Source organism: Ranitomeya variabilis, chromosome 2, assembly GCF_051348905.1.
Source record: "Ranitomeya variabilis isolate aRanVar5 chromosome 2, aRanVar5.hap1, whole genome shotgun sequence".
In the NCBI taxonomy this organism is placed as follows: Eukaryota; Metazoa; Chordata; class Amphibia; order Anura; family Dendrobatidae; genus Ranitomeya; species Ranitomeya variabilis.
The window spans coordinates 556,143,311-556,215,024 of record NC_135233.1 but is presented as its reverse complement, the minus strand read 5'-3'; positions in this window follow the sequence as shown (position 1 = coordinate 556,215,024).

The following is a 71,714-nucleotide window of genomic DNA, read 5'->3' as shown; positions in this document are numbered from 1 at the left end:
CCTCCTTCCACTAGGCCTTCACTGACCAGACCACTGCTGCCCGTGTACCCCTGGAACTAATTATAAAGTGCCTACAGCCAGCCCATTTTATTATGTTAGGCCTTCGAAGCCTGTCTGCGGTCCCTCCTTCCACTAGGCCTCCACTGACCAGACCACTGCTGCCCGTGTACCCCTGGAACCAATTATAAAGTGCCTACAGCCAGCTTATTTTTTTATGTTAGGCCTTCGAAGCCTGTCTGCGGTCCCTCCTTCCACTAGGCCTCCACTGACCAGACCACTGCTGCCCGTGTACCCCTGGAACCAATTATAAAGTGCCTACAGCCAGCTCATTTTTTTATGTTAGGCCTTCGAAGCCTGTCTGCGGTCCCTCCTTCCACTAGGCCTCCACTGACCAGACCACTGCTGCCCGTGTACCCCTGGAACCAATTATAAAGTGCCTACAGCCAGCTCATTTTTTTATGTTAGGCCTTCGAAGCCTGTCTGCGGTCCCTCCTTCCACTAGGCCTCCACTGACCAGACCACTGCTGCCCGTGTACCCCTGGAACCAATTATAAAGTGCCTACAGCCAGCCCATTTTATTATGTTAGGCCTTCGAAGCCTGTCTGCGGTCCCTCCTTCCACTAGGCCTCCACTGACCAGACCACTGCTGCCCGTGTAACCCTGGAACCAATTATAAAGTGCCTACAGCCAGCCCATTTTATTATGTCAGGCCTTCGAAGCCTGTCTGCGGTCCCTCCTTCCACTAGGCCTCCACTGACCAGACCACTGCTGCCCGTGTACCCCTGGAACCAATTATAAAGTGCCTACAGCCAGCTTATTTTTTTATGTTAGGCCTTCGAAGCCTGTCTGCGGTCCCTCCTTCCACTAGGCCTCCACTGACCAGACCACTGCTGCCCGTGTACCCCTGGAACCTATTTTACAGTGCATAGAGCCTATTTTTTTATTTTATTTAATATTAATGAAGCCAGGATGGACTACGATGTACCACGCTATGAGCTACCCAGTTGACAATTCTTTTGCGAGAAAAGCCATCCCACCCCTCCACCAGCATGTTAAAGACCGCATTGTCCTTGCATTCTGTCAATCTGTGAGTCCAAAGGTACACCTGATAACAGACACATGGACCTGTAGGCATGGCCACGGAAGGTTACGTGTCCTTTGTGGCTCAATGGGTTAATGTATTGGATGCATGGTCCACACAGGGGACAGCCTGCTAAGTCTGTCTGCAGTCCCTAATTCATTTTGTCCTCAACTGAATAAAGCTGAGCTTCTACCTTCTGCCTCTTATTAACTGCTGTTTTTTTTTAGAAATTGGCTGTTCCGGCCTATTAAGGGTGTCTGCCCCTTCCTGGTGTTGTCCTCAACTGAATAAAGCTGTGCTTCAACCTTCTGTTCCAAACATACAACCAAAAAATGGTACAGTACAAAAATTGGCCACCAGCTACAAAAACTTTCTCCTGCAAGTAGTTAACTGAAAGGTTTTTTTCCATTGAAAACACAGATATGGCATCCACCGAGTGTTGTCCTGTCGCTTCTTCTTTATATTATTGCCAAGAAGCTGCAACTGAATAAAGCTGTGCTTCAACCTTCTGTTCCAAATTACGATTTTTAAAACTGAAATTGGCTGTTCCGGCCTACTAAAGGTGTCTGCCCCTGCCTGGTGTTGTCCTCAACTGAATAAAGCTGTGCTTCAACCTTCTGTTCCAAATTACGATTTTTAAAAATTAAATTGGCTGTTCCGGCCTACTAAAGGTGTCTGCCCCTGCCTGGTGTTGTCCTCAACTGAATAAAGCTGTGCTTCAACCTTCTGTTCCAAACATACAACCAAAAAATGGTACAGTACAAAAATTGGCCACCAGCTACAAAAACTTTCTCCTGCAAGTAGTTAACTGAAAGGTTTTTTTCCATTGAAAACACAGATATGGCATCCACCGAGTGTTGTCCTGTCGCGTCTTCTTTATATTATTGCCAAGAAGCTGCAACTGAATAAAGCTGTGCTTCAACCTTCTGTTCCAAATTACGATTTTTAAAAATGAAATTGGCTGTTCCGGCCTACTAAAGGTGTCTGCCCCTGCCTGGTGTTGTCCTCAACTGAATAAAGCTGTGCTTCAACCTTCTGTTCCAAATTACGATTTTTAAAAATGAAATTGGCTGTTCCGGCCTACTAAAGGTGTCTGCCCCTGCCTGGTGTTGTCCTCAACTGAATAAAGCTGTGCTTCAACCTTCTGTTCCAAACATACAACCAAAAAATGGTACAGTACAAAAATTGGCCACCAGCTACAAAAACTTTCTCCTGCAAGTAGTTAACTGAAAGGTTTTTTTTCCATTGAAAACACAGATATGGCATCCACCGAGTGTTGTCCTGTCGCGTCTTCTTTATATTATTGCCAAGAAGCTGCAACTGAATAAAGCTGTGCTTCAACCTTCTGTTCCAAATTACGATTTTTAAAAATGAAATTGGCTGTTCCGGCCTACTAAAGGTGTCTGCCCCTGCCTGGTGTTGTCCTCAACTGAATAAAGCTGTGCTTCAACCTTCTGTTCCAAATTACGATTTTTAAAAATGAAATTGGCTGTTCCGGCCTACTAAAGGTGTCTGCCCCTGCCTGGTGTTGTCCTCAACTGAATAAAGCTGAGCTTCTACCTTCTGCCTCTTATTAACTGCTGTTTTTTTTAAAAATTGGCTGTTCCGGCCTACTAAAGGTGTCTGCCCCTGCCTGGTGTTGTCCTCAACTGAATAAAGCTGTGCTTCAACCTTCTGTTCCAAACATACAACCAAAAAATGGTACAGTACAAAAATTGGCCACCAGCTACAAAAACTTTCTCATGCAAGTAGTTAACTGAAAGGTTTTTTTCCATTGAAAACACAGATATGGCATCCACCGAGTGTTGTCCTGTCGCGTCTTCTTTATATTATTGCCAAGAAGCTGCAACTGAATAAAGCTGTGCTTCAACCTTCTGTTCCAAATTACGATTTTTAAAAATGAAATTGGCTGTTCCGGCCTACTAAAGGTGTCTGCCCCTGCCTGGTGTTGTCCTCAACTGAATAAAGCTGTGCTTCAACCTTCTGTTCCAAATTACGATTTTTAAAAATGAAATTGGCTGTTCCGGCCTACTAAAGGTGTCTGCCCCTGCCTGGTGTTGTCCTCAACTGAATAAAGCTGAGCTTCTACCTTCTGGCTCTTATTAACTGCTGTTTTTTAAAAAATTGGTTGTTACGGCCTACTAACGGTGTCTGCCCCTCCCTGGTGTTGTCCTCAACTGAACAAAGCTGAGCTTCCACATTCTGGCTTTCGGCCTATACTATCAGATATTAAACTGCATTTGGCCTACTAGTGTGGTTAGGCCCTTGAAACAGTGTCTGCTGCTCTTGGGTTTGCTACTCCACTGAACAAAGCAATGCCGCCTGTTTAGTCCTGTTACCAATTTTGAACTGCATTTAGCCTACTTTATTCTTTGGCCCTATATCTGTTTCCTCCTCATCCTGCCCATTGCCCAGCCACTGCTAGATGAGTCTGCTGGTACATTGACCTAGACCACTACATTCCCCTTGTACTCTACACAGCCAGAATCTGACCCTGCTGAAAGTAAGGTTCCCCTTCCCGCATGTTATACCACCTTACACAGGGACAAAGAGGAAGGTGCAGATGAAAGTGCAGGTTCCTTCATCATGTGGGGGGGCATACTCGTTGGCGACATCACTGGCACAGGGCCCCTCAGAGTGCGCAAAAGTGTCGCTGCTGGTGGGAGGCGCCCCCGCCATGCAAAGACACCGCCGTACTTTGAGGGGCCCTGTGCCAGTGCCAATGCGAACGAGTGGGCCCCCCCTGCTTGCTCAGGATCACAGCACTTGCAACGTTGAAATACTTACCTCTCCCTGCAACACCGCCGTGACGTAGTCCGCATTTCCTGAGCCAACGAAAAACTTGAGCGAGCCCTACTCCCCCCACAACTTTTGCCAAATGACCCCCAATTTCCTATGCCCAACTATTATTATAAAGTTAATTAAGATTGACAAGCTTCAGAAACAAGAATGGATGTTTTTGGCATTAAAATGGGCACTGTAGGTGTTTTCCTGGCCTCCACTCACTGCCGACTATGCTTCCCCATTGACTTGCATTGGGTTTCGTGTTTCGGTCGATCCCCGACTTTTAGCGATAATCGGCCGACTGCACTCGACTCGACTCTGGACAAAGTCGGGTTTCACAAAACCCAACTCGATCTTAAAAAAATGAAAGTCGCTCAACCCTATAAGTGACAAAAAATGTACCTCCGTTATGGTGTGATGTCACTGTAAGATGCTGTAAATACTCCCTGGTGTGGGGTCTGTAAATATGTGGGACATGAGTTAACGCCAGAGGAATAATTAGACCGTGTCTGCTAATGTGTTTCGCACGGGTCCATATGAAGTCATAAATACCTGCTTAAGCAGCTGGATGAGCGGCGCTCCCGCGCCCTGCTGTTTCAGTGTAGCGTGACAGGTAATGTGGGGAGTTATATGCACGCTGAGGTTCATCAGACCGGAAACGCCACCTCCAACCCGGAAGTGACGCTGTGAGTGTTGGGAGAGGTGTCTGCGCTTGCGTGGCCGGCGTCTGTGTGCGTCCCTAGTTACCAGGGTGTCATGATGTAATGTCCTGGCTGACGCTGCGATAGGAGGACTGAAGCTAACGTCATGTAATGTGTATGTGACCTGGGAGAGGGAGGCTGATGAAGCATGTAGCTGGAACGGAACTGAGCACATAGAAATGAAATGAGAATTTGTGGGGGGACTTGATGCTGGTTTCTAGAATGAGAAGTGTAAATAAATATTGGACCCTAAAAGAGCGGTCACTTGGTGGTAATGGGGAAGATAAAATGAGAGCGTTGTCTGGTAAAATACAGTGGATTTACATGTTGTAATAGGTGGGAGGGGTAACTGGATGTAAGGTAGCACTCACCAGGGTACTCAGCGTGTCTGGAAAGCAAGGGGGACAAAAAAGAATAATTAATGCATGCTCTACAATAACCAGTCAATTTCCCTATTAAGCCCTCTGGGAAAGAGGGTATCCAGAGTATAGATTAGATCCAGTATGTTTCCCTAGACTTGTGGTGCCTAATGTGATTACCCACCCGTCTAGGGCGAGGCACCTGTTCAATGACCTTAAATTTTAGTTGTGCTACGGAGTGTCTTGCCCTAGAGAAATGGTCAGGAAGAGGAAGCCACGTCTTCCCACAACTTATAGTCGATTTGTGGCTTGCTTGCTTGATCTCTGACGTGTTGGGTGGTCTCCCCCACATAGAGGAGACCACAAGGACACTTGATTACGTATATCACAAAGTTTGTTTCACATGTGTAAAAACCGCTGATGGGAAAGGATTTCCCAGTCCTAGGGTGAGTGACATTATCTGACTTAATTACGTTTGAACAATTAAGGCAGGGAAAAGTGCCGTGACTGGGTGAGCCGAGAAATCTTTGGCTGGGTCCTATGCGTGTACTGCCTATGTCGGCTCTGACCACCCGGTCTTTAATGTTGGGGGGTCTCCTGGTGCTCATGAGTAGTGTTGAGCATTCCGATGCTGCAAGTATCGGGTATCGGCCGATACTTGCTGTATCGGAATTTCCGATACCGAGATCCGATATTTTTGTAATATCGGATATCGGTATCGAAACAACATTAATGTAAAAAGGTGTAAAAGAAAGAATTAAAATAAAAAAAATCGCTATACTCACCTGTCCGACGCAGCCGGGACCTCGGCGATTGTAAGCGGCAGCGTTGTTTCTTTAAAATTCGCGCTTTTACTTGCTTACGTGAATTCCCGGCTTCTGATTGGTCAGGGCGGCCATGTTGCCGGGACTCGGACCAATCACAGCAAGCCGTGACGAAATTACGTCACGGCTTGCTGTGATTGGTCCGCGTCCCGGCAACATGGCCGCCATTAACCAATCACAAGCCGTGACGTCACGGGAGGCTGGACACGCGCTTATTTTGAAAAGCGCGCGTGTCCAGCCTCCCGTGACGTCACGGCTTGTGATTGGTCACGGCGCCATATTGCCGGGATGCGGACCAATCACAGCAAGCCGTGACGAAATTACGTCACGGCTTGCTGTGATTGGTCCGCGTCCCAGGAACATGGCCGCCATTAACCAATCACAAGCCGTGACGTCACGGGAGGCTGGACACGCGCTTATTTTGAAAAGCGCACGTGTCCAGCCTCCCGTGACGTCACGGCTTGTGATTGGTCACGGCGCCATATTGCCGGGACGCGGACCAATCACAGCAAGCCGTGACGTAATTTCGTCACGGCTTGCTGTGATTGGTCCGAGTCCCGGCAACATGGCCGCCCTGACCAATCAGAAGCCGGGAATTCACGTAAGCAAGTAAAAGCGCGAATTTTAAAGAAACAACGCTGCCGCTTACAATCGCCGAGGTCCCGGCTGCGTCGGACAGGTGAGTATAGCGATATTTTTTATTTTAATTCTTTATTTTACACATTTATATGGTTCCCAGGGCCTGAAGGAGAGTTTCCTCTCCTTCAGACCCTGGGAACCATCAGGAATACCGTCCGATACCTGAGTCCCATTGACTTGTATTGGTATCGGGTATCGGTATCGGATTGGATCCGATATTTTGCCGGTATCGGCCGATACTTTCCGATACCGATACTTTCAAGTATCGGACGGTATCGCTCAACACTACTCATGAGTGCAGGTACTCTGAAGGATGCAATCTCTGGATAGGCCCTACCCAAGAGTGACCAATGTTTCTTGATGACGGAATATACCTTAGTCATGAAGGGATGATGTGTGTGAACAAATGGAATCCTTTCAAGTGGCTGATGCGAAACCGGGGTAGCAGGTGGATTCAAGGACTTTGCTAGTTCCTGTTCTAGAAGGGGAGAAGGATAGTCCCTGTCTTTAAATTTCTGTGCCATAGATTGTAGTCTGTTTTGACGTATTTCTGGGTTTGTAACAATACGGGAAACCCTCTTGAATTGGGAACGGTGTAAGTTGTTCTTAGTGGTGTTGGGATGGCAGCTGGAATAAAGCAATAGGCTATTGCAATCCGTGGGTTTTGTGTAGAGGTCAGTTGTGAGGTATCCATTAGTATCCTTCAATACCGTCGTGTCTAGAAAAGCAATTTGTGTCTCATTGTAGTGGATGGTGAATTGTAGCTCCTGAAAAATTGAATTAAGTGTGGAAAAAAATAATTCCAATGTACTCGGCGTCCCGGTCCAGATAAGGAAAATATCATCTATGTACCGGCAATAATTAGTAGCATATTATCCAAAAGAAACATGGCACCCACCATTGATTCCAGCCAATTTTGAAAAAAGTCAAAAGGTGCTTCCTCCCTTCTGAGCCCTGCCATGCACGCAAACAGTGGCTTTCCCCCATATACGGGGTATCGATGTACTCAGGCGAAGTAGCTGAACAAATTTTGAGGTCCATTTTCTCCTGTTACCCTTGTGAAAATAGAAAAGTTTGGGTCTAAATTAATTTTTTTGTGAAAAAAGTAAAATGTTCAATTTTTCCTTCCACGTTGCCTTAGTTCTCATAAAGCACCTGAAGGGTTAATAAACTTCTTGAATGTAGTTTTGAGCACATTGAAGGGTGAATGTTGTCACTTTTGGGCATTTTCTGTCATATTGACCCCTCAAACTCACTTCAAATGTGATATAGTCCCCCAAAAAATGGTTTTGTAATTTTTTTGGGAGAAATGAGAAATCACTGGTTAACTTTTAACCCTTATAACGTCCTAACAAAAATAATTATATTTCCAAAATTGTGCTGATGTAAAGTTGACATGTGGGAATGTTATTTATTTACGATTTTGTGTGACATAACCCTCTGATTTAAGGGCACAAAAATTAACCCCTTAAGCCCCAAGTGTGGTTTACACGTCAATCACTGGGCCAATTTTTACAATTCTGACTACTGTCCCTTTATGAGGTTTTAACTCTGGAATGCTTCAATGGATCCTGATTATTCTGACATTGTTTTCTCTTGACATATTGTACTTCATGATAGTGGTAAAATTTACTTGATAAGACTTGCGTTTATTTGTGAAAAAAATGGAAATTTAGATTTAGATTTAAATCACAGAGATACTGTGTTGTGAACTCTGTTTTCAGGCTCCCTCTTGTGGTCACAGGTGGTATTGTGTGACTTTTGTTTTGGGCTCCCCCTGGTGGCTTTGTTTGTTATCCTGCGGGTCTGTGGCTGATCAGCTGCCTCGTTATTCACTTGGGAGTTTCCTATTTAGCTCTGTTTCACTTCCACTTGTTGCCGGCTGTCAATGTACTCAGTGCTATTCTGATTACTCCTGATTATCTTCGGTTTCAGTCTCTCCAGGAGAAGCTAAGTTATGTTTAATTATTTTTTGCTCATCAGTCTGCAATATGATTTCTGTGTATGATGAGTTTAGTCCAGCTTGCTAATATGTGATTTCTTCTGCTGGTTTGCTCTGGGGTACAGAGTTGCTTCCCCCGCACCGTTAGTTGGTGCGGGGGCTCGAGCGATCTCTGCGTGGATATTTTGAATAGGGTTTTTAATTGACCGCACAGTTCCCTTTCTATTTTCTGCTTTCTAGTGTTAGCGGGCCTCATTTGCTAAATCTAATTTCATCTCTGCGTTTGTGCTTTCCCCTTAATTCACCGTTAATATTTGTGGGGGGCTATTCTATATCTTTGGGGTAATTTCACTGAGGCAAGTGAGGACTTTCGTTCCCTCTAGGAATAGTCAGTTTCTCAGGCTGTGAAGAGACGTCTAGGATTTTCAGGTAACGTTCCACGGCTGCCTATAGTTGTTTGCGGATAGGATCAGGTTGCGGTCAATTTAGTTACCACTTCCCCAGAGTTTGTAGTCGGTTTAGTTACTTAGCTAGTCCTACTTGCGATCCTTGCCACTAGGATCATAACAGTACAGCCGGCCGGTAAAGTGTTAATTGCATGGCAGAAGCAGGAGAAAAGAAGCCTTGAAAATTTTTTTTTTTTGCCGTGTGTCTAGCTGCTGTGTGTCTAGCTTCTCTCCTCCTCTTAATCTTGGTGTGGCTCTGAACTCAGCTGCTGATATGGATATTCAGAGTTTGGCCTCCAGTGTAGATCATCTTGCTGCAAGGGTACAAAGTATTCAGGATTTTGTTGTTCAGAGTCCTATGTCAGAGCCTAGAATACCTATTCCGGAGTTGTTTTCTGGAGATAGATCTAGGTTCCTGAATTTTAAGAACAATTGTAAATTGTTTCTTTCTTTGAAACCTCGTTCCTCTGGTGATTCCGTTCAGCAAGTTAAAATTATAATTTCTTTCTTGCGTGGTGACCCTCAAGATTGGGCCTTCGCATTGGTGCCAGGGGATCCGGCATTGCTCAGTGTTGATGTGTTTTTTATGGCCCTTGGATTGCTCTATGAGGAACCTAATCTTGAGAACCAGGCTGAAAAAGCGTTGTTGGCCCTCTCTCAGGGGCAAGATGAAGCAGAGGTGTACTGCCAGAAATTTCGGAAATGGTCGGTGCTTACTCAGTGGAATGAGTGTGCCCTCGCTGCAAATTTCAGAAAAGGTCTTTCTGAGGCCATTAAGAATGTCATGGTGGGGTTCCCTATGCCTGCTGGTCTGAATGAGTCAATGACTCTGGCCATTCAGATTGATCGGCGTTTGCGGGAGCGCAAACCTGCACACTATTTGGCGGTGTCTTCTGAACAGACACCTGAGTCTATGCAATGTGATAGAATTCTGACCAGAAGTGAACGGCAAAATTACAGACGGCAAAATGGGTTGTGCTTTTACTGTGGTGACTCAGCTCATGTTATCTCAGCATGCTCTAAGCGCAAAAAAAAGGTTGATAAATCTGTCACCATTGGTACTTTACAGCCTAAGTTCATTTTGTCTGTTACCCTGATTTGTTCCTTGTCATCTTACCCGGTTATGGCTTTTGTAGATTCAGGTGCTGCCCTGAGTCTGATGGACTTGTCATTTGCCAGGCGCTGTGGTTTTGTTTTGGAGCCTTTAAAATTCCCTATTCCACTAAGGGGAATTGATGCTACGCCATTGGCTATGAATAAACCTCAGTACTGGACACAAGTGACCATGTGCATGACTCCTGTTCATCAGGAGGTGATTCGCTTTCTTGTGCTGCATAATTTGCATGATGTTGTCGTGTTGGGTCTGCCATGGTTGCAGACTCATAATCCAGTCCTGGATTGGAAAGCAATGTCTGTGTCAAGTTGGGGTTGTCAGGGAATTCATGGCGACGCTCCTGTGGTGTCAATTGCTTCATCCACTCCTTCTGAAGTCCCTGCGTTTTTGTCAGACTACCAGGATGTATTTGATGAGCCCAAACTCAGTTCTCTACCTCCTCATAGGGATTGTGATTGTGCTATAAATTTGATTCCTAGTAGTAAGTTTCCTAAGGGACGACTTTTCAATTTGTCAGTGCCAGAGCATGCTGCCATGCGGAATTATATAAAGGAGTCTTTGGAGAAAGGACTTATTCGCCCCTCCTCCTCCCCTTTGGTGCGGGGTTCTTTTTTGTGGCTAAGAAGGATGGTTCTCTGAGACCTTGTATTGATTATCGCCTTCTAAATAAAATCACGGTCAAATTTCAGTATCCTTTGCCATTGTTATCTGATCTGTTTGCTCGCATTAAGGGGTCTAGTTGGTTCACCAAGATAGATCTTCGTGGTGCGTATAACATTGTGCGTATTAAGCAGGGTGATGAATGGAAAACTGCATTTAATACGCCCGAAGGCCATTTTGAGTACTTGGTGATGCCTTTTGGACTTTCTAACGCTCCTTCTGTCTTTCAGTCTTTTATGCAAGACATTTTCCGCGAATATCTGGATAAATTTATGATTGTGTATCTGGATGATATTCTGTTTTTTTCTGATGATTGGGAGTCCCATGTTAAGCAGGTCAGGATGGTGTTTCAGGTCCTGCGTGCCAATGCTTTATTTGTGAAGGGCTCAAAATGTCTTTTTGGAGTCCAGAAGGTTTCTTTTTTGGGTTTCATTTTTTCTCCTTCTACTATTGAGATGGACCCAGTCAAGGTTAAGGTTATTCATGACTGGACGCAGCCTACATCTGTTAAGAGTCTTCAGAAGTTCTTGGGTTTTGCTAATTTTTACCGTCGCTTCATCGCTAATTTTTCTGGTGTTGTTAAGCCTTTGACGGATTTGACCAAGAAAGGTTCTGATGTTACTAACTGGTCTCCTGCGGCTGTGGAGGCCTTTCGGGAGCTGAAGCGCCGGTTTTCTTCGGCTCTGGTCTCATGTCAGCCAGATGTCTCTCTTCCTTTCCAGGTCGAGGTTGATGCTTCCGAGATTGGAGCGGGGGCTGTTTTGTCGCAGAGAAGCCCCGATGGCTCTGTGATGAAGCCATGTGCTTTCTTTTCAAGAAAGTTTTCGCCTGCCGAGCGGAATTATGATGTCGGTAATCGGGAGTTGTTGGCTATGAAGTGGGCATTTGAGGAGTGGCGACATTGGCTCGAGGGAGCTAAGCATCGTGTGGTGGTCTTGACTGATCACAAGAATCTGATTTATCTCGAGTCGGCCAAGCGGCTGAATCCTAGACAGGCTCGTTGGTCGTTGTTTTTCTCTCATTTTGATTTCGTGGTCTCGTACCTGCCTGGTTCGAAGAATGTAAAGGCTGATGCTCTTTCTAGGAGTTTTGTGCCTACTCTCCTGGAGATTCAGAGCCGGCTGTATTCTCAGAGAAGGGGTGATTTTGTCTGCCATCTCCCCAGATTTGCGACGATTGCTGCAGGAGTTTCAGGTGGATAGACCTGACCGTTGTCCACCGGAGAGACTGTTTGTCCCGGATATCTGGACCAGCAGAGTTATTTCCGAGGTTCATTCTTCGGTGTTGGCGGGCCATCCTGGAATATTTGGTACCAGAGATTTGGTGGCCAGGTCCTTTTGGTGGCCTTCCTTGTCGCGGGATGTGCGTTCCTTTGTGCAGTCTTGTGGAATTTGTGCTCGGGCTAAGCCTTGCTGTTCTCGTGCCAGTGGTTTGCTGTTACCTTTGCCTGTCCCGAAGAGGCCTTGGACGCACATTTCCATGGATTTTATTTCAGATCTCCCTGTCTCTCAGAGAATGTCTGTCATCTGGGTGGTGTGTGATCGTTTTTCTAAGATGGTCCATTTGGTGCCCTTGCCTAAGTTGCCTTCCTCCTCCGAGTTGGTTCCGCTGTTTTTTCAAAATGTGGTTCGTTTGCATGGGATCCCTGAAAATATTGTTTCCGACAGAGGATCCCAGTTTGTGTCTAGATTTTGGCGGACCTTTTGCGCTAAGATGGGCATTGATTTGTCTTTTTCGTCGGCCTTCCATCCTCAGACGAATGGCCAAACCGAATGAACTAATCAGACCTTGGAGACCTATTTGAGATGTTTTGTTTCTGCTGATCAGGACGACTGGGTGACTTTTTTGCCGTTGGCCGAGTTTGCCCTTAATAATCGGGCTAGTTCTGCTACTTTGGTTTCTCCTTTTTTTTGTAATTCGGGGTTTCATCTTCGTTTTTCCTCGGGTCAGGTGGAGCCTTCTGACTGTCCTGGAGTGGATGTTGTGGTGGATAGGTTGCATCAGATTTGGAATCAGGTTGTGGACAATTTGAAGCTGTCACAAGAGAAGGCTCAGCGCTTTGCCAACCGCCGTCGCTGTGTGGTTCCCCGACTTCGAGTTGGGGACTTGGTGTGGTTGTCTTCTCGCTTTGTTCCTATGAAGGTCTCCTCTACTAAATTCAAGCCTCGGTTTATCGGTCCTTATAAGATTTTGGAAGTCCTTAACCCTGTGTCATTTCGTTTGGACCTCCCAGCATCGTTTGCTATTCATAATGTGTTTCATCGGTCGTTGTTGCGGAGGTATGTGGTGCCTGTTGGTCCTCCATTTGAGCCTCCTGCCCCTGTGCTGGTTGAGGGAGAATTGGAATACGTGGTGGAGAAGATCTTGGATTATCGTATTTCTAGACGGAGGCTTCAGTATTTGGTTAAATGGAAGGGCTATGGTCAGGAGGATAATTCCTGGGTTGTCGCCTCTGATGTTCATGCGGCCGATTTGGTTCGTGCCTTCCATGTGGCTCACCCTGATCGCCCTGGGGGTTTTGATGAGGGTTCGGTGACCCCTCCTCAAGGGGGGGGTACTGTTGTGAACTCTGTTTTCAGGCTCCCTCTTGTGGTCACAGGTGGTATTGTGTGACTTTTGTTTTGGGCTCCCCCTGGTGGCTTTGTTTGTTATCCTGCGGGTCTGTGGCTGATCAGCTGCCTCGTTATTCACTTGGGAGTTTCCTATTTAGCTCTGTTTCACTTCCACTTGTTGCCGGCTGTCAATGTACCCAGTGCTATTCTGATTACTCCTGATTATCTTCGGTTTCAGTCTCTTCAGGAGAAGCTAAGTTCTGTTTAATTATTTTTTGCTCATCAGTCTGCAATATGATTTCTGTGTATGATGAGTTTAGTCCAGCTTGCTAATATGTGATTTCTTCTGCTGGTTTGCTCTGGGGTACAGAGTTGCTTCCCCCGCACCGTTAGTTGGTGCGCCGCACCGTTAGTTGGTGCGGGGGCTCGAGCGATCTCTGCGTGGATATTTTGAATAGGGTTTTTAATTGACCGCACAGTTCCCTTTCTATTTTCTGCTTTCTAGTGTTAGCGGGCCTCATTTGCTAAATCTAATTTCATCTCTGCGTTTGTGCTTTCCCCTTAACTCACCGTTAATATTTGTGGGGTGCTATTCTATATCTTTGGGGTCATTTCACTGAGGCAAGTGAGGACTTTCGTTCCCTCTAGGAATAGTCAGTTTCTCAGGCTGTGAAGAGACGTCTAGGATTTTCAGGTAACGTTCCACGGCTGCCTATAGTTGTTTGCGGATAGGATCAGGTTGCGGTCAATTCAGTTACCACTTCCCCAGAGTTTGTAGTCGGTTTAGTTACTTAGCTAGTCCTACTTGCGATCCTTGCCACTAGGATCATAACAATACTGTATGTTACACAAAATACTTAGTAAGTAATATTTCCCACATGTCTCCTTTACATCAGCACAATTTTGGAACCAAATTTTTTTTTTGTTAGGGAGTTATAATGGTTAAAAGTTGACCAGCAATTTCGCATTTTTACAACACCATTTTTTTAAGGAACCACATGTCATTTGAAGTCATTTTGAGGGGTCTATATGATAGAAAATAACCCAGTGTGACACCATTCTAAAAACTGCACGCCTCAAGGTGCTTAAAACCACATTAAAGAAGTTTATTAACCCTTCAGGTGTTTCACAGGAATTTTTGGAATGTTTAAATAAAAATGAACTTTTAACTTTTTTTCACACAAAATTTAGTTCAGCTCCAATATGTTTTATTTTACCAAGGGTAACAGGAAAAAATGGACCACAAAAGTTGTTGTCCAATTTGTCCTGAGTACGATGATACCCCATATGTGGGGGGAACCACAGTTTGGGCGCATGGCAGAACTCGGAAGGGAAGGAGCGCCATTTGGAATGCAGACTTAGATGGATTGGTCTGCAGGCGTCACATTGCGTTTGCAGAGCCCCTAATGTACCTAAACAGTAGAAACCCCACACAAGTGACCCCATATTAGAAACTAGACCCCCCAAGAACTTATCTAGATGTGTTGTGAGAACTTTGAACCCCCAAGTGTTTCACTACAGGTAATAACGCAGAGCCGTGAAAATAAAAAATCATTTTTTTTCCCACAAAAATGGTTTTTAGCCCCCCAAATTTTTATTTTCCCAAGGGTAAGAAGAGAAATTGGACCCCAAAAGTTGTTGTCCAATTTGTTCTGAGTACGCTGATACCCCATATGTTGGGGTAAAGCCCTGTTTGGGTGCACGGGAGAGCTCAGAAAAGAAGGAGCACTGTTTTACATTTTCAACGCAGAATTGGCTGGAATTAAGATTGGACACCATGTCACGTTTGGAGAGCCCCTGATGTGCCTAAACAGTGGAAACCCCCAATTCTTACTGAAACCCTAACCCTAGCCCCGACCCTAACCTTAGCCCCAACCCTAGCCTTAACTCTACCCCTAACCCTACCCTTAACCCTACCCCTAACCCTACCCCTAACCCTAGCTCTAACTCTAACCCTAGCCCTAGCCCTAACCCTAGCCCTAATGCTAGCACTAATCCTAACCCTAGCCCTAACCCTAGGCCTAAACTTAACCATAGCACTAACCCTAGCCCTAATCCTAGCTGTAATCCTAACCTTAGCCCTAACCCTACCCCTAACCCTAGCCCTAACCCTAGCCCTAACCCTAACCCTAGACCTAACCCTAGCCCTAACCCTAGCCCTAACCCTAACCCTAGCCCTAGCCCTAACCCCAGCCCTAGCCCTAACCCTAATGGGAAAATGGAAATAAATACATTTATTTAATTTTATTATTTTTCCCCAAATAAGGGGGGATGAAGGGGGGTTTGATTTACAACTTATAGCATTTTAGCGGATTTTATGATTGGCAGCCGTCACACACTAAAAGACCTGGATGTAGCCACACGGCCAGTTTGGATCTGGGGCCTGCAGGGAGGAGACGCTCGGTATAAGGTGAGCACATCGCCTTGTACCAAGGGTCTCAGGGAAGCACGCACGGAGCCCCCTCCCTGCGCGATGCTTCCCTGTACTGCCAGAATGCTGCGATCATGTTTGATCGCAGTGTTCCAGGGGTTAATGTGCCAGGAGCGATCCATGACCGCTCCTGGCACATAGTGCCGGATGTCAGCTGCGATAGTCAGCTGACACCCGGCCGTGATCGGACGCACTTCCCCTGTGAGCGCGCATATGACATACTATCCCGTCGGTGGTCATACGGGCCCACCCCACCTCGATGGGATAGTACGTCATATGGGATTAAGGGGTTAAAAGTTTGAAAATTTCAACATTTTCAAAATTTTTGCCAATTTTCAGTTTTTTTTTCATAAATAAATGCAAGTCATATCACGTAAATGTTACCACTAGCATGAAGTACAATATGTCATGGAAAAACACTCTCAGAATCAGTGGAATCCATTATAGCGTTCCAGTGCTATAACCTCATAAAGTGACAGTGGTCAGAATTGTAAAAATTGGCTGTGCCATTAAGTACAAAATAATCTTGGTCACTAAGGAGTTAAAGGGACTCTGTCACCTAAATTTGGAGGGAAAAATTTTCAGCCATAGGGGTGGGGTTTTCGGGTTTTTGATTCACCCTTTCCTTACCCGCTGGCTGCATGCTGGCTGCAATATTGGATTGAAGTTCATTCTCTGTCCTCCATAGTACACGCCTGCGTAAGGCAAGATTGCTTTTTCTGCTTATCTTTATCAGTCAACCAAGATGAAGAAGGCAGTGAGTAAGGCACGTGGGCGTGGGTGTGGGCGCGGAGCAGGGAGGGGATGTGGGGATTCTGTGCCTGCTGCGGGCACCGGTGACTCATCAGCACCCACTTTCACAAGGGAACAGTCATTCATGCGCAGCTTTGTGGCAGAGCGCCGTACACCGCTGCTGCGTGAAGAACAAATTGAAGCCGTTGTCGGATGGATGGCAGCTAATGCATCGACTTCAATTAGTGCCACATCCTCTCAGACACAGAGCACTGGAGAGCAGCCATCTGTCTCTTCACCACCTGCCAAATTGCCCAGGCAGACAGAGAGCCCAGGACAGGAGCCGTCTCTACTTCTGTTCTCTGAATCTCTTGGCTTGGAAACAGGGGGCCAGCCAAGCAGCATTGGAGAAATGGAAGAAGAGGCAGGGTGCAGTGATGCCCAACAGCTTTTTCTCTCTTCCTCTGAAGAGGCGGGTGGGCCAGTGGCTCCGTTCACCACATCGCAGGCCGCATCAGCTGATGATGACACTCAGGTGCCACTTACTGGTGCGTGCTCTGCTGCTGAGACTACCCAGGAGGAGAAGTTGGGGGCAGAGGGTAGTGTAGATGATGAGGTCCTTGACCCATCTTGGCGTGAGGGACAGGAAGGTGGTGGGAGCAGCTCTGAGGAAGAGATTCCCCGTACGGCCCAAAGAGGGAGAGGGAGGGGGAAGACTGCGGATCCTGCAGCCTCCGCTTTGGCACCCGTTAGGAGCATGTCTCTTCCAAAAGCCAAAAAGGGCGCTCCCAAGACTTGCAGTGCCTGGTCCTTTTTTGACACAGTTGCAGATGACATTTGCTATGTCAAATGCAAGGTGTGTCATTACAAAGTCAAAAGAGGGAAAAATGTCAGCAACCTCAATACCTCCAACATGTGGAAACATGTGCGCACCAGGCACCCGGCGGAGTTAGAAAAACACACTGAAGAGCTAGGCCAACCAACAGCGGCAGCTACCACCTCTTCAGCTCGTGTTGCCTCTTCCTCCAGCTCACACGCAGCTGGTTCGGCTTCCTCCCAGGATCGCCGTGGAACAACCTCTGGCCCTGTTGTCCAGAGACCCGCTGTAATTCCACCCGCAGCACCACTTTCCCAGTCATCCACACACTCCCAGTCCAGTCTACAGCCATCGGTAGTACAGGCATGGGAGAAAAGGCGGCCTTTCTCGTCAAACCACCCACGAGCACAGGCTCTGACTGCAGGCATTGCCAAACTTCTGTCACTGGAAATGCTGTCATTCAGGCTGGTGGAGACTGACAGCTTCCGTGACTTGATGTCATTGGCAGTCCCAGAGTACAATGTGCCCAGCCGCTTTTACTTCAGCAGGCAAGCCGTCCCTGCCCTGCACAAGCATGTGGAGGGACACATAAAACACGCGCTACTGAACGCCGTCAGTAGCAAGGTCCACCTCACCACCGATGCGTGGACCAGTCAACATGGACAGGGGCGATACCTTTCCCTCACTGCCCATTGGGTTAATGTCGTTGAGCCGGGTACAGACCGTGCGAGTGGCGCAGGATGTGTCCTGCCCACTCCAAGGATTGCAGGAATCCATTCTGTACGCATTGACTCCTCCTCCTACACCAGTTCCTCAGAATCATCGCTGCAGGAGCCATCACAGTCCACCTCCACATGGACCCGTGATGAACGTGTACCTGTTACGACCGACATGAGCACAGCCGTGGCCAAACGTCAACAGGCCGTCTTGAAATTAATTTATTTGGGGAATCGAAGCCACACAGCGCAGGAGCTCTGGAATGCCATCAAGCAGGAGAGCGATGTGTGGTTTGTGCCAGCGAATCTCCAGCCAGGCATGGTAGTGTGTGATAATGGCCGAAATCTGGTGGCAGCTCTGGGCCTCGGCAACCTCACTCACATCCCATGTCTGGCACATGTGCTCAATTTGGTCGTGCAGAGTTTTCTGAGGGACTATCCGGATCTTGATGCACTGCTGCACAAGGTCCGCCTAGAGTGTGCTCACTTGCGGCGTTCCAGCACGGCAAAAGCGCGCATTGCGGCTCTGCAGCGCCGACACCGCCTGCCGGAACATCGCATCATATGTGACCTACCTACCAGGTGGAATTCCACGTTACATATGTTGGAGCGGTTGTGTGAGCAGCAGCAAGCTGTAATGGAGTACCAGCTGCTTCAGGCGCAAAAAAGTCGCAGTCAGCGCCGTACAGACTTCACAACCACAGAGTGGGCCACTATGAATGATGTCTGCCAGGTTTTGCGTCCCTTTGATTATTCCACGCGGATGGCGAGTGCAGATGATGCACTAGTCAGCATGACTGTCCCCCTTATCTGCCTGCTTGAAAAATCACTGCAAGCGCCAAGGGATGATGTTGTGGAAGAGGTGGAGGATGAGGATTCACCATTTCCATCATCTTCTGGACAGTCAGCGCCACGTGGTTCCTCACAAACGCGTAGGCAGGGGACAGTTTGTGAGGAGGATGAGGAGGAGTCAATGGAGGAGGAAGACATCCGTCCAGAGGAGGGAGTTACACAATTGTCCAGTACTCAGTGTGTACAGCGAGGGTGGGGTGATGACGAGTGGGCAGAGATCACGCCTCCAGCAGGGGACAGCGTTTCTTGGGCAGTTGGCAGTCTGCAGCACATGGTGGATTACATGCTGCAGTGCCTGAGAAACGACCGCCACTTCGCCCACATTCTCAACATGTCTGATTATTGGGTGTTCACCCTCCTCGATCCTCACTACCGGGACAACGTAGAAAGCCTCATCACACCGTTGAACCGGGAGCGAAAAATGCGGGAGTACCAAGACACACTGGTCAATTCCATCATCTTCTCCATTCCAACTGAGAGAAGTGCTGCTAGTGCATTCCAAAGCAGCTCAGTGCATCCAGGCAGTGGTGGAGGCTCTGCACAAAGAGGGAGCAGAAGCAGTGCCTCTGCCCAAGGCAAGACCAGTATGGCCCAACTGTGGCACAGTTTTCTGTGCCCGCCACAAAAGTCTACACCATCACAGATGGCTCCAGTCAGCAGGAGGCAACGGTTCCGTCAGATGGTGACAGACTACATGTCTTGCCCTCTTGCTGTACTCCCAGACGGCTCTTCCCCTTTCAAGTTTTGGGTCTCAAAGCTGGATACATGGCCAGAGCTAAGCCAGTATGCATTGGAGGTGCTGTCTTGCCCTGCGGCCAGTGTATTATCGGAACGTGTCTTTAGTGCTGCAGGTGGTGTACTAACTGACCGTCGCATGCGACTATCCTCCGATAACGTTGACCGGCTTACTTTCCTGAAAATGAACAAGGCCTGGATCTCGCAGGAATTTGCCACTTCTCTTCCTGACTAAATAATTAGGTGACCGTCTACAGTATCCAGGTCTCCTGTTGTGTTCATCTTTCTACCACCTGAACTTAAATTACTGGGCTCCAACACCGCCAGTTGAGGCTCAGAAGTGCCGTCTGCACAGTCAAAACATACGACCCAGTGTTATTGGGTTTCAGTAACGTCAGCTGATCCCCACCTGTGTAGCCGGCAATGTGTCCTGCGACCGCCAAGCTGACACAACTGAAATGTAAGGGAACCTGTCCCCCCCCCCAAGGCGTTTGTTACTGAAAGAGCCACCTTGTACAGCAGTAATGCTGCACAAGGAAAAGGTAGCTATTTTTGTTTAGCTCCTTGCACACGCAGAACTTAACACTTATAAAATGTGTCCACTGATACCGTAAAACCGTCCCGGAGGTGGGACTTTCCTTCGTAATATGACGCAGCACAGCCGTCATTCCTACCCCCTTGGCGCCGTGCCCCGGCTCCTCAGCGTTGTTTGATTCCGTCCCGGAGCCTGCGCTGTTAAGTTATCCCTTGGCCAGGCACACTTAGCGCTGCCCGTCTTCTGACATCATTTGGTGTCAGGATGGCTGCGCCTGTGCGGCCGCGCTGGCCGAGAGCCCGCCTCGCAGTGTCTTCTGATTTAATCCCACTGGGGGCCTGAGATCCATGGACATGCGCAGTGCATATCTGAACCTCCACCTCTCACTCATCTCCCTACGGCTTCTTCAGACTGTGCGGTGTCAGCTGGTCCCTAATAGCATGCCACGGCCGTGACACCGCACAGTCTTAAGAAGCCGTAGGGAGGGGAGTGAGAGGCGAGGATATGCAGTGCGCATGGCCACGGATCTCAGGCCCGCGGTGAGATTAAATCAGAAGACACTGCGAGGCGGGCTCTCGGCCAGCGCGGCCGCACAGGCGCAGCCATCCTGACACCAAATGATGTCAGAAGACGGGCAGCGCTAAGTGTGCCTGGCCAAGGGATAACTTAACAGCGCAGTCTCCGGGACGGAATCAAACAACGCTGAGGAGCCGGGGCACGGCGCCAAGGGGGTAGGAATGACGGCTGTGCTGCGTCATATTACGAAGGAAAGTCCCACCTCCGGGACGGTCACACGGTATCAGGGGACACATTTTATAAGTGTTTAGTTCTGTGTTTGCAAGGAGCATCATGAAAAGAGCCACCTTTTCCTTTTGCATCTTTTTTGCTGCACAAGCTGGCTCTTTCAGCTACAAACGCCTTGGGGGGGGTTAAAGGTTCCCTTTCGACTTTCTCCAATCAGGCTTTGGCCTACATTGTGTTCCTCTGCTTTTCCTCCTGTCCCTGGGCTCCAACACCGCTAGTTGTTGCCTGGTAGTGCTGTACGCACAGTCCCAACAGTCCCTCCTCTGTTATTGGGGTTCAGTAATGTCAGCTGTTCCCCTGCTGTGTGTGTGGCAATCCCTCCTACCTCCTCCACCTCCTCCTCCTCCACCTGTCCCTGGGCTCCAACACCGCTAGTTGCCATCCAGTAGTGCTGTACGCACAGTCAACAGTCCCTCCTCTGTTATTGGGGTTCAGTAACGTCAGCTGTTCCCCTGCTGTGTGTGTGGCAATCCCTCCTACCTCCTCCACCTCCTCCTCCTCCACCTGTCCCTGGGCTCCAACACCGCTAGTTGCCGTCCAGTAGTGCTGTACGCACAGTCAACAGTCCCTCCTCTGTTATTGGGGTTCAGTAACGTCAGCTGTTCCCCTGCTGTGTGTGTGGCAATCCCTCCTACCTCCTCCACCTCCTCCTCCTCCACCTGTCCCTGGGCTCCAACACCGCTAGTTGCCGTCCAGTAGTGCTGTACGCACAGTCAACAGTCCATCCTCTGTTATTGGGGTTCAGTAACGTCAGCTGATCCCCTGCTGTGTGTGTGGCAATCCCTCCTACCTCCTCCACCTCCTCCTCCTCCACCTGTCCCTGGGCTCCAACACCGCTAGTTGCCATCCAGTAGTGCTGTAAGCACAGTCAACAGTCCCTCCTCTGTTATTGGGGTTCAGTAACGTCAGCTGTTCCCCTGCTGTGTGTGTGGCAATCCCTCCTACCTCCTCCACCTCCTCCTCCTCCACCTGTCCCTGGGCTCCAACACCGCTAGTTGCCGTCCAGTAGTGCTGTACGCACAGTCAACAGTCCCTCCTCTGTTATTGGGGTTCAGTAACGTCAGCTGTTCCCCTGCTGTGTGTGTGGCAATCCCTCCTACCTCCTCCACCTCCTCCTCCTCCACCTGTCCCTGGGCTCCAACACCGCTAGTTGCCGTCCAGAAGTGCTGTACGCACAGTCAACAGTCCCTCCTCTGTTATTGGGGTTCAGTAACGTCAGCTGTTCCCCTGCTGTGTGTGTGGCAATCCCTCCTACCTCCTCCACCTCCTCCTCCTCCACCTGTCCCTGGGCTCCAACACCGCTAGTTGCCGTCCAGTAGTGCTGTACGCACAGTCAACAGTCCCTCCTCTGTTATTGGGGTTCAGTAACGTCAGCTGTTCCCCTGCTGTGTGTGTGGCAATCCCTCCTACCTCCTCCACCTCCTCCTCCTCCACCTGTCCCTGGGCTCCAACACCGCTAGTTGCCGTCCAGTAGTGCTGTACGCACAGTCAACAGTCCCTCCTCTGTTATTGGGGTTCAGTAACGTCAGCTGTTCCCCTGCTGTGTGTGTGGCAATCCCTCCTACCTCCTCCACCTCCTCCTCCTCCACCTGTCCCTGGGCTCCAACACAGCTAGTTGCCGTCCAGTAGTGCTGTACGCACAGTCAACAGTCCCTCCTCTGTTATTGGGGTTCAGTAACGTCAGCTGTTCCCCTGCTGTGTGTGTGGCAATCCCTCCTACCTCCTCCACCTCCTCCTCCTCCACCTGTCCCTGGGCTCCAACACCGCTAGTTGCCATCCAGTAGTGCTGTACGCACAGTCAACAGTCCCTCCTCTGTTATTGGGGTTCAGTAACGTCAGCTGTTCCCCTGCTGTGTGTGTGGCAATCCCTCCTACCTCCTCCACCTCCTCCTCCTCCTCCACCTGTCCCTGGGCTCCAACACCGCTAGTTGCCGTCCAGTAGTGCTGTACGCACAGTCAACAGTCCCTCCTCTGTTATTGGGGTTCAGTAACGTCAGCTGTTCCCCTGCTGTGTGTGTGGCAATCCCTCCTACCTCCTCCACCTCCTCCACCTGTCCCTGGGCTCCAACACCGCTAGTTGGCGTCCAGAAGTGCTGTACGCACAGTCAACAGTCCCTCCTCTGTTATTGGGGTTCAGTAACGTCAGCTGTTCCTCTGCTGTGTGTGTGGCAATCCCTCCTACCTCCTCCACCTCCTCCTCCTCCACCTGTCCCTGGGCTCCAACACCGCTAGTTGCCGTCCAGTAGTGCTGTACGCACAGTCAACAGTCCCTCCTCTGTTATTGGGGTTCAGTAACGTCAGCTGTTCCCCTGCTGTGTGTGTGGCAATCCCTCCTACCTCCTCCACCTCCTCCTCCTCCACCTGTCCCTGGGCTCCAACACCGCTAGTTGACGTCCAGTAGTGCTGTACGCACAGTCAACAGTCCCTCCTCTGTTATTGGGGTTCAGTAACGTCAGCTGTTCCCCTGCTGTGTGTGTGGCAATCCCTCCTACCTCCTCCACCTCCTCCTCCTCCACCTGTCCCTGGGCTCCAACACCGCTAGTTGCCGTCCAGTAGTGCTGTACGCACAGTCAACAGTCCCTCCTCTGTTATTGGGGTTCAGTAACGTCAGCTGTTCCCCTGCTGTGTGTGTGGCAATCCCTCCTACCTCCTCCACCTCCTCCTCCACCTGTCCCTGGGCTCCAACACAGCTAGTTGCCATCCAGTAGTGCTGTACGCACAGTCAACAGTCCCTCCTCTGTTATTGGGTTTCAGTAACGTCAGCTGTTCCCCTGCTGTGTGTGTGGCAATCCCTCCTACCTCCTCCACCTCCTCCTCCTCCACCTGTCCCTGGGCTCCAACACCGCTAGTTGCCGTCCAGTAGTGCTGTACGCACAGTCAACAGTCCCTCCTCTGTTATTGGGGTTCAGTAACGTCAGCTGTTCCCCTGCTGTGTGTGTGGCAATCCCTCCTACCTCCTCCACCTCCTCCTCCTCCACCTGTCCCTGGGCTCCAACACCGCTAGTTGCCGTCCAGTAGTGCTGTACGCACAGTCAACAGTCCCTCCTCTGTTATTGGGGTTCAGTAACGTCAGCTGTTCCCCTGCTGTGTGTGTGGCAATCCCTCCTACCTCCTCCACCTCCTCCTCCTCCACCTGTCCCTGGGCTCCAACACCGCTAGTTGCCGTCCAGAAGTGCTGTCCGCACAGAGCCAAACACCTCGCCAATGTGTTAGTGGGGTTCAGCACCGCCAGCTGTTCCCCTGCTGTGCAGCCGGCAACGTGTACTGCGACCGCCACGCAGGCACAACAAGTTAAATTTAAGGGAACCTGTCCCCCCCCCCCAGGCGTTTGTTACTGAAGGAGCCACCTTGTGCAGCAGTAATGATGCAAAGGGAAAAAGTGCCTCTTTTCGTGGTGCTCCTTGCACATGCTGATCCTAACACTTATGAAAAGTGTCCCCTCCTACCGTGATACCGTCCGGTTGGTGGAACTTTCCTTTGTGATGTGACGCAGCACAGCCGTCATTCTTACCCCCTTGGCGCCGTGTGCCGCCTCCTTAGCGTTGTTTGAATCAGTCCCGGAGCCTGCGCTGTTAGGTTAGCCCTTGGCCATGCACACATTTTGCGCTGCCCGTCTTCTGACATCATTTGGTGTCAGGCTGGCTGCGCCTGTGCGGCCGCGCTGGCCGAGAGCCCGCCTCGTACTGTCTTCTGATTTAATCCCACTGGGGGCCTGAGATCCATGGACATGCGCAGTGCATATCTGAACCTCCACCTCTCACTCATCTCCCTACGGCTTCTTCAAACTGTGCGGTGTCAGCTGGTCCCTAATAGCATGCCACGGCCGTGACACCGCACAGTCTGAAGAAGCCGTAGGGAGATGAGTGAGAAGTGGAGGTTCAGATATGCACTGCGCATGTCTATGGATCTCAGGCCCCCAGTGGAATTAAATCAGAAGACAGTACGAGGCGGGCTCTCGGCCAGCGCGGCCGCACAGGCACAGCCAGCCTGACACCAAATGATGTCAGAAGACGGGCAGCGCAAAATGTGTGCATGGCCAAGGGCTAACCTAACAGCACAGGCTCCGGGACTGATTCAAACAACGCTAAGGAGGCGGCGCACGGCGCCAAGGGGGTAAGAATAACGGCTGTGCTGCGTCACATCACAAAGGAAAGTTCCACCTACCGGACGGTATCACGGTAGGAGGGGACACTTTTTATAAGTGTTAGGTTCAGCATGTGCAAGGACCATAATTAAAAGAGCTAAGTTTACCTTTTCCAGCATTAGTGCTGTACACGATGGCTCTTTCAGCTACAAACGCCTGGGGGGGGGGTTAAAGTTTCCCTTTCAACTTGCTCCAGTGCAGGCTTCGGCCTACACTCTGCTCCTTCTCCTCCTCCTGCTGACCCTGGGCTCTAACACCGCCAGTTGGGGCCCAGATATGCTAGCTGCACAGAGCCAAACACCAGCCAATGTGTCAGTGGGGTTCAGCACCGCCAGCTGTTCCCCTGCTGTGTAGCCGGCAACGTGTCCTGCAACAGCCACGCAGACACAAGAACTGAAATTGAAGGAAACCTGTCCCCCCTCCCCCAGGCGTTTTTACGTTTTACAGCCACCTTGTACAACAGTAATGCTGCATGTGTGCAAGGTGGCTCAGAAACTTATTCTCCTTGCCCATGTTGAAGTGAACACGTCTAAAAATGAGTCCTCTGCGACCATTAAAACGTCCCTCAGGTGTGATTTTCCTTTGTATTGACACGCAACAAGCTCCTTGGTAGCGCTGCCCGGCTTCTGGCATCATTGTTTGGCTGCCTGCGCCTCTGCGGCCGCCTTGCCCCACACAACGCCCCTCGGTGTCTTATTTATTTGGACTGCGAGGGTGTGATTGATGGGCATGAACGGTGCATTTCTTCGCCTGTCCCTCATCTCCTTCCGCCTTCTTCGGACTGTGCGTCTTCATGGCCGTGGCATGCGATAAGGGATCAGCTGACGCCGCATAGTCTGAAGCGGGTGTAAGAACCCAAGCGAGAAGCGAACATATGTACTGCGCCAGGCCATGAATCCCAGCCCCGCAGTGTTTTAGCAATGTTAAGACACTGGGGGGCTGGGATTAATGGTCATCGCAAACCGCAACAGCCGACATAACATGATGTCAGAGGATGGTCAGCGCTAACAGCGCAAGGCCAAGGGATAACACAAAAGCGCAGACTCCTGTGCAACAAATAACGATGCTCAGGAGGCCGCGCAAAGCACCAAGGTGGCATTTTTGCCAGCTGTACTGCGTCTCTTTACGAAGGGAACTCACGCCTCAAAATCAGTTTGACTGTGTAAGGGCCTAAATGTTATACGTGTTCCTTTCAGCGTGTGCAAGGAGCAAAATTAAAAGAGCAACCTTTGACTTGTGCAGCACTACTGCTGCATAAGCTGTGGCTCTTCTACTTTGTAACCCCTGAGGGGGGGTTAAAGGTTACCTTTGAAATTGGTTCAATTAGGCTTCGGCCTACACTCTGCTCCCCCTGCAGAGCCCGGGCTCCAACACCGCCAGTTGGGGCCCGGTACTGCTAGCTGCACAGAGAAAAACACCAGCCAATGTGTCAGTGGGGTTCAGCACCGCCAGCTGTTCCCCTGCTGTGCAGCCGGCAACGTGTCCTGCAACTGCCACGCAGACACAACAGACCCAAAGCTGCCGCCAGTGCAGGCTTCGGCCTACACTCTGCTCCCTCTCCTCCTCCTGCTGACCCCGGGCTCTAACACCGCCAGTTGGGGCCCGGTACTGCTAGCTGCACAGAGAAAAACACCAGCCAATGTGTCAGTGGGGTTCAGCACCGCCAGCTGTTCCCCTGCTGTGCAGCCGGCATCGTGTCCTGCAAAAGCCACGCAGACACAAGAACTGAAATTGAAGGGAACCTGTCCCCCCTCCCCCAGGTGTTTGTACGTTTTTAAGGCCACCTTGTACAGCGGTAATGCTGCATGTGTGCAAGGTGGCTCATAAACGTATTCTCCTCACACATGTGGAACTGAAAACACGTCTAAAATGTGTCCTCTGTGTGACCATTTAACCGTCCCGGTGGTGTGACTTTCCTTTGTAATGACACGCTGCAACCCCCTTGGTAGCGCTGCCCGTCTTCTGGCATCATTGTTTGGCTGCCTGCGCCTCTGCGGCCGCCCTGACCCACACAACGCCCCTCGGTGTCTTATTTCTTGGGACTGCGAGGGTGTGATTGATGGGCATGACAGTGCATCAGTTCGCCTGTCCCTCATCTCCTTCCGCCTTCTTCAGACTGTGCGGCTTCATGGCCGTGGCATGCGATAAGGGATCAGCTGACGCCGCACAGTCTGAAGCGGGTGTAAGGACCCGAGTGTGAGAGGCGAACATATGTGCTGCGCCAGGCCATGAATCCCAGCCCCGCAGTGTTTTAACAATGTTAAGACACTGCGGGGCTGGGATTCATGGTCATCGCGACCCGCACCGGCCGACATTAAATGATGTCAGAAGATGGGCAGCGCTAACAGCGCTAGGCCAGGGGATAACACGACAGCGCAGACTCCTGTACAGCAAATAACAACGCTCAGGAGGCTGCACCCAGCACCAAGGTGGGATTCTTGACATCTGTGCTGCGTCTCATTACAAAGGGAACTCACGCCTCCAACACAATTTGACTGTATAAAGGGCTAAATGTTATACGTGTTTCATTCAGCGTGTGCAAGGAGCAAAATTAAAAGAGCAACCTTTGACTTGTGCAGCACTACTGCTGCATAAGCTGTGGCTCTTCTACTTTGTAACCCCTGAGGGGGGGTTAAAGGTTACCTTTGAAATTGGTTCAATTAGGCTTCGGCCTACACTCTGCTCCCCCTGCAGAGCCCGGGCTCCAACACCGCCAGTTGGGGCCCGGTACTGCTAGCTGCACAGAGAAAAACACCAGCCAATGTGTCAGTGGGGTTCAGCACCGCCAGCTGTTCCCCTGCTGTGCAGCCGGCAACGTGTCCTGCAACTGCCACGCAGACACAACAGACCCAAAGCTGCCGCCAGTGCAGGCTTCGGCCTACACTCTGCTCCCTCTCCTCCTCCTGCTGACCCCGGGCTCTAACACCGCCAGTTGGGGCCCGGTACTGCTAGCTGCACAGAGAAAAACACCAGCCAATGTGTCAGTGGGGTTCAGCACCGCCAGCTGTTCCCCTGCTGTGCAGCCGGCATCGTGTCCTGCAAAAGCCATGCAGACACAAGAACTGAAATTGAAGGGAACCTGTCCCCCCTCCCCCAGGCGTTTGTACGTTTTTAAGGCCACCTTGTACAGCGGTAATGCTGCATGTGTGCAAGGTGGCTCATAAACGTATTCTCCTCGCACATGTGGAACTGAAAACACGTTTAAAATGTGTCCTCTGTGTGACCATTTAACCGTCCCGGTGGTGTGACTTTCCTTTGTAATGACACGCTGCAACCCCCTTGGTAGCGCTGCCCGTCTTCTGGCATCATTGTTTGGCTGCCTGCGCCTCTGCGGCCGCCCTGACCCACACAACGCCCCTCGGTGTCTTATTTCTTGGGACTGCGAGGGTGTGATTGATGGCATGAGCAGTGCATCAGTTCGCCTGTCCCTCATCTCCTTCCGCCTTCTTCAGACTGTGCGGCTTCATGGCCGTGGCATGCGATAAGGGATCAGCTGACGCCGCACAGTCTGAAGCGGGTGTAAGGACCCGAGTGTGAGAGGCGAACATATGTGCTGCGCCAGGCCATGAATCCCAGCCCCGCAGTGTTTTAACAATGTTAAGACACTGCGGGGCTGGGATTCATGGTCATCGTGACCCGCACCGGCCGACATTAAATGATGTCAGAAGATGGGCAGCGCTAACAGCGCTAGGCCAGGGGATAACACGACAGCGCAGACTCCTGTACAGCAAATAACAACGCTCAGGAGGCTGCAACCAGCACCAAGGTGGGATTCTTGACATCTGTGCTGCGTCTCATTACAAAGGGAACTCGCGCCTCCAACACAGTTTGACTGTATAAAGGGCTAAATGTTATATGTGTTTCATTCAGCGTGTGCAAGGAGCAAAATTAAAAGAGCAACCTTTGACTTGTGCAGCACTACTGCTGCATAAGCTGTGGCTCTTCTACTTTGTAACCCCTGAGGGGGGGTTAAAGGTTACCTTTGAAATTGGTTCAATTAGGCTTCGGCCTACACTCTGCTCCCCCTGCAGAGCCCGGGCTCCAACACCGCCAGTTGGGGCCCGGTACTGCTAGCTGCACAGAGAAAAACACCAGCCAATGTGTCAGTGGGGTTCAGCACCGCCAGCTGTTCCCCTGCTGTGCAGCTGGCAACGTGTCCTGCAACTGCCACGCAGACACAACAGACCCAAAGCTGCCGCCAGTGCAGGCTTCGGCCTACACTCTGCTCCCTCTCCTCCTCCTGCTGACCCCGGGCTCTAACACCACCAGTTGGGGCCCGGTACTGCTAGCTGCACAGAGAAAAACACCAGCCAATGTGTCAGTGGGGTTCAGCACCGCCAGCTGTTCCCCTGCTGTGCAGCCGGCATCGTGTCCTGCAAAAACCACGCAGACACTTGCTCTTGTACCTTCTGCTCCCCATCCTGGTTCCAGTACCGTCAGCTGGTTCCGGGCAGATCCTTTGGCTTAGGTGCCTCCCTCTGGGTATCTGAGTTCCACCAACGTTAGGTGGTCCTTGGTAGTGCTTTCAGGCATGGGTACCTCCTGCTTAGTAACCGGGTTCCAGTAACGTCAGCTGGTCCTCGGTAGTTCCATTGGCTCTTGGACCTTCGGCTACCCATCCGGGTTCCAGCACCGTCAGCTGGTTCTCGGCAGTGTCTTTTGCTCTTGTACCTTCTGCTCCCCATCCTGGTTCCAGTACCGTCAGCTGGTTCCGGGCAGAGCCTTTGGCTTAGGTGCCTCCCTCTGGGTATCCGAGTTCCACCAACGTCAGGTGGTCCTTGGTAGTGCTTTCAGGCACGGGTACCTCCTGCTTAGTAACCGGGTTCCAGTAACGTCAGCTGGTCCTCGGTAGTTCCATTGGCTCTTGGACCTTCGGGTAGCCATCCGAGTTCCAGTTCCATCAGCTGGTTCTCGGCATTTTCTCAGCCTTCTTGTACCTTCTGCTACATTTCCAAGTTCAAGATACTAAACACGATGACCCGGAAGACCACCCCTAAGATGACGACGACACCAGAGACGACAACCACCGTGATGACGACGACCCTGGAGACGATGACCCTGAAGACCACCCCGATGACGACGACCCCGGAGACGACGACCCTGAAGACCACCCCGATGACGACGACCCCGGAGACGACGACCCTGGAGACGACGATGACCTGGAAGACCGAGAAGCAGAAGAACAAGAGGCTGCAGAACAAAGAGCAGAAGAACATTAAGCATAACACTAAATATCAGAGCAAAAAATATTATCCAAATTATAAGCAGAAGAAGACTAAGCAGTGTAAGATTGTGTGGTGATGTGTTGGGGGGTGGGATTATGTGTGGTGATGTGGTGGAGGGGCAGGATTATGTGTGGTGATGCGGTGGGGGGGCGGGATTATGTGTGGTGATGTGGTGGAGGGGCGAGATTATGTCTGGTGATGAGGTGGGGGCGAGATTATGTGTGGGAATGGGGTGGGAGGGGCAAAATTATGTGTGGCAATGTGGTGCAGGGGCGGGATTATGTGTGGTGATGTGGTGGGGGCGGGATAATGTGTGGTGATGTGGTTGGGGGCGGGATTATGGGTGGTGATGTGGTGGGGGGCGAGATTATGTGTGGTAATGGGGTGGGGGGCGGGATTATGTGTGGTAATGGGGTGGAGGGCGGAATTATGTATGGTAATGGGGTGGGGGGGCGGTATTATGTGTGGCAATGTGTTGGGGTGGGGTTATGTGTGGTGATGTGGTGGGGGGTGGGATTATGTGGGGTGATGTGTTGGGGGGCGAGATTATGTGTGGTGATGTGGTGGGGGGGCGAGATTATGTGTGGTGATGTGGTGGGGGGAGAGATTATGTGTGGTGATGTGGTGGGGGGCGGGATTATGTGTGGTGATGTGGTGGGGGGCAAGATTATGTGTGGTGATGCAGGGGGGCGGGATTATGTGTGGTGATGTGCTGGGGGGGCGGGATTATGTGTGGTGATGTGGTGGGGCGGAATTATCTATGGTAATGGGGTGGAGGGGCGGGATTATGTGTGGTAACATGGTGGGGGGGCCGGATTATCTGTGGTAATGTGGTGGGGGGCGGGATTATGTGTGGTGATGCAGTGGGGGGCAGGATTTTGTGTGGTGATGTGTTGGGGGCTTGGAATTATGTGCGGTGATGTGTTGGGGGCTCGGGATTATGTGTGGTAATGTGGTGGTGGGGCAGGACTATGTGTGGTAATGGGGTGGGGAGGTGGGATTATGTGTGGTGATGTGTTGGGGGCTCGGGATTTTGTGTGGTGATGTGGTGGTGGGGCGGGATTATGTGTGATAATGTGGTGTGAGGCGGGATTATGTGGGGTGGTGATGTGTTGGGGGCTCGGGATTATGTGCGGTGATGTGTTGGGGGCTCGGGATTATGTGTGGTAATGTGGTGATGGAGTGGGATTATGTATGGTAATGTGGTGGGAGGGCGGGATTATGTGTGGAGATGTGCTGGGGGATGGGATTATGTGTGGTGATGTGATGGGGGGCGGTATTATGTGTGGTGATGTGGTGGGGGGCGGGAATTTGTGTGGTGATGTGGTGGGGGGGCGAGATTATGTGTGCTGATGTGTTGGGTGGGTGGGATTATGTGTGGTGATGTGGTGGTGGGAGCGTGAGATTATGTGTGGTGATGTGGTGGGGGAGCGAGATTATGTGTGGTGATGTGGTGCAGATTGTGTGTGGTAATGTGGTGGGGGTGGGATTGTGTGTGGTAATGTGGTGGGGGGCGGGATTATGTGTGGTGATGTGCTGGGGGGCGGGATTAAGTGTGGTGATGTGGTGGGGGGCGGGATTATGTGTGGTGATGTGGTGGGGGGCGAGATTATGTGTGGTGATGTGGTGAAGAGGCGGGATTGTGTGTGGTGATGTGCTGGGGGGCGGAATTAAGTGTGGTGATGTGGTGGGGGGCGGGATTATGTGTGGTGATGTGGTGGGGGGCGAGATTATGTGTAGTGATGTGGTGAAGAGGCGGGATTGTGTGTGGTGATGTGCTGGGGGGCGGGATTATGTGTGGTCATATGGTGGGGGCGAGATTATGTGTGGTGATGTTGTGGGGGGCGGGATTATGGGTGGTGATGTGGTGGGGGTGGGATTATGTGTGGTGATGTGGTGGCGGGGCATGATGATGTGTGGTGATGTGGTGGGGGGGCGGGATGATGTGTGGTGATGTGGTGGTGGGGCGAGATTATGTGTGGTGATGTGGTGGGGGGCAGGATTATGTGTGGTGATGTGGTGGGGGGCGGGATTATGTGTGTTGATTTGGTGGGGAGCAAGATTATGTGTGGTGATGTGGTGGGGGGCAGGATTATAGGTGGTGATGTGGTGGGGGGGCGGGATTATGTGTGGTGATTTGGTGGGGAGTGAGATTATGTGTGGTGATGTGGTGGGGGGTGGGATTATGTGTGGCGATGTGTTGGGGGCAGGATTATGTGTGGCGATGTAGTGGGGGCGGATTATGTGTGGCGATGTAGTGGAGGGGCGGGATTATGTGTGGCGATTTGGTGGAGGGGTGGAATTATGTGTGGCGATGTTATGGAGGGGCGAGATTATGTGTGACGATGTGATGGGGGTGGGATTATGTGTGGTGATGTGGTGGGGGGGTGGGATTGTGTGTGGTAATGTGGTGGGGCGGGATTGTGTGTGGTAATGTGGTGGGGGTGGGATTGTGTGTGGTGATGTGGGGGGCAGGATTATGCGTGGTGATGTGGTGGGGGGGTGAGATTATGTGTGGTGATGTGGTGGGGCGGCGGGATTATGTGTGGTGATGTGGTGGGGGGTGGGATTCTGTGTGGTGATGTGGGGGGGCGAGATTATGTGTGGTGATGTGGTGGGGGTTGGGATTATGTGTGGTGATGTGCTGGGGGGGCGAGATTATGTGTGGTGATGTGGTGGGGAGCGGAATTATCTATGGTAATGGGGTGGAGGGGCGGGATTATTTGTGGAAACATGGTGGGGGGGCGGGAATATCTGTGGTAATGTGGTGGGGGGTGGGATTATGTGTGGTGATGTAGTGGGGGGCAGGATTATGTGTGGTGTTGTGTTGGGGGCTTTTGGATTATGTGCGGTGATATGTTGGGGGCTCGGAATTATGTGTGGTATTGTGGTGGTGGGGCGGGACTATGTGTGGTAATGGGGTGGGGAGGCGGGATTATGTGTGGTGATGTGTTGGGGGCTCGGGATTTTGTGTGGTGATGTGGTGGGGCGGGATTATGTGTGGTGATGTGGGGGGCGAGATTATGTGTGGTGATGTGGTGGGGGTTGGGATTATGTGTGGTGATGTGCTGGGGGGCGAGATTATGTGTGGTGATGTGGTGGGGAACGGAATTATCTATGGTAATAGGGTGGAGGGGCGGGATTATGTGTGGTAACATGGTGGGGGGCGGGATTATCTGTGGTAATGTGGTGGGGGGTGGGATTATGTGTGGTGATGTAGTGGGGGGCAGGATTATGTGTGGAGATGTGTTGGGGGCCTGGGATTATGTGCGGTGATGTGTTGGGAACTCAGAATTATGTGTGGTATTGTGGTGGTGGGGCGGGACTATGTGTGATAATGGGGTGGGGAGGCGGGATTATGTGTGGTGATGTGTTGGGGGCTCGGGATTTTGTGTGGTGATGTGGTGGTGGGGTGGGATTATGTGTGGTAATGTGGTGTGGGGCAGTATTATGTGTGGTGATGTGTTGGGGGACGGAGCCTTGTGAGGTGATGTGTTGGGGGCTCGGGATTATGTGTCGCAATGTGGTGATGGGGTGAGATTATGTATGGTAATGTGGTGGGAAGGCGGGATTATGTGTGGTGATGTGCTGGAGGGACGGGATTATGTGTGGAGATGTGGTGGGGGGGCGGGATTATGTGTGGTGATGTGGTGGGGGGCGGAATTATGTGTGGTGATGTGGTGGGGGGCGGGAATTTGTGTGGTGATGTGATGGGGGGCGAGATTATGTGTGGTGATGTGGTGGGGGGCAGGATGATGTGTGGTGATGTGGTGGGGGCGGCATTATGTGTGGTGATGTTTTGGGGGGGCGGGATTATGTGTGTTGATGTGGTGGGGGCGAGATAATGGGTGGTGATGTGGTGGGGGGCAGGATTATGTGTGGTGATGTGGTGGGGGGGAGGGATTATGTGTGGTGATGTGGTGGGGGGCGGAATTATGTGTGGTGATGTGGTGGGGGGCGGGAATTTGTGTGGTGATGTGATGGGGGGCGAGATTATGTGTGGTGATGTGGTGGGGAGGCGAGATTAAGTGTGGTGATGTGGTGGTTGGGTGAGATTATGTGTGGTGATGTGGTGGGGAGGCGGGATTATGTGTGGTGATGTGCTGGGGGAGGGATTATGTGTGGTAATGTGGTGGGGGCGAGATAATGGGTGGTGATGTGGTGGGGGGGCAGGATTATGTGTGGTGATGTGGTGGGGGGCGGGATTATGTGTGGTGATGTGGTGGGGGGGCGTGATGATGTGTGGTGATGTGGTGGGGGGCAGGATGATGTGTGGTGATGTGGTGGGGGCGGCATTATGTGTGGTGATGTTGTGGGGGGGCGGGATTATGTGTGTTGATGTGGTGGGGGGGCGAGATTATGTGTGGTGATGTGGTGGGGGGCAGGATTATGTGTGGTGATGTGCTGGGGGGCGGGATTATGTGTTGTGATGTGGTGGGGAGAAATTATGTGTGGTGATGCGGTGGGGGGCGGGATTATGTGTGGTGATGTGGTGGGGGGTGGGATTATATGTGGTGATGTGGTGGGGGGGCAGGATTATGTGTGGTGATGTGGTGGGGGGCAGGATTATGTGTGGTGATGTGCTGGGTGCAGGATTATGTGTGGTGATGTGGTGGGGGGGCGGGATTATGTGTGGCGATGTGTTGGGGCAGGATTATGTGTGGCGATGTGGTGGGGTGCGGGATTATGTGTGGCGATGTGGTGGAGGGGCGGGATTATGTGTGGCGATGTGGTGGAGGGGCGGGATTATGTGTGGTGATGTGGTGGGGGGCATCCTATGTGTGGTGATGTGGTGAGGGGGCAGGATTTTGTGTGGTAATGTGGTGGGGCGGGATTGTGTGTGGTAATGTGGTGGGGGCGAGATTGTGTGAGGTAATGTGGTGGGGGCGGGATTATGTGTGGTAAAGTGGTGGGGGGCGGCATTATGTGTGGTGATGTGGTGGGGGGGCAGGATTATGTGTGGTGATGTGGGGGGCGAGATTATGTGTGGTGATGTGGTGGGGGGGCAGAATTATGTGTGGTGATGTGGGGGGGCGAGATTATGTGTGGTGATGTGGTGGGGGGCGGGATTATGTGTTGTGATGTGGTGGAGGAGAAATTATGTGTGGTGATGCGGTGGGGGGCGGGATTATGTGTGGTGATGTGGTGGGGGCGGGATTATATGTGGTGATGTGGTGGGGGGGCAGGATAATGTGTGGTGATGTGGTGGGGAGGCAGGATTATGTGTGGTGATGTGCTGGGGGCAGGATTATGTGTGGTGATGTGGTGTGTGGCGGGATTATGCGTGGCGATGTGTTGGGGGCAGGATTATGTGTGGCGATGTGGTGGGGTGCGGATTATGTGTGGTGATGTGGTGGAGGTGCGGGATTATGTGTGGCGATGTTGTGGAGGGGCGGGATTATGTGTGGCTATGTGGTGGGGGGCTGGATTATGTGTGGTGATGTGGTGGGGGGGCAGGATTTTGTGTGGTAATGTGGTGGGGTGGGATTGTGTGTGGTAATGTGGTGGGGGTGGGATTGTGTGAGGTAATGTGGTGGGGGCAAGATTATGTGTGGTGATGTGGTGGGGGACGGGATTATGTGTGGTGATGTGCTGGGGGGGTGAGATTATGTGTGGTGATGTGGTGGGGGGCGGGATAATGTGTGGTGATGTGGTGGGGGGGCGAGATTATGTGTGGTGATGTGGGGGGGCGGGATTATGTGTGGTGATGTGCTGGGGGCGGGATTATGTGTATTGTTGTGGGGGGCGGGATTATGTGTGGTGATGTGGTGGGGGGGCAGGATTATGTGTGGTGATGTGGTGGGGGGGCGAGATTATGTGTGGTGATGTGCTGGGGGTGGGATTATGTGTGGTGATGTGGTGGGGGTTGGGATTATGTGTGGTGATGTGGGGGGGCGAGATTATGTGTGGTGATGTGGTGGGGGTTGGGATTATGTGTGGTGATGTGCTGGGGGGCGAGATTTTTTGTGGTGATGTGGTGGGGAGCGGAGTTATCTATGGTAATGGGGTGGAGGGGCGGGATTATGTGTGGTAACATGGTGGGGGGCGGGATTATCTGTTGTAATGTGGTGGGGGGTGGGATTATGTGTGGTGATGTAGTGGGGGGCAGGATTATGTGTGGTGTTGTGTTGGGGGCTTGGGATTATGTGCGGTGATATGTTGGGGGCTCGGAATTATGTGTGTTATTGTGGTGGTGGGGCAGGACTATGTGTGGTAATGGGGTGGGGAAGCGGGTTTATGTGTGGTGATGTGTTGGGGGCTCGGGATTTTGTGTGGTAATGTGGTGGTGGGGCGGTATTATGTGTGGTGATGTGGAGGGGGCGAGATTTTGTGTGGTGATGTGGTGGGGGTTGGGATTATGTGTGGTGATGTGCTGGGGGGCGAGATTATGTGTGGTGATGTGGTGGGGAACGGAATTATCTATGGTAATAGGGTGGAGGGGCGGGATTATGTGTGGTAACATGGTGGGGGGGCGGGATTATCTGTGGTAATGTGGTGGGGGGTAGGATTATATGTGGTGATGTAGTGGGGGGCAGGATTATGTGTGGTGATGTGTTGGGGGCTTGGGATTATGTGCGGTGATGTTTTTTTTGGGCTAGGAATTATGTGTGGTATTGTGGTGGTGGGGCGGGACTATGTGTGGTAATGGGGTGGGGAGGCGGGATTATGTGTGGTGATGTGTTGGGGGCTCGGGATTTTGTGTGGTGATGTGGTGGTGGGGTGGGATTATGTGTGGTAATGTGGTGTGGGGCAGGATTATGTGTGGTGATGTGGTGGGGGGCAGGATTATGTGTGGTGATGTGCTGGGGGCAGGATTATGTGTGGTGATGTGGTGGGGGGGCGGGATTATGTGTGGCGATGTGTTGAGGCCGGATTATGTGTGGCGATGTGGTGGGGTTCGGATTATGTGTGGCGATGTGGTGGAGGGGCGGGATTATGTGTGGCGATGTGGTGGAGGGGCGGGATTATGTGTGGTGATGTGGTGGGGGCATCCTATATGTGGTGATGTGGTGAGGGGGCAGGATTTTGTGTGGTAATGTGGTGGGGCGGGATTGTGTGTGGTAATGTGGTGGGGGCGGGATTGTGTGAGGTAATGTGGTGGGGGCGGGATTATGTATGGTGATGTGGTGGGGGGCGGCATTATGTGTGGTGATGTGGTGGGGCGGCGGGATTATGTGTGGTGATGTGGTGGGGGGGCAGGATTATGTGTGGTGATGTGGGGGGGCGAGATTATGTGTGGTGATGTGGTGGGGGGCGGGATTATGTGTTGTGATGTGGTGGAGGAGAAATTATGTGTGGTGATGCGGTGGGGGGGCGGAATTATGTGTGGTGATGTGGTGGGGGGCGGGATTATATGTGGTGATGTGGTGGGGGGGCAGGATTATGTGTGTTGATGTGGTGGGGGGGCAGGATTATGTGTGGTGATGTGCTGGGGGCAGGATTATGTGTGGTGATGTGGTGGGTGGCAGAATTATGCGTGGCGATGTGTTGGGGGCAGGATTATGTGTGGCGATGTGGTGGGGTGCGGAATATGTGTGGTGATGTGGTGGAGGTGCGGGATTATGTGTGGCGATGTGGTGGAGGGGCGGGACTATGTGTGGCGATGTGGTGGGGGGCAGGATTATGTGTGGTGATGTGCTGGGGGGGCGGGATTATGCGTGGTGATGTGGTGGGGGGTGGGATTATATGTGGTGATGTGGGGGGCAGGATTATGTGTGGTGATGTGGTGGGGGGCAGGATTATGTGTGGTGATGTGCTGGGGGCATGATTATGTGTGGTGATGTGGTGGGGGGGCGGGATTATGTGTGGCGATGTGTTGAGGCCGGATTATGTGTGGCGATGTGGTGGGGTTCGGATTATGTGTGGCGATGTGGTGGAGGGGCGGGATTATGTGTGGCGATGTGGTGGAGGGGCGGGATTATGTGTGGTGATGTGGTGGGGGCATCCTATATGTGGTGATGTGGTGAGGGGGCAGGATTTTGTGTGGTAATGTGGTGGGGCGGGATTGTGTGTGGTAATGTGGTGGGGGCTGGATTGTGTGAGGTAATGTGGTGGGGGCGGGATTATGTATGGTGATGTGGTGGGGGGCGGCATTATGTGTGGTGATGTGGTGGGGCGGTGGGATTATGTGTGGTGATGTGGTGGGGGGGCAGGATTATGTGTGGTGATGTGGGGGGGCGAGATTATGTGTGGTGATGTGGTGGGGGGCGGGATTATGTGTTGTGATGTGGTGGAGGAGAAATTATGTGTGGTGATGCGGTGGGGGGGCGGGATTATGTGTGGTGATGTGGTGGGGGGCGGGATTATATGTGGTGATGTGGTGGGGGGGCAGGATTATGTGTGTTGATGTGGTGGGGGGGCAGGATTATGTGTGGTGATGTGCTGGGGGCAGGATTATGTGTGGTGATGTGGTGGGTGGCAGAATTATGCGTGGCGATGTGTTGGGGGCAGGATTATGTGTGGCGATGTGGTGGGGTGCGGAATATGTGTGGTGATGTGGTGGAGGTGCGGGATTATGTGTGGCGATGTGGTGGAGGGGCGGGACTATGTGTGGCGATGTGGTGGGGGGCAGGATTATGTGTGGTGATGTGGTGGGGGGCAGGATTATGTGTGATGATGTGCTGGGGGCGGGATTATGTGTGGTGATTAGTGTTGAGCATTCCGATACCGCAAGTATCGGGTATCGGCCGATACTTGCGGTATCGGAATTCGGATACTGGGATTCCGATACTTGCCGCGTATCGGATACCGGAATCGGAAGTTCCAAGATTCAAAATGCAGAAATTCAGCCAATGAGAATGATTCCAAGTGTGGGCACATCCTGTTTAGCATGGAGGGCATGAAACTACTGGCAAGGCTGTGATTGGCTGCTGAAATGATGTCATGATGCAGTTTAAAAGTCGCTGGCGCCATTTTGCGATCACTCTGCTGTGAATTCAGTTAGTGACAGGACGCTGTTTGCTGACTGAGGGACAGTTTAGAGATAGCGATTTGCTTCTTTGTGCTTTCCAAAGGCTAATTTAGCAACCGCTGTGTTCACCTATTATTCACCTAGCTTTTGCCTTGTAGCGCTGTTTTCACAGCGATCTGCAAGGTCTGTGTGTGTGTGTGTGTGTGTGTGTGAGTGCAGCCCACTCTCTAGTCTGAGTGCAGCCACATAGGCCATCCATAGCTTGTTGTATTCAGTTCAGGGAGGGTGGTTCATTGCCTCATACTGTTCTTTTTTTTTTTTTTTTTCAAGTAGTGTAGTCTGCTGCTAATTTATTCAAAAAAATCCTATTAGTGTCTTTCCACCCGTCTCCAGCTAATTTGTGGAAAAACACTACATAGGATAACGTAGAGGAGGGTTTTTGGGCCTTGCAGCGCCGTTTACGGCTGTCTGCACGGTCTCCGTGTGACTGCAGCTCGCCCTGTAGTCTGTGAGCAGCCGTAGCCTGGTTGTCTCCAGCTCAGGGTTGTTCACTGCGTCATACCGCCAAATCAATTTTCATTTTGTTTTAAGTAGTGCAGGCTGCTGCACATTTTTTCAAAAAATTCCTATTAGTGTCTTTCCACCCGTCTCCAGCTAATTTGTGGAAAAACACTACATAGGATAACGTAGAGGAGGGTTTTTGGGCCTTGCAGCGCCGTTTACGGCTGTCTGCACGGTCTCCGTGTGACTGCAGCTCGCCCTGTAGTCTGTGAGCAGCCGTAGCCTGGTTGTCTCCAGCTCAGGGTTGTTCACTGCGTCATACCGCCAAATCAATTTTCATTTTGTTTTAAGTAGTGCAGGCTGCTGCACATTTTTTCAAAAAATTCCTATTAGTGTCTTTCCACCCGTCTCCAGCTAATTTGTGGAAAAACACTACATAGGATAACATAGAGGAGGGTTTTTGGGCCTTGCAGCGCCGTTTACGGCTGTCTGCACGGTCTCCGTGTGACTGCAGCTCGCCCTGTAGTCTGTGAGCAGCCGTAGCCTGGTTGTCTCCAGCTCAGGGTTGTTCACTGCGTCATACCGCCAAATCAATTTTCATTTTGTTTTAAGTAGTGCAGGCTGCTGCACATTTTTTCAAAAAATTCCTATTAGTGTCTTTCCACCCGTCTCCAGCTAACTTGTGGAAAAACACTACATAGGATAACGTAGAGGAGGGTTTTTGGGCCTTGCAGCGCCGTTTACGTCTGTCTGCACGGTCTCCGTGTGACTGCAGCTCTATCCGTTGTCAGTTCAGCCCCCAAAAAATAAATAAATAATAAAGTTCACCAAACACACCAGTTACACCACTTTACATTTGTGTAGGCCACATTAGCTCATATTAAAGTCTAGTCCACACTTTAGAAAATTAGTGTTTCTTATACCTGTTAGGAGGAGTTGCTCAGGAATAAGCACACAAAGCCGTTAGTACTTTTCTGCTTATCTTTATCAGTCAACCAAGATGAAGAAGGCAGTGAGTAAGGCACGTGGGCGTGGGCGTGGGCGCGGAGCAGGGAGGGGACGTGGGGATTCTGTGCCTGCTGCGGGCACCGGTGACTCATCAGCACCCACATTCACCAGGCAACAGTCGTTCATGCGCAGCTTTGTGTCAGAGCGCCCTACACCGCTGCTGCGTGAAGACCAAATTGAAGCCGTTGTCGGATGGATGGCAGCTAATGCATCAACTTCAATTAGTGCCACATCCTCTCAGACACAGAGCACTGGAGAGCAGCCATCTGTCTCTTCACCACCTGCCAAATTGCCCAGGCAGACAGAGAGCCCAGGACCGGAGCCGTCTCTACTTCTGTTCTCTGAATCTCTTGGCTTGGAAACAGGGGGCCAGCCAAGCAGCATTGGAGAAATGGAAGAAGAGGCAGGGTGCAGTGATGCCCAACAGCTTTTTCTCTCTTCCTCTGAAGAGGCAGGTGGGCCAGTGGCTCCGGTCACCACATCGCAGGCCGCATCAGCTGATGATAACACTCAGGTGCCACTTACTGGTGCGTGCTCTGCTGCTGAGACTACCCAGGAGGAGCATTTGGGGGCAGAGGGTAGTGTAGATGATGAGGTCCTTGACCCATCTTGGCGTGAGGGACAGGAAGGTGGTGGGAGCGGCTTTGAGGAAGAGATTCCCCGTACGGCCCAAAGAGGGAGAGGGAGGGGGAAGACTGCGGATCCTGCAGCCTCCGCTTTGGCACCCGTTAGGAGCATGTCTCTTCCAAAAGCCAAAAAGGGCGCTCCCAAGACTTGCAGTGCCTGGGCCTTTTTTGACACAGTTGCAGATGACATTTGCTATGTCAAATGCAAGGTGTGTCATCACAAAGTAAAAAGAGGTCGAAATGTCAGCAGCCTCAATACCTCCAACATGTGGAAACATGTGCGCACCAGGCACCCGGCGTTGTTAGAAAAACACACTGAAGAGCTAGGCCAACCAACAGCGGCAGCTACCACCTCTTCAGCTCGTGTTGCCTCTTCCTCCAGCTCACACACAGCTGGTTCGGCTTCCTCCCAGGATCGACGTGGAAGAACCTCTGGCCCTGTTGTCCAGAGACCCGCTGTAATTCCACCCGCAGCACCACTTTCCCAGTCATCCACACACTCCCAGCCCAGTCTACAGCCATCGGTAGTACAGGCATGGGAGAAAAGGCGGCCTTTCTCGTCAAACCACCCACGAGCACAGGCTCTGACTGCAGGCATTGCCAAACTTCTGTCACTGGAAATGCTGTCATTCAGGCTGGTGGAGACTGACAGCTTCCGTGACTTGATGTCATTGGCAGTCCCACAGTACAATGTGCCCAGCCGCTTTTACTTCAGCAGGCAAGCCGTCCCTGCCCTGCACAAGCATGTGGAGGGACACATAAAACACGCGCTACTGAACGCCGTCAGTAGCAAGGTCCACCTCACCACCGATGCGTGGACCAGTCAACATGGACAGGGGCGATACCTTTCCCTCACTGCCCATTGGGTTAATGTCGTTGAGCCGGGTACAGACCGTGCGAGTGGCGCAGGACGTGTCCTGCCCACTCCAAGGATTGCAGGAATCCATTCTGTACGCATTGACTCCTCCTCTTACACCAGTTCCTCAGAATCATCGCTGCAGGAGCTGTCACAGTCCACCTCCACATGGACCCGTGATGAACGTGTACCTGTTACGACCGACATGAGCACAGCCGTGGCCAAACGTCAACAGGCCGTCTTGAAATTAATTTTTTTGGGGAATCGTAGCCACACAGCGCAGGAGCTCTGGAATGCCATCAAGCAGGAGAGCGATGTGTGGTTTGTGCCAGCGAATCTCCAGCCAGGCATGGTAGTGTGTGATAATGGCCGAAATCTGGTGGCAGCTCTGGGCCTCGGCAACCTCACTCACATCCCATGTCTGGCACATGTGCTCAATTTGGTCGTGCAGAGCTTTTTGAGGGACTATCCGGATCTTGATGCACTGCTGCACAAGGTCCGCCTAGAGTGTGCTCACTTGCGGCGTTCCAGCACGGCAAAAGCGCGCATTGCGGCTCTGCAGCGCCGACACCGCCTGCCGGAACATCGCATCATATGTGACCTACCTACCAGGTGGAATTCCACGTTACATATGTTGGAGCGGTTGTGTGAGCAGCAGCAAGCTGTAATGGAGTACCAGCTGCTTCAGGCGCAAAGAAGTGGCACTCAGCGCCGTACAGACTTCACAACCACAGAGTGGGCCACTATGAATGACGTCTGCCAGGTTTTGCGTCCCTTTGATTATTCCACGCGGATGGTGAGTGCAGATGATGCACTAGTCAGCATGACTGTCCCCCTTATCTGCCTGCTTGAAAAATCACTGCAAGCGCCAAGGGATGATGTTGTGGAAGAGGTGGAGGATGAGGATTCACCATTTCCATCATCTTCTGGACAGTCAGCGCCACGTGGTTCCTCACAAACGCGTAGGCAGGGGACAGTTTGTGAGGAGGATGAGGAGGAGTCAATGGAGGAGGAAGACATCCGTCCAGAGGAGGGAGTTACCGAATTGTCCAGTACTCAGTGTGTACAGCGAGGGTGGGGTGATGACGAGATCACGCCTCCAGCAGGGGACAGCGTTTCTTGGGCAGTTGGCAGTCTGCAGCACATGGTGGATTACATGCTGCAGTGCCTGAGAAACGACCGCCGCATCGCCCACATTCTCAACATGTCTGATTATTGGGTGTTCACCCTCCTCGATCCTCGCTACCGGGACAACGTAGAAAGCCTCATCACACCGTTGAACCGGGAGCGAAAAATGCGGGAGTACCAAGACACACTGGTCAGTTCCATCATCTTCTCCATTCCAACTGAGAGAAGTGCTGCTAGTGCATTCCAAAGCAGCTCAGTGCGTCCAGGCAGTGGTGGAGGCTCTGCACAAAGAGGGAGCAGAAGCAGTGCCTCTGCCCAAGGCAAGACCAGTATGGCCCAACTGTGGCACAGTTTTCTGTGCCCCCACAAAAGTCTACACCATCACAGACGGCACCAGTCAGCAGGAGGCAACGGTTCCGTCAGATGGTGACAGACTACATGTCTTGCCCTCTTGCTGTACTCCCAGACGGCTCTTCCCCTTTCAAGTTTTGGGTCTCAAAGCTGGATACATGGCCAGAGCTAAGCCAGTATGCATTGGAGGTGCTGTCTTGCCCTGCGGCCAGTGTATTATCGGAACGCGTCTTTAGTGCTGCAGGTGGTGTACTAACTGACCGTCGCATGCGACTATCCTCCGATAACGTTGACCGGCTTACTTTCCTGAAAATGAACAAGGCCTGGATCTCGCAGGAATTTGCCACTCCTCCTCCTGATTAAATAATTAGGTCACTGTATACGTTATCCAGGTCTCCTGTTGTGTTCATCTTTCTACCACCTGAACTTAAATTCCTGGGCTCCAACACCGCCAGTTGAGGCTCAGAAGTGCCGTCTGCACAGTCAAAACATACGACCCAGTGTTATTGGGTTTCAGTAACGTCAGCTGATCCCCAGCTGTGTAGCCGGCAATGTGTCATGCGACCGCCACGCTGACACAACAACTGAAATGTAAGGGAATCTGTCCCCCCCCCCAAGGCGTTTGTTACTGAAAGAGCCACCTTGTGCAGCAGTAATGCTGCACAAGGAAAAGGTAGCTATTTTGCTTTAGCTCCTTGCACACGCAGAACTTAACACTTATAAAATGTGTCCACTGATACCGTAAAACCGTCCCGGAGGTGGGACTTTCCTTCGTAATATGACGCAGCACAGCCGTCATTCCTACCCCCCCGGCGCCGCGCCCCGGCTCCTCAGCGTTGTTTGATTCCGTCCCGGAGCCTGCGCTGTTATGTTATCCCGTGGCCAGGCACACTTAGCGCTGCCCGTCTTCTGGCATCATTTGGTGTCAGGCTGGCTGCGCCTGTGCGGCCACGCTGGCCGAGAGCCCGCCTCGCAGTGTCTTCTGATTTAATCCCACTGGGGGCCTGGGATCTATGGACATGCGCAGTGCATATCTGAACCTCCACCTCTCACTCATCTCCCTATGGCTTCTTCAGACTGTTCGGTGTCAGCTGGTCCCTAATAGCATGCCACGGCCGTGACACCGCACAGTCTGAAAAAGAAGCCGTAGGGAGGGGAGTGAGAGGCGAGGATATGCACTGCGCATGGCCATGGATCCCAGGCCCCCAGTGGGATTACATCAGAAGACACTGCGAGGCGGGCTCTCGGCCAGCGCGGCCGCACAGGCGCAGCCAGCCTGACACCAAATGATGTCAGAAGATGGGCAGCGCTAAGTGTGCCTGGCCACGGGATAACATAACAGCGCAGGCTCCGGGACGGAATCAAACAACGCTGAGGAGCCGGGGCACGGCGGCGGGGGGGTAGTAATGATGGCTGTGCTGCGTCATATTACGAAGGAAAGTCCCACCTCCGGGACGGTTTCACGGCTTCAGGGGACACATTTTAAAAGTGTTTAGTTCTGTGTTTGCAAGGAGCATGATGAAAAGAGCCACCTTTTCCTTTTGCATCTTTTGTGCTGCACAAGCTGGCTCTTTCAGCTACAAACGCCTTGGGGGGGGGGTTAAAGGTTCCCTTTCGACTTTCTCAGGCTTCGGCCTACATTGTGTTCCTCTGCTTTTCCACCTGCCCCTGGGCTCCAACACCGCTAGTTGCCGTCCAGAAGTGCTGTACGCACAGTCAACAGTCGCTCCTCTGTTATTGGGGTTCAGTAACGTCAGCTGTTCCCCTGCTGTGTGTGTGGCAATCCCTCCTACCTCCTCCAACCTCCTCCAACCTCCTCCTCCTCCACCTGTCCCTGGGCTCCAACACCGCCAGTTGCCGTCCAGAAGTGCTGTACGCACAGTCAACAGTCCCTCCTCTGTTATTGGGGTTCAGTAACGTCAGCTGTTCCCCTGCTGTGTGTGTGGCAATCCCTCCTACCTCCTCCAACCTCCTCCAACCTCCTCCTCCTCCACCTGTCCCTGGGCTCCAACACCGCCAGTTGCCGTCCAGAAGTGCTGTCCGCACAGTCCCAACAGTCGCTCCTCTGTTATTGGGGTTCAGTAACGTCAGCTGTTCCCCTGCTGTGTGTGTGGCAATCCCTCCTACCTCCTCCTACCTCCTCCTCCTCCACCTGTCCCTGGGCTCCAACACCGCCAGTTGCCGTCCAGAAGTGCTGTACGCACAGTCAACAGTCGCTCCTCTGTTATTGGGGTTCAGTAACGTCAGCTGTTCCCCTGCTGTGTGTGTGGCAATCCCTCCTACCTCCTCCTACCTCCTCCTCCTCCACCTGTCCCTGGGCTCCAACACCGCCAGTTGCCGTCCAGAAGTGCTGTCCGCACAGTCCCAACAGTCGCTCCTCTGTTATTGGGGTTCAGTAACGTCAGCTGTTCCCCTGCTGTGTGTGTGGCAATCCCTCCTACCTCCTCCTACCTCCTCCTCCTCCACCTGTCCCTGGGCTCCAACACCGCCAGTTGCCGTCCAGAAGTGCTGTCCGCACAGTCCCAACAGTCGCTCCTCTGTTATTGGGGTTCAGTAACGTCAGCTGTTCCCCTGCTGTGTGTGTGGCAATCCCTCCTACCTCCTCCTACCTCCTCCTCCTCCACCTGTCCCTGGGCTCCAACACCGCCAGTTGCCGTCCAGAAGTGCTGTACGCACAGTCAACAGTCCCTCCTCTGTTATTGGGGTTCAGTAACGTCAGCTGTTCCCCTGCTGTGTGTGTGGCAATCCCTCCTACCTCCTCCTACCTCCTCCTCCTCCACCTGTCCCTGGGCTCCAACACCGCCAGTTGCCGTCCAGAAGTGCTGTACGCACAGTCAACAGTCGCTCCTCTGTTATTGGGGTTCAGTAACGTCAGCTGTTCCCCTGCTGTGTGTGTGGCAATCCCTCCTACCTCCTCCTACCTCCTCCTCCTCCACCTGTCCCTGGGCTCCAACACCGCCAGTTGCCGTCCAGAAGTGCTGTCCGCACAGTCCCAACAGTCGCTCCTCTGTTATTGGGGTTCAGTAACGTCAGCTGTTCCCCTGCTGTGTGTGTGGCAATCCCTCCTACCTCCTCCTACCTCCTCCTCCTCCACCTGTCCCTGGGCTCCAACACCGCCAGTTGCCGTCCAGAAGTGCTGTCCGCACAGTCCCAACAGTCGCTCCTCTGTTATTGGGGTTCAGTAACGTCAGCTGTTCCCCTGCTGTGTGTGTGGCAATCCCTCCTACCTCCTCCTACCTCCTCCTCCTCCACCTGTCCCTGGGCTCCAACACCGCCAGTTGCCGTCCAGAAGTGCTGTACGCACAGTCAACAGTCCCTCCTCTGTTATTGGGGTTCAGTAACGTCAGCTGTTCCCCTGCTGTGTGTGTGGCAATCCCTCCTACCTCCTCCTCCTCCACCTGTCCCTGGGCTCCAACACCGCCAGTTGCCGTCCAGAAGTGCTGTACGCACAGTCAACAGTCGCTCCTCTGTTATTGGGGTTCAGTAACGTCAGCTGTTCCCCTGCTGTGTGTGTGGCAATCCCTCCTACCTCCTCCTACCTCCTCCTCCTCCACCTGTCCCTGGGCTCCAACACCGCCAGTTGCCGTCCAGAAGTGCTGTACGCACAGTCAACAGTCCCTCCTCTGTTATTGGGGTTCAGTAACGTCAGCTGTTCCCCTGCTGTGTGTGTGGCAATCCCTCCTACCTCCTCCTCCTCCACCTGTCCCTGGGCTCCAACACCGCCAGTTGCTGTCCAGAAGTGCTGTACGCACAGTCAACAGTCCCTCCTCTGTTATTGGGGTTCAGTAACGTCAGCTGTTCCCCTGCTGTGTGTGTGGCAATCCCTCCTACCTCCTCCTACCTCCTCCTCCTCCACCTGTCCCTGGGCTCCAACACCGCCAGTTGCCGTCCAGAAGTGCTGTACGCACAGTCAACAGTCCCTCCTCTGTTATTGGGGTTCAGTAACATCAGCTGTTCCCCTGCTGTGTGTGTGGCAATCCCTCCTACCTCCTCCTACCTCCTCCTCCTCCACCTGTCCCTGGGCTCCAACACCGCCAGTTGCCGTCCAGAAGTGTTGTCCGCACAGTCCCAACAGTCGCTCCTCTGTTATTGGGGTTCAGTAACGTCAGCTGTTCCCCTGCTGTGTGTGTGGCAATCCCTCCTACCTCCTCCTACCTCCTCCTCCTCCACCTGTCCCTGGGCTCCAACACCGCCAGTTGCCGTCCAGAAGTGCTGTACGCACAGTCAACAGTCCCTCCTCTGTTATTGGGGTTCAGTAACGTCAGCTGTTCCCCTGCTGTGTGTGTGGCAATCCCTCCTACCTCCTCCTACCTCCTCCTCCTCCACCTGTCCCTGGGCTCCAACACCGCCAGTTGCCGTCCAGAAGTGCTGTCCGCACAGTCCCAACAGTCGCTCCTCTGTTATTGGGGTTCAGTAACGTCAGCTGTTCCCCTGCTGTGTGTGTGGCAATCCCTCCTACCTCCTCCTACCTCCTCCTCCTCCACCTGTCCCTGGGCTCCAACACCGCCAGTTGCCGTCCAGAAGTGCTGTACGCACAGTCAACAGTCCCTCCTCTGTTATTGGGGTTCAGTAACGTCAGCTGTTCCCCTGCTGTGTGTGTGGCAATCCCTCCTACCTCCTCCTCCTCCACCTGTCCATGGGCTCCAACACCGCCAGTTGCCGTCCAGAAGTGCTGTACGCACAGTCAACAGTCGCTCCTCTGTTATTGGGGTTCAGTAACGTCAGCTGTTCCCCTGCTGTGTGTGTGGCAATCCCTCCTACCTCCTCCTACCTCCTCCTCCTCCACCTGTCCCTGGGCTCCAACACCGCCAGTTGCCGTCCAGAAGTGCTGTCCGCACAGAGCCAAACACCTCGCCAATGTGTTAGTGGGGTTCAGCACCGCCAGCTGTTCCCCTGCTGTGCAGCCGGCAACGTGTACTGCGACCGCCACGCAGGCACAACAAGTTAAATTTAAGGGAACCTGTCCCCCCCCCCAGGCGTTTGTTACTGAAGGAGCCACCTTGTGCAGCAGTAATGATGCAAAGGTAAAAAGTGCCTCTTTTCGTGGTGCTCCTTGCACATGCTGATCCTAACACTTATGAAAAGTGTCCCCTCCTACCGTGATACCGTCCGGTAGGTGGAACTTTCCTTTGTGATGTGACGCAGCACAGCCGTCTTTCTTACCCCCTTGGCGCCGTGCGCCGCCTCCTCAGCGTTGTTTGAATCAGTCCCGGAGCCTGCGCTGTTAGGTTAGCCCTTGGCCATGCACACATTTTGCGCTGCCCGTCTTCTGACATCATTTGGTGTCAGGCTGGCTGCGCCTGTGCGGCCGCGCTGGCCGAGAGCCCGCCTCGTACTGTCTTCTGATTTAATCCCACTGGGGGCCTGAGATCCATGGACATGCGCAGTGCATATCTGAACCTCCACCTCTCACTCATCTCCCTACGGCTTCTTCAAACTGTGCGGTGTCAGCTGGTCCCTAATAGCATGCCATGGCCGTGACACCGCACAGTCAGAAGAAGCCGTAGGGAGATGAGTGAGAGGTGGAGGTTCAGATATGCACTGCGCATGTCCATGGATCTCAGGCCCCCAGTGGGATTAAATCAGAAGACAGTACGAGGCGGGCTCTCGGCCAGCGCGGCCGCACAGGCGCAGCCAGCCTGACACCAAATGATGTCAGAAGACGGGCAGCGCAAAATGTGTGCATGGCCAAGGGCTAACCTAACAGCGCAGGCTCCGGGACTGATTCAAACAACGCTGAGGAGGCGGCGCACGGCGCCAAGGGGGTAAGAATGACGGCTGTGCTGCGTCACATCACAAAGGAAAGTTCCACCTACCGGACGGTATCACGGTAGGAGGGGACACTTTTTATAAGTGTTAGGTTCAGCATGTGCAAGGACCATAATTAAAAGAGCTAAGTTTACCTTTTCCAGCATTAGTGCTGTACACGATGGCTCTTTCAGCTACAGACGCCTGGGGGGGGTTAAAGTTTCCCTTTCAACTTGCTCCAGTGCAGGCTTCGGCCTACACTCTGCTCCCTCTCCTCCTCCTGCTGACCCTGGGCTCTAACACCGCCAGTTGGGGCCCAGATGTGCTAGCTGCACAGAGCCAATCACCAGCCAATGTGTCAGTGGGGTTCAGCACCGCCAGCTGTTCCCCTGCTGTGCAGCCGGCAACGTGTCCTGCAACAGCCACGCAGGCACAACAGACCCAAAGCTGCCGCCAGTGCAGGCTTCGGCCTACACTCTGCTCCATCTCCTCCTCCTGCTGACCCCGGGCTCTAACACTGCCAGTTGGGGCCCGGTACTGCCAGCTGCACAGAGAAAAACACCAGCCAATGTGTCAGTGGGGTTCAGCACCGCCAGCTTTTCCCCTGCTGTGTAGCCGGCAACGTGTCCTGCGACCGCCACGCAGACACAAGAACTGAAATTGAAGGGAACCTGTCCACCCTCCCCCAGGTGTTTCTATGTTTTACAGCCACCTTGTACAGCAGTAATGCTGCATGTGTGCAAGGTGGCTCAGAAACGTATTCTCCTTGCACTCGTGGAACTGAACACGTCTAAAATGTGTCCTCTGTGACCATTAAAACGTCCCTCAGGTGTGATTTTCCTTTGTATTGACACGCAACAAGCTCCTTGGTAACGCTGCCCATCTTCTGGCATCATTGTTTGGCTGGGTGCGCCTCTGCGGCCGCCTTGCCCCACACAACGCCCCTCGGTGTCTTATTTATTTTGACTGCGAGGGTGTGATTGACGGGCATGAACGGTGCATTTCTTCGCCTGTCCCTCATCTCCTTCCGCCTTCTTCGGACTGTGCGGCTTCATGGCCGTGGCATGCGATAAGGGATCAGCTGACGGCACATAGTCTGAAGCAGGTGTAAGAACCCAAGCGAGAGGCGAACATATGTACTGCGCCAGGCCATGAATCCCAGCCCCGCAGTGTTTTAACTATGTCAAGACACCGCGGGGCTGGGATTCATGGGCATCGCGAACCGCACCGGCCGACATCAAATGATGTCAGAGGATGGGCAGCACTAACAGCGCTAGGCCAGGGGATAACACGACAGCGCAGACTCCTGTACAGCAAATAACAATGCTCAGGAGGCTGCACCCAGCACCAAGGTGGGATTCTTGACATCTGTGCTGCGTCTCATTACAAAGGGAACTCGCGCCTCCAACACAGTTTGACTGTATAAAGGGCTAAATGTTATACGTGTTTCATTCAGCGTGTGCAAGGAGCAAAATTAAAAGAGCAACCTTTGACTTGTGCAGCACTACTGCTGCATAAGCTGTGGCTCTTCTACTTTGTAACCCCTGAGGGGGGGTTAAAGGTTACCTTTGAAATTGGTTCAAGTAGGCTTCGGCCTACACTCTGCTCCCCCTGCAGAGCCCGGGCTCCAACACCGCCAGTTGGGGCCCGGTACTGCTAGCTGCACAGAGCCAAACACCAGCCAATGTGTCAGTGGGGTTCAGCACCGCCAGCTGTTCCCCTGCTGTGCAGCCGGCACAACAGACCCAAAGCTGCCGCCAGTGCAGGCTTCGGCCTACACTCTGCTCCATCTCCTCCTCCTGCTGACCCCGGGCTCTAACACCGCCAGTTGGGGCCCGGTACTGCTAGCTGCACAGAGAAAAACACCAGCCAATGTGTCAGTGGGGTTCAGCACCGCCAGCTGTTCCCCTGCTGTGCAGCCGGCATCGTGTCCTGCAAAAGCCACGCAGACACTTGCTCTTGTACCTTCTGCTCCCCATCCTGGTTCCAGTACCGTCAGCTGGTTCCGGGCAGAGCCTTTGGCTTAGGTGCCTCCCCCTGGGTATCTGAGTTCCACCAACGTCAGGTGGTCCTTGGTAGTGCTTTCAGGCACGGGTACCTCCTGCTTAGTACCCAGGTTCCAGTAACGTCAGCTGGTCCTCGGTAGTTCCATTGGCTCTTGGACCTTCGGCTACCCATCCGGGTTCCAGCACCGTCAGCTGGTTCTCGGCACTGTCTTTTGCTCTTGTACCTTCTGCTCCCCATCCTGGTTCCAGTACCGTCAGCTGGTTCCGGGCAGAGCCTTTGGCTTAGGTGCCTCCCTCTGGGTATCCGAGTTCCACCAACGTCAGGTGGTCCTTGGTAGTGCTTTCAAGCACGGGTACCTCCTGCTTAGTAACCGGGTTCCAGTAACGTCAGCTGGTCCTCGGTAGTTCCATTGGCTCTTGGACCTTCGGGTAGCCATCCGAGTTCCAGTTCCATCAGCTGGTTCTCGGCATTTTCTCAGCCTTCTTGTACCTTCTGCTACATTTCCAAGTTCAAGAGACTAATCACGATGACCCGGAAGACCACCCCTAAGATGACGACGACACCAGAGACGACAACCACCGTGATGACGACAACCCTGGAGACGATGACCCTGAAGACCACCCCGATGACGACGACCCCAGAGACGACGACCCTGAAGACCACCCCGATGACGACGACCCCGGAGACGACGACCCTGGAGACGACGACGACCTGGAAGACCGAGAAGCAGAAGAACAAGAGGCTGCAGAACAAAGAGCAGAAGAACATTAAGCATAACACTAAATATCAGAGCAAAAAATATTATCTAAATTATAAGCAGAAGAAGACTAAGCAGTGTATGGGGGTGAGTCCGTTCCTCCTCGTGGTGCCCCTGGATAAAGCCTGATGCTGCAGGCCAAACTGAACGCGGACAAATGTAACTGTTTTGTGACAGGCAGAACGGAAGGTGTAATCTTCAAACTTTTATAGATAACAACTACGGGAATGCCTGTCACAAATAAGAATATGATGAAGAAGTTGAATATGAAGAAGATAATAGTAAAATAAAAAGAATATGAACAATGTATGTAACAAAAAAAATAATAGGTAGAAGATGAAGAAGAAGATGAATAAGGTGAAGAAGTTGATGTCAAAGAAGCTGATGATGAGGATAATAAGAAAAAAGTGTGGGAGAAGTAAAAAAGAAGGTGAAGGGCGTGGAAGTAGTGAAACATCAATATCTGACAAAATAAAAAAAAAATTAACATAGTCAAAATCTTTCTAACGCCGAACGTCATAAAAAAACCCAAAATCCTGCTATTCTATTACATTGGGCTAAACCTCTGTGCCTTTAATGTCTCTGCCACCTCCCCCAATACATCCTACATTATTCTTAGTTGTTTTCCTTCATGTAGAATGAACCTACAAGGAAAGAAAGGGTTTATTTTAATTCCGATATTTTCGTCCCATTGACTTGCATTGGGATCGGGTATCGGTATCGGATTAGATCCGATATTTTGACGGTATCGGCCGATACTTTCCGATACCGATACTTTCCGATATCGGAAAGTATCGCTCAACACTAGTGGTGATGTGGGGGGGCAGGATGATGTGTGGTGATGTGGTGGGGGACGGGATTATGTGTGGTGCTGTGGTGGGGACGCGGGATTATGTGTGGTGATGTGCTGGGGGGAGGGATTATGTGTGGTAATGTGGTGGGGGTGAGATAATGGGTGGTGATGTGGTGGGGGGCAGGATTATGTGTGGTGATGTGGTGGGGGGTGGGATTATGTGTGGTGATGTGGTGGGGGGGCGTGATGATGTGTGGTGATGTGGTGGGGGGCAGGATGATGTGTGGTGATGTGGTGGGGGGCGGCATTATGTGTGGTGATGTTGTGGGGGGGCGGGATTATGTGTGGTGATGTGGTGGGGGGCGGGATTATGTGTGGTGATGTGGTGGGGGGCGGGAATTTGTGTGGTGATGTGATGGGGGGCGAGATTATGTGTGGTGATGTGGTGGGGAGGCGAGATTAAGTGTGGTGATGTGGTGGTTGGGTGAGATTATGTGTGGTGATGTGGTGGGGGGGCGAGATTATGTGTGGTGATGTGGTGCGGATTGTGTGTGGTAATGTGGTGGGGGGCAGGATTGTGTGTGGTAATGTGGTGGGGGGACAGGATTATGTGTGGTGATGTGGTGGGGGGCAGGATTATGTGTGGTGATGTGCTGGGTGCGGGATTATGTGTGGTGATGTGGTGGGGGGGCAGGATTATGTGTGGTGATGTGGTGGGGGACGGGATTATGTGTGGTGATGTGGTGGGGAGGCGGGATTATGTGTGGTGATGTGCTGGGGGGAGGGATTATGTGTGGTAATGTGGTGGGGGCGAGATAATGGGTGGTGATGTGGTGGGGGGGCAGGATTATGTGTGGTGATGTGGTGGGGGGGCGGGATTATGTGTGGTGATGTGGTGGGGGGGCGTGATGATGTGTGGTGATGTGGTGGGGGGCAGGATGATGTGTGGTGATGTGGTGGGGGGCGGCTTTATGTGTGGTGATGTTGTGGAGGGGCGGGATTATGTGTGTTGATGTGGTGGGGGGGCGAGATTATGTGTGGTGATGTGCTGGGGGGCGGGATTATGTGTTGTGATGTGGTGGGGAGAAATTATGTGTGGTGATGCGGTGGGGGGCGGGATTATGTGTGGTGATGTGGTGGGGGGCGGGATTATATGTGGTGATGTGGTGGGGGGGCAGGATTATGTGTGGTGATGTGGTGGGGGGCAGTATTATGTGTGGTGATGTGCTGGGTGCAGGATTATGTGTGGTGATGTGGTGGGGGGGCGGGATTATGTGTGGCGATGTGTTGGGGCAGGATTATGTGTGGCGATGTGGTGGGGTGCGGATTATGTGTGGCGATGTGGTGGAGGGGCGGGATTATGTGTGGCGATGTGGTGGAGGGGCGGGATTATGTGTGGTGATGTGGTGGGGGGCATCCTATGTGTGGTGATGTGTTGAGGGGGCAGGATTTTGTGTGGTAATGTGGTGGGGCGGGATTGTGTGTGGTAATGTGGTGGGGGCGAGATTGTGTGAGGTAATGTGGTGGGGGCTGGATTATGTGTGGTAAAGTGGTGGGGGGCGGCATTATGTGTGGTGATGTGGTGGGGGGGCAGGATTATGTGTGGTGATGTGGGGGGCGAGATTATGTGTGGTGATGTGGTGGGGGGGCAGAATTATATGTGGTGATGTGGGGGGGCGAGATTATGTGTGGTGATGTGGTTCGGGGCGGGATTATGTGTTGTGATGTGGTGGAGGAGAAATTATGTGTGGTGATGCGGTGGGGGGCGGGATTATGTGTGGTGATGTGGTGGGGGCGGGATTATATGTGGTGATGTGGTGGGGGGGCAGGATTATGTGTGGTGATGTGGTGGGGAGGCAGGATTATGTGTGGTGATGTGCTGGGTGCAGGATTATGTGTGGTGATGTGGTGTGTGGCGGGATTATGCATGGCGATGTGTTGGGGGCAGGATTATGTGTGGCGATGTGGTGGGGTGCGGATTATGTGTGGTGATGTGGTGGAGGTGCGGGATTATGTGTGGCGATGTGGTGGAGGGGCGGGATTATGTGTGGCTATGTGGTGGGGGGCAGGATTATGTGTGGTGATGTGGTGGGGGGGCAGGATTTTGTGTGGTAATGTGGTGGGGTGGGATTGTGTGTGGTAATGTGGTGGGGGTGGGATTGTGTGAGGTAATGTGGTGGGGGCAGGATTATGTGTGGTGATGTGGTGGGGGACGGGATTATGTGTGGTGATGTGCTGGGGGGGTGAGACTATGTGTGGTGATGTGGTGGGGGGGCGGGATAATGTGTGGTGATGTGGTGGGGGGGCGAGATTATGTGTGGTGATGTGGGGGGGCGGGATTATGTGTGGTGATGTGCTGGGGGGCGGGATTATGTGTATTGTTGTGGGGGGCGGGATTATGTGTGGTGATGTGGTGGGGGGGCAGGATTATGTGTGGTGATGTGGTGGGGGGGCGAGATTATGTGTGGTGATGTGGTGGGGGGGCAGGATTTTGTGTGGTAATGTGGTGGGGTGGGATTGTGTGAGGTAATGTGGTGGGGGCAGGATTATGTGTGGTGATGTGGTGGGGGACGGGATTATGTGTGGTGATGTGCTGGGGGGGTGAGACTATGTGTGGTGATGTGGTGGGGGGGCGGGATAATGTGTGGTGATGTGGTGGGGGGGCGAGATTATGTGTGGTGATGTGGGGGGCGGGATTATGTGTGGTGATGTGCTGGGGGGCGGGATTATGTGTATTGTTGTGGGGGGCGGGATTATGTGTGGTGATGTGGTGGGGGGGCAGGATTATGTGTGGTGATGTGGTGGGGGGGCGAGATTATGTGTGGTGATGTGCTGGGGGTGGGATTATGTGTGGTGATGTGATGGGGGTTGGGATTATGTGTGGTGATGTGGGGGGGCGAGGTTATGTGTGGTGATGTGGTGGGGGTTGGGATTATGTGTGGTGATGTGCTGGGGGGCGAGATTTTTTGTGGTGATGTGGTGGGGAGCGGAGTTATCTATGGTAATGGGGTGGAGGGGCGGGATTATGTGTGGTAACATGGTGGGGGGCGGGATTATCTGTTGTAATGTGGTGGGGGGTGGGATTATGTGTGGTGATGTAGTGGGGGGCAGGATTATGTGTGGTGTTGTGTTGGGGGCTTGGGATTATGTGCGGTGATATGTTGGGGGCTCGGAATTATGTGTGGTATTGTGGTGGTGGGGCAGGACTATGTGTGGTAATGGGGTGGGGAAGCGGGTTTATGTGTGGTGATGTTTTGGGGGCTCGGGATTTTTTGTGTATTAATGTGGTGGTGGGGCGGTATTATGTGTGGTGATGTGGAGGGGGCGAGATTTTGTGTGGTGATGTGGTGGGGGTTGGGATTATGTGTGGTGATGTGCTGGGGGGCGAGATTATGTGTGGTGATGTGGTGGGGAACGGAATTATCTATGGTAATAGGGTGGAGGGGCGGGATTATGTGTGGTAACATGGTGGGGGGGCGGGATTATTTGTGGTAATGTGGTGGGGGGTAGTATTATATGTGGTGATGTAGTGGGGGGCAGGATTATGTGTGGAGATGTGTTGGGGGCTTGGGATTATGTGCGGTTATGTTTTTTTTGGGCTAGGAATTATGTGTGGTATTGTGGTGGTGGGGCGGGACTATGTGTGGTAATGGGGTGGGGAGGCGGGATTATGTGTGGTGATGTGTTGGGGGCTCGGGATTTTGTGTGGTGATGTGGTGGTGGGGTGGGATTATGTGTGGTAATGTGGTGTGGGGCAGGATTATGTGTGGTGATGTGTTGGGGGACGGAGCCTTGTGCGGTGATGTGTTGGGGGCTCGGGATTATGTGTCGTAATGTGGTGATGGGGTGAGATTATGTATGGTAATGTGGTGGGAGGGCGGGATTATGTGTGGTGATGTGCTGGGGGGACGGGATTATGTGTGGCGATGTGGTGGGGGGGCGGGATTATGTGTGGTGATGTGGTGGGGGGCGGGAATTTGTGTGGTGATGTGATGGGGGGCGAGATTATGTGTGGTGATGTGGTGGGGAGGCGAGATTATGTGTGGTGATGTGGTGGTTGGGTGAGATTATGTGTGGTGATGTGGTGCGGATTGTGTGTGGTAATGTGGTGGGGGGCGGGATTGTGTGTGGTTATGTGGTGGGGGGACAGGATTATGTGTGGTGATGTGGTGGGGGGCAGGATTATGTGTGGTGATGTGCTGGGGGTGGGATTATGTGTAGTGATGTGGTGGGGGGGCAGGATTATGTGTGGTGATGTGGTGGGGGACGGGATTATGTGTGGTGATGTGGTGGGGAGGCGGGATTATGTGTGGTGATGTGCTGGGGGGCGGGATTATGTGTGGTGATGTTGTGGGGGGGCGGGATTATGTGTGTTGATGTAGTGTTGGGGCGAGATTATGTGTGGTGATGTGGTGGGGGGCAGGATTATGTGTGGTGATGTGCTGGGGGGGCGGGATTATGCGTGGTGATGTGGTGGGGGGCGGGATTATATGTGGTGATGTGGGGGGCAGGATTATGTGTGGTGATGTGGTGGGGGGCAGGATTATGTGTGGTGATGTGCTGGGGGCAGGATTATGTGTGGTGATGTGGTGGGGGGGCGGGATTATGTGTGGCGATGTGTTGAGGCCGGATTATGTGTGGCGATGTGGTGGGGTTCGGATTATGTGTGGCGATGTGGTGGAGAGGCGGGATTATGTGTGGCGATGTGGTGGAGGGGCGGGATTATGTGTGGTGATGTGGTGGGGGTATCCTATATGTGGTGATGTGGTGAGGGGGCAGGATTTTGTGTGGTAATGTGGTGGGGCGGGATTGTGTGTGGTAATGTGGTGGGGGCGGGATTGTGTGAGGTAATGTGGTGGGGGCGGGATTATGTATGGTGATGTGGTGGGGGGCGGCATTATGTGTGGTGATGTGGTGGGGCGGCGGGATTATGTGTGGTGATGTGGTGGGGGGGCAGGATTATGTGTGGTGATGTGGGGGGGCGAGATTATGTGTGGTGATGTGGTGGGGGGCGGGATTATGTGTTGTGATGTGGTGGAGGAGAAATTATGTGTGGTGATGCGGTGGGGGGGCGGGATTATGTGTGGTGATGTGGTGGGGGGCGGGATTATATGTGGTGATGTGGTGGGGGGGCAGGATTATGTGTGTTGATGTGGTGGGGGGGCAGGATTATGTGTGGTGATGTGCTGGGGGCAGGATTATGTGTGGTGATGTGGTGGGTGGCAGGATTATGCGTGGCGATGTGTTGGGGGCAGGATTATGTGTGGCGATGTGGTGGGGTGCGGATTATGTGTGGTGATGTGGTGGAGGTGCGGGATTATGTGTGGCGATGTGGTGGAGGGGCGGGACTATGTGTGGCGATGTGGTGGGGGGCAGGATTATGTGTGGTGATGTGGTGGGGGGCAGGATTATGTGTGGTGATGTGCTGGGGGCGGGATTATGTGTGGTGATGTGGGGGGGCAGGATGATGTGTGGTGATGTGGTGGGGGACGGGATTATGTGTGGTGATGTGGTGGGGACGCGGGATTATGTGTGGTGATGTGCTGGGGGGAGGGATTATGTGTGGTAATGTGGTGGGGGTGAGATAATGGGTGGTGATGTGGTGGGGGGCAGGATTATGTGTGGTGATGTGGTGGGGGGTGGGATTATGTGTGGTGATGTGGTGGGGGGGCGTGATGATGTGTGGTGATGTGGTGGGGGGCAGGATGATGTGTGGTGATGTGGTGGGGGGCGGCATTATGTGTGGTGATGTTGTGGGGGGGCGGGATTATGTGTGTTGATGTGGTGGGGGGGCGAGATTATGTGTGGTGATGTGGTGGGGGGCAGGATTATGTGGGGTGATGTGCTGGGGGGCGGGATTATGTGTTGTGATGTGGTGGGGAGAAATTATGTGTGGTGATGCGGTGGGGGGCGGGATTATGTGTGGTGATGTGGTGGGGGGCGGGATTATATGTGGTGATGTGGTGGGGGGCAGGATTATGTGTGGTGATGTGGTGGGGGGCAGGATTATGTGTGGTGATGTGCTGGGTGCAGGATTATGTGTGGTGATGTGGTGGGGGGGCGGGATTATGTGTGGCGATGTGTTGGGGGCAGGATTATGTGTGGCGATGTGGTGGGGTGCGGATTATGTGTGGTGATGTGGTGGAGGGGCGGGATTATGTGTGGCGATGTGGTGGAGGGGCGGGATTATGTGTGGTGATGTGGTGGGGGGCATCCTATGTGTGGTGATGTGGTGAGGGGGCAGGATTTTGTGTGGTAATGTGGTGGGGCGGGATTGTGTGTGGAAATGTGGTGGGGGCGGGATTGTGTGAGGTAATGTGGTGGGGGCGGGATTATGTGTGGTAAAGTGGTGGGGGGCGGCATTATGTGTGGTGATGTGGTGGGGGGGCAGGATTATGTGTGGTGATGTGGGGGGCGAGATTATGTGTGGTGATGTGGTGGGGGGGCAGAATTATGTGTGGTGATGTGGGGGGGCGAGATTATGTGTGGTGATGTGGTGGGGGGCGGGATTATGTGTTGTGATGTGGTAGAGGAGAAATTATGTGTGGTGATACGGTGGGGGGGCAGGATTATGTGTGGTGATGTGGTGGGGAGGCAGGATTATGTGTGGTGATGTGCTGGGGGCAGGATTATGTGTGGTGATGTGGTGTGTGGCGGGATTATGCGTGGCGATGTGTTGGGGGCAGGATTATGTGTGGCGATGTGGTGGGGTGCGGATTATGTGTGGTGATGTGGTGGAGGTGCGGGATTATGTGTGGCGATGTGGTGGAGGGGCAGGATTATGTGTGGCTATGTGGTGGGGGCAGGATTATGTGTGGAGATGTGGTGGGGGCCAGGATTTTGTGTGGTAATGTGGTGGGGTGGGATTGTGTGTGGTAATGTGGTGGGGGTGGGATTGTGTGGGGTAATGTGGTGGGGGCAGGATTATGTGTGGTGATGTGGTGGGGGACGGGATTATGTGTGGTGATGTGGTGGGGGGGCGAGATTATGTGTGGTGATGTGGTGGGGCGGCAGGATTATGTGTGGTGATGTGGTGGGGGGGCGGGATTATGTGTTGTGATGTGGTGGGGGGTGGGATTATGTGTGGTGATGTGCTGGGGGGGATGAGATTATGTGTGGTGATGTGGTGGGGGGGCGGGATTATGTGTAGTGATGTGGTGGGGGGGCGGGATAATTTGTGGTGATGTGGTGGGGGGGCGAGATTATGTGTGGTGATGTGGGGGGCGGGATTATGTGTGGTGATGTGCTGGGGGGCGGGATTATGTGTATTGTTGTGGGGGGCGGGATTATGTGTGGTGATGTGGTGGGGGGGCAGGATTATGTGTGGTGATGTGGTGGGGGGGCGAGATTATGTGTGGTGATGTGGTGGGGGCGGGATTATGTGTGGTGATGTGGTAGGGGCGGGATAATGTGTGGCGATATGTTGGGGGCGGGATTATGTGTGGCGATGTGGTGGAGGGGTGGAATTATGTGTGGCGATGTGGTTGGGGGCGGGATTATGTGTGGCGATGTGGTTGGGTGCGGGATTATGTGTGGTGATGTGGTTGGGGTTCGGGATAATGTGTGGTGATGTGATGGGGCGGGATTATGTGTGGTGATATGGTGGGGGGCAGGATTATATGTGGTGATGTGGTGGGGGGGTGGGATTGTGTGTGGTAATGTGGTGGGGCGGGATTGTGTGTGGTTATGTGGTGGGGGTGGCATTGTGTGTGGTAATGTGGTGGGGGTTGGATTATGTGTGGTGATGTGGAGGGGGGCAGGATTATGCGTGGTGATGTGGTGGGGGGGTGAGATTATGTGTGGTAATGTGGTGGGGCGGCGGGATTATGTGTGGTGATGTGGTGGGGGGCGGGATTCTGTGTGGTGATGTGGGGGGCGAGATTATGTGTGGTGATGTGGTGGGGGTTGGGATTATGTGTGGTGATGTGCTGGGGGGGCGAGATTATGTGTGGTGATATGGTGGGGAGCGGAATTATCTATGGTAATGGGGTGGAGCGGCGGGATTATGTGTGGTAACATGGTGGGGGGGCGGGATTATCTGTGGTAATGTGGTGGGGGGTGGGATTATGTGTGGTGATGTAGGGGGGGCAGGATTATGTGTGGTGTTGTGTTGGGGGCTTGGGATTATGAGCCGTGATATGTTGGGGGCTCGGAATTATGTGTGGTATTGTGGTGGTGGGGCGGGACTATGTGTGGTAATGGGGTGGGGAGGCGGGATTATGTGTGGTGATGTGTTGGGGGCTCGGGATTTTGTGTGGTGATGTGGTGGTGGGGCGGGATTATATGTGGTGATGTGGGGGGGCGAGATTATGTGTGGTGATGTGGTGGGGGTTGGGATTATGTGTGGTGATGTGCTGGGGGGGCGAGATTATGTGTGGTGATGTGGTGGGGAGCGGAATTATCTATGGTAATGGGGTGGAGGGGCGGGATTATGTGTGGTAACATGGTGGGGAGGCGGGATTATCTGTTGTAATGTGGTGGGGGGTGGAATTATGTGTGGTGATGTAGTGGGGGGCAGGATTATGTGTGGTGTTGTGTTGGGGGCTTGGGATTATGTGCGGTGATATGTTGGGGGCTCTGAATTATGTGTGGTATTGTGGTGGTGGGGCGGGACTATGTGTGGTAATGGGGTGGGGAGGCGGGATTATGTGTGCTGATGTGTTGGGGGCTCGGGATTTTGTGTGGTGATGTGGTGGTGGGGCGGGATTATGTGTGGTGATGTGGAGGGGGCGAGATTTTGTGGTGATGTGGTGGGGGTTGGGATTATGTGTGGTGATGTGCTGGGGGGCGAGATTATGTGTGGTGATGTGGTGGGGAATGGAATTATCTATGGTAATAGGGTGGAGGGGCGGGATTATGTGTGGTAACATGGTGGGGGGGCGGGATTATCTGTGGTAATGTGGTGGGGGGTAGGATTATATGTGGTGATGTAGTGGGGGGCAGGATTATGTGTGGTGATGTGTTGGGGGCTTGGGATCATGTGCGGTGATGTTTTTTTTGGGCTAGGAATTATGTGTGGTATTGTGGTGGTTGGGCGGGACTATGTGTGGTAATGGGGTGGGGAGGCGGGATTATGTGTGGTGATGTGTTGGGGGCTCGGGATTTTGTGTGGTGATGTGGTGGTGGGGTGGGATTATGTGTGGTAATGTGGTGTGGGGCAGGATTATGTGTGGTGATGTGTTGGGGGACGGAGCCTTGTGCGGTGATGTGTTGGGGGCTCGGGATTATGTGTCGTAATGTGGTGATGGGGTGAGATTATGTATAATAATGTGGTGGGAGGGCGGGATTATGCGTGGTGATGTGCTGGTGGGACGGGATTATGTGTGGCGATGTGGTGGGGGGCGGGATTATGTGTGGTGATGTGGTGGGGGGCAGGAATTTGTGTGGTGATGTGATGGGGGCGAGATTATGTGTGTTGATGTGGTGGGGAGGCGAGATTATGTGTGGTGATGTGGTGGTTGGGTGAGATTATGTGTGGTGATGTGGTGGGGGGGCGAGATTATGTGTGGTGATGTGGTGCGGATTGTGTGTGGTAATGTGGTGGGGGGCGGGATTGTGTGTGGTAATGTGGTGGGGGACAGGATTATGTGTGGTGATGTGGTGGGGGGCAGGATTATGTGTGGTGATGTGCTGGGGGCGGGATTATGTGTGGTGATGTGGTGGGGGGGCAGGATTATGTGTGGTGATGTGGTGGGGACGGGATTATGTGTGGTGATGTGGTGGGGAGGCGGAATTATGTGTGGTGATGTGCTGGGGGGCGGAATTATGTGTGGTAATGTGGTAGGGGCGAGATTATGGGTGGTGATGTGGTGGGGGGGCAGGATTATGTGTGGTGATGTGGTGGGGGGCGGGATTATGTGTGGTGATGTGGTGGGGGGGCGTGATGATGTGTGGTGATGTGGTGGGGGGCAGGATGATGTGTGGTGATGTGGTGGGGGACGGCATTATGTGTGGTGATGTTGTGGGGGGGCGGGATTATGTGTGTTGATGTGGTGGGGGGGCGAGATTATGTGTGGTGATGTGGTGGGGGGCAGGATTATGTGTGGTGATGTGCTGGGGGGGCGGGATTATGTGTGGTGATGTGGTGGGGGGCGGGATTATATGTGGTGATGTGGTGGGGGGGCAGGATTATGTGTGGTGATGTGGTGGGGGGCAGGATTATGTGTGGTGATGTGCTGGGGGCAGGATTATGTGTGGTGATGTGGTGGGGGGTGGGATTATGTGTGGCGATGTGTTGGGGCCAGATTATGTGTGGCGATGTGGTGGGGTTCGGATTATGTGTGGCGATGTGGTGGAGGGGCGGGATTATGTATGGCGATGTGGTGGAGGGGCGGGATTATGTGTGGTGATGTGGTGGGGGGGCAGGATTTTGTTTGGTAATGTGGTGGGGCGGGATTTTGTGTGGTAATGTGGTGGGGGCGGGATTGTGTGAGGTAATGTGGTGGGGGCGGGATTATGTATGGTGATGTGGTGGGGGGCGGCATTATGTGTGGTGATGTGGTGGGGCGGCGGGATTATGTGTGGTGATGTGGTGGGGGGGCAGGATTATGTGTGGTGATGTGGGGGGGCGAGATTATGTGTGGTGATGCGGTGGGGGGCGGGATTATGTGTTGTGATGTGGTGGAGGAGAAATTATGTGTGGTGATGCGGTGGGGGGGCGGGATTATGTGTGGTGATGTGGTGGGGGGGCAGGATTATGTGTGGTGATGTGCTGGGGGCAGGATTATGTGTGGTGATGTGGTGGGTGGCAGGATTATGCGTGGCGATGTGTTGGGGGCAGGATTATGTGTGGCGATGTGGTGGGGTGCGGATTATGTGTGGTGATGTGGTGGAGGTGCGGGATTATGTGTGGCGATGTGGTGGAGGGGCGGGACGATGTGTGGCGATGTGGTGGGGGGCAGGATTATGTGTGGTGATGTGGTGGGGGGGCAGGATTATGTGTGGTGATGTGCTGGGGGCGGGATTATGTGTGGTGATGTGGGGGGGCAGGATGATGTGTGGTGATGTGGTGGGGGACGGGATTATGTGTGGTGATGTGGTGGGGACGCGGGATTATGTGTGGTGATGTGCTGGGGGGAGGGATTATGTGTGGTAATGTGGTGGGGGTGAGATAATGGGTGGTGATGTGGTGGGGGGGCAGGATTATGTGTGGTGATGTGGTGGGGGTGGGATTATGTGTGGTGATGTGGTGGGGGGGCGTGATGATGTGTGGTGATGTGGTGGGGGGCAGGATGATGTGTGGTGATGTGGTGGGGGGCGGCATTATGTGTGGTGATGTTGTAGGGGGGCGGGATTATGTGTGTTGATGTGGTGGGGGGGCGAGATTATGTGTGGTGATGTGGTGGGGGGCAGGATTATGTGTGGTGATGTGCTGGGGGGCGGGATTATGTGTTGTGATGTGGTGGGGAGAAATTATGTGTGGTGATGCGGTGGGTGGCGGGATTATGTTTGGTGATGTGGTGGGGGGCGGGATTATATGTGGTGATGTGGTGGGGGGGCAGGATTATGTGTGGTGATGTGGTGGGGGGCAGGATTATGTGTGGTGATGTGCTGGGTGCAGGATTATGTGTGGCGATGTGTTGGCGGCAGGATTATGTGTGGCGATGTGGTGGGGTGCAGAATATGTGTGGTGATGTGGTGGAGGGGCGGGATTATGTGTGGCGATGTGGTGGAGGGGCGGGATTATGTGTGGTGATGTGGTGGGGGGCATCCTATGTGTGGTGATGTGGTGAGGGGGCAGGATTTTGTGTGGTAATGTGGTGGGGCGGGATTGTGTGTGGAAATGTGGTGGGGGCGGGATTGTGTGAGGTAATGTGGTGGGGGCGGGATTATGTGTGGTAAAGTGGTGGGGGGCGGCATTATGTGTGGTGATGTGGTGGGGGGGCAGGATTATGTGTGGTGATGTGGGGGGCGAGATTATGTGTGGTGATGTGGTGGGGGGCAGAATTATGTGTGTTGATGTGGGGGGGCGAGATTATGTGTGGTGATGTGGTGGGGGGCGGGATTATGTGTTGTGATGTGGTGGAGGAGAAATTATGTGTGGTGATGCGGTGGGGGGCGGGATTATGTGTGGTGATGTGGTGGGGGGCGGGATTATATGTGGTGATGTGGTGGGGGGGCAGGATTATGTGTGGTGATGTGGTGGGGAGGCAGGATTATGTGTGGTGATGTGCTGGGGGCAGGATTATGTGTGGTGATGTGGTGTGTGGCGGGATTATGTGTGGCGATGTGTTGGGGGCAGGATTATGTGTGGCGATGTGGTGGGGTGCGGATTATGTGTGGTGATGTGGTGGAGGTGCGGGATTATGTGTGGCGATGTGGTGGAGGGGCGGGATTATGAGTGGCTATGTGGTGGGGGGCAGGATTATGTGTGGTGATGTGGTGGGGGGGCAGGATTTTGTGTGGTAATGTGGTGGGGTGGGATTGTGTGTGGTAATGTGGTGGGGGTGGGATTGTGTGAGGTAATGTGGTGGGGGCAGGATTATGTGTGGTGATGTGGTGGGGGACGGGATTATGTGTGGTGATGTGGTGGGGGGGCGAGATTATGTGTGGTGATGTGGTGGGGCGTCAGGATCATATGTGGTGATGTGGTGGGGGGGCGGGATTATGTGTTGTGATGTGGTGGGGGGTGGGATTATGTGTGGTGATGTGCTCGGGGGGTGAGATTATGTGTGGTGATGTGGTGGGGGGGCGGGATTATGTGTAGTGATGTGGTGGGGGGGCGGGATAATGTGTGGTGATGTGGTGGGGGGGCGAGATTATGTGTGGTGATGTGGGGGGCGGGATTATGTGTGGTGATGTGCTGGGGGGCGGGATTATGTGTATTGTTGTGGGGGGCGGGATTATGTGTGGTGATGTGGTGGGGGGGCAGGATTATGTGTGGTGATGTGGTGGGGGGGCGAGATTATGTGTGGTGATGTGCTGGGGGTGGGATTATGTGTGGTGATGTGGTGGGGGCGGGATTATGTGTGGTGATGTGCTGGGGGGCGGGATAATGTGTGGCGATATGTTGGGGGGCGGGATTATGTGTGGCGATGTGGTGGAGGGGTGGAATTATGTGTGGCGATGTGGTTGGGTGCGGGATTATGTGTGGTGATGTGGTTGGGGTTCGGGATAATGTGTGGTGATGTGATGGGGCGGGATTATGTGTGGTGATATGGTGGGGGGCGGGATTATATGTGGTGATGTGGTGGGGGGGTGGGATTGTGTGTGGTAATGTGGTGGGGCGGGATTGTGTGTGGTTATGTGGTGGGGGTGGCATTGTGTGTGGTAATGTGGTGGGGGTTGGATTATGTGTGGTGATGTGGAGGGGGGCAGGATTATGCGTGGTGATGTGGTGGGGGGGTGAGATTATGTGTGGTGATGTGGTGGGGCGGCGGGATTATTTGTGGTGATGTGGTGGGGGGCGGGATTCTGTGTGGTGATGTGGTGGGGGTTGGGATTATGTGTGGTGATGTGCTGGGGGGGCGAGATTATGTGTGGTGATGTGGTGGGGAGCGGAGTTATCTATGGTAATGGGGTGGAGGGGCGGGATTATGTGTGGTAACATGGTGGGGGGGCGGGATTATCTGTTGTAATGTGGTGGGGGGTGGGATTATGTGTGGTGATGTAGTGGGGGGCAGGATTATGTGTGGTGTTGTGTTGGGGGCTTGGGATTATGTGCGGTGATATGTTGGGGGCTCGGAATTATGTGTGGTATTGTGGTGGTGGGGCGGGACTATGTGTGGTAATGGGGTGGGGAGGCGGGATTATGTGTGGTGATGTGTTTGGGGCTCGGGATTTTGTGTGGTGATGTGGTGGTGGGGCGGGATTATGTGTGGTGATGTGGAGGGGGCGAGATTTTGTGGTGATGTGGTGGGGGTTGGGATTATGTGTGGTGATGTGCTGGGGGGCGAGATTATGTGTGGTGATGTGGTGGGGAACGGAATTATCTATGGTAATAGGGTGGAGGGGCGGGATTATGTGTGGTAACATGGTGGGGGGGCGGGATTATCTGTGGTAATGTGGTGGGGGGTAGGATTATATGTGGTGATGTAGTGGGGGGCAGGATTATGTGTGGTGATGTGTTGGGGGCTTGGGATTATGTGCGGTGATGTTTTTTTTGGGCTAGGAAATATGTGTGGTATTGTGGTGGTGGGGCGGGACTATGTGTGGTAATGGGGTGGGGAGGCGGGATTATGTGTGGTGATGTGTTGGGGGCTCGGGATTTTGTGTGGTGATGTGGTGGTGGGGTGGGATTATGTGTGGTAATGTGGTGTGGGGCAGGATTATGTGTGGTGATGTGTTGGGGGACGGAGCCTTGTGCGGTGATGTGTTGGGGGCTCGGGATTATGTGTCGTAATGTGGTGATGGGGTGAGATTATGTATAATAATGTGGTGGGAGGGCGGGATTATGTGTGGTGATGTGCTGGGGGGACGGGATTATGTGTGGCGATGTGGTGGGGGGCGGGATTATGTGTGGTGATGTGGTGGGGGGCGGGATTATGTGTGGTGATGTGGTGGGGGGCAGGAATTTGTGTGGTGATGTGATGGGGGCGAGATTATGTGTGTTGATGTGGTGGTTGGGTGAGATTATGTGTGGTAATGTGGTGGGGGGGGCGAGATTATGTGTGGTGATGTGGTGCGGATTGTGTGTGGTAATGTGGTGGGGGGCAGGATTGTGTGTGGTAATGTGGTGGGGGGACAGGATTATGTGTGGTGATGTGGTGGGGGGCAGGATTATGTGTGGTGATGTGCTGGGGGCGGGATTATGTGTGGTGATGTGGTGGGGGGGCAGGATTATGTGTGGTGATGTGGTGGGGGACGGGATTATGTGTGGTGATGTGGTGGGGAGGCGGGATTATGTGTGGTGATGTGCTGGGGGGCGGGATTATGTGTGGTAATGTGGTAGGGGCGAGATTATGGGTGGTGATGTGGTGGGGGGCAGGATTATGTGTGGTGATGTGGTGGGGGGCGGGATTATGTGTGGTGATGTGGTGGGGGGGCGTGATGATGTGTGGTGATGTGGTGGGGGGCAGGATGATGTGTGGTGATGTGGTGGGGGGCGGCATTATGTGTGGTGATGTTGTGGGGGGGCGGGATTATGTGTGTTGATGTGGTGGGGGGGCGAGATTATGTGTGGTGATGTGGTGGGGGGCAGGATTATGTGTGGTGATGTGCTGGGGGGGCGGGATTATGTGTGGTGATGTGGTGGGGGGCGGGATTATATGTGGTGATGTGGTGGGGGGGCAGGATTATGTGTGGTGATGTGGTGGGGGGCAGGATTATGTGTGGTGATGTGCTGGGGGCAGGATTATGTGTGGTGATGTGGTGGGGGGCGGGATTATGTGTGGCGATGTGTTGGGGCCAGATTATGTGTGGTGATGTGGTGGGGTTCGGATTATGTGTGGCGATGTGGTGGAGGGGCGGGATTATGTATGGCGATGTGGTGGAGGGGCGGGATTATGTGTGGTGATGTGGTGGGGGGGGCAGGATTTTGTGTGGTAATGTGGTGGGGCGGGATTGTGTGTGGTAATGTGGTGGGGGCGGGATTGTGTGAGGTAATGTGGTGGGGGCGGGATTATGTATGGTGATGTGGTGGGGGGCGGCATTATGTGTGGTGATGTGGTGGGGCAGCGGGATTATGTGTGGTGATGTGGTGGGGGGGCAGGATTATGTGTGGTGATGTGGGGGGGCGAGATTATGTGTGGTGATGCGGTGGGGGGCGGGATTATGTATTGTGATGTGGTGGAGGAGAAATTATGTGTGGTGATGCGGTGGGGGGGCAGGATTATGTGTGGTGATGTGCTTGGGGCAGGATTATGTGTGGTGATGTGGTGGGTGGCAGGATTATGCGTGGCGTGGCGATGTGTTGGGGGCAGGATTATGTGTGGCGATGTGGTGGGGTGCGGATTATGTGTGGTGATGTGGTGGAGGTGCGGGATTATGTGTGGCGATGTGGTGGAGGGGCGGGACTATGTGTGGCAATGTGGTGGGGGGCAGGATTATGTGTGGTGATGTGGTGGGGGGGCAGGATTATGTGTGGTGATGTGCTGGGGGCGGGATTATGTGTGGTGATGTGGGGGGGCAGGATGATGTGTGGTGATGTGGTGGGGTACGGGATTATGTGTGGTGATGTGGTGGGGACGCGGGATTATGTGTGGTGATGTGCTGGGGGGAGGGATTATGTGTGGTAATGTGGTGGGGGTGAGATAATGGGTGGTGATGTGGTGGGGGGGCAGGATTATGTGTGGTGATGCGGTGGGGGGCGGGATTATGTGTGGTGATGTGGTGGGGGGCGGGATTATATGTGGTGATGTGGTGGGGGGGCAGGATTATGTGTGGTGATGTGGTGGGGGGCAGGATTATGTGTGGTGATGTGCTGGGTGCAGGATTATGTGTGGTGATGTGGTGGGGGGGCGGGATTATGTGTGGCGATGTGTTGGGGGCAGGATTATGTGTGGCGATGTGGTGTGGTGCGGATTATGTGTGGTGATGTGGTGGAGGGGCGGGATTATGTGTGGCGATGTGGTGGAGGGGCGGGATTATGTGTGGTGATGTGGTGGGGGGCATCCTATGTGTGGTGATGTGGTTAGGGGGCAGGATTTTGTGTGGTAATGTGGTGGGGCGGGATTGTGTGTGGAAATGTGGTGGGGGCGGGATTGTGTGAGGTAATGTGGTGGGGGCGGGATTATGTGTGGTAAAGTGGTGGGGGGCGGCATTATGTGTGGTGATGTGGTGGGGGGGCAGGATTATGTGTGGTGATGTGGGGGGCGAGATTATGTGTGGTGATGTGGTGGGGGGGCAAAATTATGTGTGGTGATGTGGGGGGGCGAGATTATGTGTAATGATGTGGTGGGGGGCGGGATTATGTGTTGTGATGTGGTGGAGGAGAAATTATGTGTGGTGATGCGGTGGGGGGCGGGATTATGTGTGGTGATGTGGTGGGGGCGGGATTATATGTGGTGATGTGGTGGGGGGGCAGGATTATGTGTGGTGATGTGGTGGGGAGGCAGGATTATGTGTGGTGATGTGCTGGGGGCAGGATTATGTGTGGTGATGTGGTGTGTGGCGGGATTATGCGTGGCGATGTGTTGGGGGCAGGATTATGTGTGGCGATGTGGTGGGGTGCGGATTATGTGTGGTGATGTGGTGGAGGTGCGGGATTATGTGTGGCGATGTGGTGGAGGGGCGGGATTATGTGTGGCTATGTGGTGGGGGGCAGGATTATGTGTGGTGATGTGGTGGGGGGCAGGATTTTGTGTGGTAATGTGGTGGGGTGGGATTGTGTGTGGTAATGTGGTGGGGGTGGGATTGTGTGAGGTAATGTGGTGGGGGCAGGATTATGTGTGGTGATGTGGTGGGGGACGGGATTATGTGTGGTGATGTGGTGGGGGGGCGAGATTATGTGTGGTGATGTGGTGGGGCGGCAGGATTATGTGTGGTGATGTGGTGGGGGGGCGGGATTATGTGTTGTGATGTGGTGGGGGGTGGGATTATGTGTGGTGATGTGGTGGGGGGGCGGGATTATGTGCAGTGATGTTGTGGGGGGGCGGGATAATGTGTGGTGATGTGCTGGGGGGGTGAGATTATGTGTGGTGATGTGGTGGGGGGGCGGGATTATGTGCAGTGATGTGGTGGGGGGGCGGGATAATGTGTGGTGATGTGGTGGGGGGGCGAGATTATGTGTGGTGATGTGGGGGGCGGGATTATGTGTGGTGATGTGCTGGGGGGTGGGATTATGTGTATTGTTTTGGGGGGCGGGATTATGTGTGGTGATGTGGTGGGGGGGCAGGATTATGTGTGGTGATGTGGTGGGGGGGCGAGATTATGTGTGGTGATGTGCTGGGGGTGGGATTATGTGTGGTGATGTGGTGGGGGCGGGATTATGTGTGGTGATGTGGTGGGGGGTGGGATAATGTGTGGCGATATGTTGGGGGGCGGGATTATGTGTGGCGATGTGGTGGAGGGGTGGAATTATGTGTGGCGATGTGGTTGGGTGCGGGATTATGTGTGGCGATGTGGTTGGGTGCGGGATTATGTGTGGTGATGTGGTTGGGGTTCGGGATAATGTGTGGTGATGTGATGGGGCGGGATTATGTGTGGTGATATGGTGGGGGGCGGGATTATATGTGGTGATGTGGTGGGGGGGTGGGATTGTGTGTGGTAATGTGGTGGGGCGGGATTGTGTGTGGTTATGTGGTGGGGGTGGCATTGTGTGTGGTAATGTGGTGGGGGTTGGATTATGTGTGGTGATGTGGAGGGGGGCAGGATTATGCGTGGTGATGTGGTGGGGGGGTGAGATTATGTGTGGTGATGTGGTGGGGCTGCGGGATTATGTGTGGTGATGTGGTGGGGGGCGGGATTCTGTGTGGTGATGTGGGGGGCGAGATTATGTGTGGTGATGTGGTGGGGGTTGGGATTATGTGTGGTGATGTGCTGGGGGGGCGAGATTATGTGTGGTGATGTGGTGGGGAGCGGAATTATCTATGGTAATGGGGTGGAGCGGCGGGATTATGTGTGGTCACATGGTGGGGGGGCGGGATTATCTGTGGTAATGTGGTGGGGGGTGGGATTATGTGTGGTGATGTAGGGGGGGCAGGATTATGTGTGGTGTTGTGTTGGGGGCTTGGGATTATGAGCAGTGATATGTTGGGGGCTCGGAATTATGTGTGGTATTGTGGTGGTGGGGCGGGACTATGTGTGGTAATGGGGTGGGGAGGCGGGATTATGTGTGGTGATGTGTTGGGGGCTCGGGATTTTGTGTGGTGATGTGGTGGTGGGGCGGGATTATATGTGGTGATGTGGGGGGGCGAGATTATGTGTGGTGATGTGGTGGGGGTTGGGATTATGTGTGGTGATGTGCTGGGGGGGCGAGATTATGTGTGGTGATGTGGTGGGGAGCGGAGTTATCTATGGTAATGGGGTGGAGGGGCGGGATTATGTGTGGTAACATG